This window comes from Nicotiana tabacum, chromosome 12, assembly GCF_000715075.1.
Source record: "Nicotiana tabacum cultivar K326 chromosome 12, ASM71507v2, whole genome shotgun sequence".
Taxonomy (NCBI): Eukaryota; Viridiplantae; Streptophyta; class Magnoliopsida; order Solanales; family Solanaceae; genus Nicotiana; species Nicotiana tabacum.
The window spans coordinates 126,086,112-126,157,689 of NC_134091.1; the positions used below are offsets into that span (position 1 = coordinate 126,086,112).

General features: G+C 35.9%; 7 protein-coding genes and 1 non-coding gene across 9 annotated transcripts; 2 read left to right on the top strand and 6 right to left on the bottom strand.

Moving 5' to 3' along the window:
- The first annotated feature begins 3,223 nt into the window (after nt 1-3,223).
- On the top strand, nt 3,224-5,346 carry LOC107780377 (photosynthetic NDH subunit of lumenal location 3, chloroplastic). Its single transcript, XM_016600900.2, has 3 exons — nt 3,224-3,561; nt 4,305-4,591; nt 5,107-5,346. Exons 1-3 carry the CDS (start codon nt 3,279-3,281, stop codon nt 5,203-5,205), a joined length of 669 nt encoding a protein of 222 aa, XP_016456386.1. The 5' UTR covers nt 3,224-3,278; the 3' UTR covers nt 5,206-5,346.
- Nucleotides 5,347-5,446: 100 nt separating this feature from the next.
- On the bottom strand, nt 5,447-5,519 carry TRNAA-AGC (transfer RNA alanine (anticodon AGC)). Its single transcript has one exon. It is a non-coding gene; the product is annotated as a tRNA-Ala (tRNA).
- Nucleotides 5,520-10,195: 4,676 nt separating this feature from the next.
- Nucleotides 10,196-17,799, top strand: LOC107780378 (formin-like protein 5). 2 transcript variants are annotated; one of them, XM_016600902.2, is made up of 7 exons: nt 10,196-11,454; nt 12,204-12,885; nt 12,986-13,631; nt 13,721-13,920; nt 15,055-15,290; nt 15,825-16,677; nt 17,481-17,799. In XM_016600902.2, the coding sequence occupies exons 1-6, from the start codon at nt 11,299-11,301 to the stop codon at nt 16,674-16,676; spliced, it is 2,772 nt and encodes a 923-aa protein (XP_016456388.1). In that variant the 5' UTR covers nt 10,196-11,298; the 3' UTR covers nt 16,677; nt 17,481-17,799. The 2 variants fall into 2 exon arrangements, with proteins under 2 accessions (XP_016456388.1, XP_016456389.1); XM_016600903.2 differs by having other exon boundaries at nt 10,304-11,454; nt 17,530-17,799.
- A 1,615-nt stretch (nt 17,800-19,414) lies between these two features.
- LOC107780379 (chlorophyll a-b binding protein 50, chloroplastic) lies at nt 19,415-20,343 on the bottom strand. The gene has a single exon (XM_016600904.2). It carries the CDS (start codon nt 20,259-20,261, stop codon nt 19,458-19,460), a length of 804 nt encoding a protein of 267 aa, XP_016456390.1. The 5' UTR covers nt 20,262-20,343; the 3' UTR covers nt 19,415-19,457.
- A 1,739-nt stretch (nt 20,344-22,082) lies between these two features.
- On the bottom strand, nt 22,083-23,367 carry LOC107780380 (histone H2A.6-like). Its single transcript, XM_016600905.2, has 2 exons — nt 23,103-23,367; nt 22,083-22,447 (listed from the first exon to the last, which is right to left on the bottom strand). Exons 1-2 carry the CDS (start codon nt 23,289-23,291, stop codon nt 22,235-22,237), a joined length of 402 nt encoding a protein of 133 aa, XP_016456391.1. The 5' UTR covers nt 23,292-23,367; the 3' UTR covers nt 22,083-22,234.
- A 4,806-nt stretch (nt 23,368-28,173) lies between these two features.
- On the bottom strand, nt 28,174-31,547 carry LOC107800556 (large ribosomal subunit protein uL24c-like). The gene is made up of 4 exons (XM_016623775.2): nt 31,354-31,547; nt 29,328-29,366; nt 28,808-29,038; nt 28,174-28,617 (listed from the first exon to the last, which is right to left on the bottom strand). Exons 1-4 carry the CDS (start codon nt 31,453-31,455, stop codon nt 28,411-28,413), a joined length of 579 nt encoding a protein of 192 aa, XP_016479261.1. The 5' UTR covers nt 31,456-31,547; the 3' UTR covers nt 28,174-28,410.
- Nucleotides 31,548-49,519: 17,972 nt separating this feature from the next.
- LOC107796766 (uncharacterized) lies at nt 49,520-52,971 on the bottom strand. Its single transcript, XM_016619578.2, has 2 exons — nt 52,083-52,971; nt 49,520-49,770 (listed from the first exon to the last, which is right to left on the bottom strand). Exons 1-2 carry the CDS (start codon nt 52,412-52,414, stop codon nt 49,713-49,715), a joined length of 390 nt encoding a protein of 129 aa, XP_016475064.1. The 5' UTR covers nt 52,415-52,971; the 3' UTR covers nt 49,520-49,712.
- Nucleotides 52,972-54,939: 1,968 nt separating this feature from the next.
- LOC107796773 (large ribosomal subunit protein uL2) lies at nt 54,940-57,021 on the bottom strand. Its single transcript, XM_016619587.2, has 2 exons — nt 56,467-57,021; nt 54,940-55,471 (listed from the first exon to the last, which is right to left on the bottom strand). Exons 1-2 carry the CDS (start codon nt 56,904-56,906, stop codon nt 55,129-55,131), a joined length of 783 nt encoding a protein of 260 aa, XP_016475073.1. The 5' UTR covers nt 56,907-57,021; the 3' UTR covers nt 54,940-55,128.
- Nucleotides 57,022-71,578: the final 14,557 nt, after the last annotated feature.

Here is a 71,578-nt window from a genome sequence, read left to right on the forward strand (position 1 = left end):
TCTCAGGGTTAGCCCCCGATTCGTTTTCATTTGAACTTTATGTGATCGGTTCATCCGTGCGGGTGACTTCCCGGGGTAGATCGGGTTCAACTATGCTCGGTGCACGGCTTTGGTTCTGTAACTGAGCTATCGCTGACTATTGAGCCTACAGCATTTCGAAGATCACTCGTAAAATGATCCCGTCTCCTCCAATATTTTGTGTATTTTGAGCTGCCGATTGGGCTCCACTACAGATGCTATTCTCGGGGTCGGTATGCAGGTTTGTACCGATAGCCACATGTGAATTAGCATTAATCGGGTCCGCAGACGGAATTCTGATGGGATCAACAGGCGGTACCTCGTCACCGGGCGCTATGTTGTTATTTTCACCGTGATGACCAGACTCATTGTCAACATGTAGGGGCTGATTGAGAGTTCGACATTTTGAGTTTTTGCCTACAATTAGAGACATTTCAAAGAACAAGTGTAAAGTAGTGTGTGTTATGGAGATTGGTATCAAATAACCATTATTATCTTTAGTCTCACGGTAGGCGCCAAACTATTTACCCTCAAAATTGGATAACAATTGAATTTGTAAGTGGTTTTAAGGATATGTGAACTAACTTGACACAAAACGATAAATTAGATTGCAGTTGAAATAAATAATGATAAAGTAAATGCAAATCACATGAATTAAACAATCTTAGCCTTAGAAGATTAATCACTCTCGAGCCAGGTACGCTTCGATCGATGCCAGGACACAGAAGAACGAGATCGTAAAGAGAAATAATAATGATGTATTGCTTTGGAATGCGTGTTTACAATGTGCCCAATGAATTATCAGATCCCTCTTTATACGGTAGAGGAATCCTACTTTAGGCACAATTCTATAAAAGATAAAAATCCCTTGATTTGTTGATTGTCAGTTCCTCATTGATACGCGCCGAGATTTCCGCCGCAACATCTGCCCGGTTATGGATATTTCAGTCTTTCGTTGGTTATGCTAACAATATTTCTCTGAAATCATTCAGGGCTAGGGTCAACTCCGGGGTCTCGGACTCAATGTTCTCAAAGACAGGTATTCTAACCTCGGGTTCTAGTTTGACGTGACTCGAGGCCGATCTTTAGTCTTGCATTGTCGTGTTCCGAGCCCGTCCTTTCATGTCGTAGGCGAACTCGATCTCGACCGTATACAGTTAAGTTTGCCATATGCTCTTATTTCTACTAATTAAAAGTCACGCAATTTAGTAAAATAAAGAAATCCCCATGTGTATAATTGATTTGAAAGAAAAACTTTACTAGTGAAAAGAATTAAAAGTTTAAAACGAGTTGGGATCTATTAATACATGTATTGGACACCTTAGTGCTTACAAAATAGGAATTTTCACATGAATAACCGGCCAAATTTACAGTTTACTTTTAGTCCGCCTAACTATTTTTAATTAAGCGATTCGGGAAACAGCTTTTTAAATTAATTCTTCTACGAAGAAAATATTCATTATCTCATTTACTTTCTGTTCCTATGACGTCTTGTCCGTTAGTTTTTATTTAAATGGCGGAAAGCAATATGTACCTGAAAACTGCTATATTCATTTTAAAATATGTAACACTGTTTTCATTTTAGGATGTTCTAACATATAATTTGATGGAATTCAATTGTAACATTATTTATTATTAGTGTCATGATCAAATTCATTAAATCAATTGAATTCTAAACTTCAATGTAATGTTTTCTCTGCAAAATTAAATTTACACTCATTACTTTAATGTTTTCTTCTCCTTCGGCTAAAATAATACATAAATAAAATTAATATATGAAATCCAATCAAACAACGTCTTATAAAATCGAAGAGAAAGAGTATTGGTATTGTTTTTTTTAATTAGAGGTCTTGTATTCGAGATCTAGAAAATAAAAAATTCCTCATAAGAAATGATTCCCCTTTCAATGAGTCTTACACGACACGAGTTCAAATTAGCCTGAGTCCGAAAACAAGTATCGGACATCGAGTAGAAAACCAACAAAAGTCAACATAAACTAGTGGCTTGATTTTTTACAATATTATTCTATCTCCTTTTTTGTATCCTATGGTTGTCAATTACACTGCATTACCACTAGTGCAATAAATCATATATTTAATCTATTACTTGTGCACATGAAAGTTCTTTAATTATTTAAAGCTCAAACCGCAAAAGTATTAATATGTTTGAAATTGCGAAACGATCTATATCTCTATTGTATAATAAATGGAGTTACCACCAATTTTTTTGTCAGATAAAATTTGGCCCTATTTTAACCTGTCTCTCTTTTTTGGGCCAAATGAACTAATTCTTAGAATAAAACAATTATATGAATTTTACAAAATATAATAATTTGTTTACAACTTTTTGGCACACGAACGTTATTAGTTTTGAGCCTGCTTTTACTTTAAAAAAAATATCATAATTCATAAAACTTTTGCTTGTTAGAAAACACTGTTTATATTAAGTAAAAGAATTACTTGTAGACACATAAATTTGGGGTTTGACAATTCTTCCTTACTGCTAACATATATTCATTTGATTACTGAGAAAATTTTCCTCGGGTGGCCGATTCAAATCTGGATGGATAATGCGCTCGTCTTTCTACCCTTCTCTACTTAAATATTAAGGTTCTATCTATGATAGGGTTCTAACACATGCCTAAAATCCACACATTGTGAGGTCGTTTGATGGGATGTATTAGAAAAAATAATACATGTATAAGTTTTGGTATTATTGTTTTTGGTAATTAAGCTTTGGTATTATTAATCCCTTATTTAGTAGTATTTTTGTATTAGTTATATACCTTACTGATTCAGTACTATTCACATATACACACACATACACACACACACACACATATATAGCAAACTATGACATTAGTAACACCATGATTTTTACTACATGGATAAGCATGCATAAAGATAGAACTGGTATTTCAAAACCTTTAATACACCAAACCAAACAGTCGATAAGAAATAATCACAGCATAACTAATTCCAGTATTACTAATTTCAGCATTACTAATATACCTAATTCAATACTATTCTTATACATCTTACCAAATGACTCTTTAGCATCTCCGCTACTTGGGGTATATAAAAAAAACGCTAACTATATATATCAGATAAAAATAAATAAAAAAAATACCGACGGAATTACATATTTGTCCTCTATTGGGATATCCTTCTAGTGGTCAGTAGTTAACAACACTCTTCAAATGGATATAAGTGCAAAAAGTGCAATGGCCTATCATTTCTCTTCTTGTTTCAACACCAATTATGGCTAACACAACAAATTTGAACTGCATATTTGAAGCTCTTTCCCTCATTCCCAAACTTCATGGTATTGAGAAAATTCAGAAGAAAACAAAACCAGTTAGCTTTTTTAGCAAAAAGACAGAAGAAATTCAAGAAAACTTACCAGCAAAGACTACAAGAAGACTAGCATTAGGCCTTGCTTCAATTGCTTTATTTGCAAATTCTGGCATTGGAAAATCTCTAGCTGAAGATAATAATGGATTTTTTATCAATGGTCCTTTGCCAGTCCCCTCAGCATCCAACAGTAAGCCTTCATTTCACCTTTGGATACGATTTTTCTGATCCGTTATACTTTTGGTCTATTCATACACTTGCCATTAGCAAATCGTCTTGTATCTGTCATTTTCGTTAATAGAGTTCAAGCTTGAAATAAGACGACTCCACGTATCCAAGTTATTCGAGAGAAAAAGTTCAAATTTACCCCTACATATTTAATATGGTTTAAATTTACCCTCAGGACGGACTCCATTAGAAGTAAAGGGCAAAAATAAGACTTTTTCCTAACGGCGAGGTAACATTAGACAAAATTGCTTAATTTCGAATGGTACATGAGCAAATTTGACCATTTTACCCTTCTCTTATGATGTTCATATGTCGAGTCGTAGTCCTTGCATATAATAAGAGATCAAGAATCGAGTCATTCGTTCATAATTTCACTTTGCTACACGTGTCCAAATTATTTGAGAAAAAAAGGTCCAAATTTACTCCTGAAGTTTTTAGTATGGTTTAAATTTACCCTCAAGCCGGACTTCATTAGGAGTCAAGGGCAAAAATAAGACTTTTTCCTAACGGCGAGGTAACATTAGACAAAAATTGCTTAATTTCGAATAGTACAGGAGCAGATTTGACCCTTTTACACCTTTTCTTATGATGTTCATGAGTCGAGCCTTAGTTCTTGCATACGATAAGAGATCAAGAATCGAGTCGTCTATTCATAATTTCACTCCGCTTTGCATATATGTTGAAAATGTTTAACCTTTGACATAGACATTATAAACAAGGAGACGGGTACGCGATCATTTCTGAAGAAAGGAATCTACATTGCCAACATTGGAACAAAAGGGAGAATGTATAGGCTGAAAAGATATGCCTTTGATCTCTTGGCATTGGGAGATTTGATAGGATCAGATGCCTGGAATTATGTAAGGAAGTATTTGTGCATTAAGTCAACATTCATGTACTTTGATTTTGATGAAGTGATCTCAGCTGCTCAAGTGAATGATAAGCAACCTCTCACTGACCTCGCCAATCGATTATTTGACAATGTTGAAAAGGTAGTATCAGTTCACATGTTGATTTTCATTTGCATGATATAATGTTGTTCAAACCCTTCAAAAATATTATTGTGTACGTGTTGGATCTGATCCTTCACGCACCAATGGATCTCAACTGACACCCTTCATCGGAAAATATACTGTTTAGATAGGTTTAAAAAATCATCTTTTCTCGTGCCGAGAGTCTACTGGAAACAAATTCTCTACACTCACTATAGGGGTAAGGTCTGCGTACTCACTATATTCCCGGGACCCCACTTGTTGGATTATACTGGATGTGTTGTTATTGTTGTAGGTAGGTAAATATTTTTTTTATGTATATATCCTATGTATTGAATCTCATTGACTTATTCGTGTATTTACTTCTTTAAATATTGGCACCCCATATTAAAAATTCTGAATCCGATACACACCCAACAATATTTTTGAAGAGTTTGAGCAACGTAATTCTGATATATGTAGGAATAGCAGCTTTCTAATAACCTCGTTGTTGTTTTGCTCCATTTTTTATGCAGCTTGAAGATGCTGTGAAGCAAAAGAACTTGCCTCAAACACAAACATGTTATCAAGAAACAACTACAATTCTACAAGAAGTCATGGAAAAAATGGGTTAAATTACATATACTTGGATTCTATTGTCATTCTGTAGATTCAAAATGAATGAAACATATGGAAGTAGTAATTTTCTTACAGCAAGAGAAATGCTACTAGTAAATTTTGGAACTTTGTTGGAATTTCAATTGATTTCCTTTTTCATTGCAGAACAAGTAAAAGAGAGTAACAAAAAAGCAACACATTAAAAGAGAGGTTCTGTCCTTTTACCTTTCTGAGAAAGGTAGAAAAAGGACAAGTGAGTGGAGATGCGGGGTATCGATCCCCGTACCTCTCGCATGCTAAGCGAGCGCTCTACCATCTGAGCTACATCCCCTTTTGAAAGCAGTGCACTGGATATATATTAAGACTTCAAAACACTCATTCCTACCTTATGTCCATGAACATCTTGAGTCAGATCCATGATTTTATTTTTATGAGTTCTTACAACGACTTTAAGTTAATTTAAAATAAGATAGGTTTCAAAATAAAATATTTAGTGAATTTATTAGGGTGCAGTCCTTACTTGAAATCTGTGTAAATGCGAGATACTTTGTACACCAAATATTTTTTTTAAAAGTAAATTTCTTAATATTTATACATGATCGGACAAAAGTTGTTGGGTTCAGGTGATCGTCAAATATTGTATTTCACCATGTTACACTTCATGGAACTTTTTGTTATAGTAGGTCAGAAAATGAGTTATTTTTTTTATTTCTTATCCGGTGTCCTGTATTCGGTACCCACATTGGGGTCCGACTATATCCGGATTCGCGCCGCGTAATGCCCTATTTGGAGAAAACACTCTCTGCCAAGGATTTTTTCATACTTAAAGTTCGGACCCGAAACCTCTAGCTAAGGGAAGACCAACCTCCTCCACAGCACCACATGTTGAGGATGGCATGTAAGGTGAGTTACTAAAGTGGTAACCTATTTGTGTTTTCAGAACAAGATTTAACATTTTCGGCGTTTTTTATCTTTTGTGCAATGTAGTCATTATTGAGTTATTTTTCATTACAAAAATTAATATTATGACTTGGTTCAATAAATTAAAAGTTAAATGATCATATGCAAAATTATCCCTACAAACCCATGCTTGCACCAATATTTTTCTTTGGGTTTTCTTTAAAAAAACCATCTGGAATAAGTTTGAACTTAATGGAGAAAGAGCAATGTTTTTGTGGTAGCATTTGGTAAGTGTCTTTTTTCTTATTCTCATTTTTTATTCGGTTTATTCAGTAGTTGTATTAGGGTCCATTTAGTTCGAATTTGTACCGAAAATTCTTACGAGGGTAAAGTGCTTTCTACCAAAAGCGTTTCCATTTGGGCAGGGTCGGCTCAAGCACGTACGGGGCTTAAAGCCAAAATTTAATATGAGACCTAAATTTTTTTTTTTAAAAGTTATAAGATATATTTTTATTTGAAGTCTATTCTTCTAACTTTTTGAGATATAAAGTTGTTAATAAATTTTTTTTATAATTGATTTTCTCTAATAATTCTTGCTCGATTAATAATATAACCAACTTATTTAATCTTTCTTGAGATATTATTGATCTTAGATAAGATTTTTCAAAGCAATAGAAGTATATAACTATTGGAAGCTTAAAAGTATGGATGAAACTAGTGAAATCTTGGAGAAAGAAGGTGAGTAATAAAATATTAGAGAAAGAAGTGAGTAAGAATATCAAAGAGAAATATAAAAAATATGTAGGATTTTCTGAAATATAAAAAGATTGAAAAAAAAAATTGACTTGAACAAATTAAGGAAGAGAGCAATTTTTTTAATGGAGTAAAAAATGAAAAACTAAAAGTGATGAAAACTATTCATCATTTTTAAGCAAGTCAAATTATTATTTTATTTGTATATATAAAAAGTTTTCTTTCCTTTATATTAAAAACTCTAGTTTTATATTTAAAATACTAAATATTATTTTTTAAATACATATGAACCTGTTATTTTTAAAAAATGAGGCCCCCTAAATTTGGAGGCCTTAGATACAAGCCTTACTCCACATAAGGTTGGAGTCGGCCCGGCATTCAGGATTCAAACACCAAACCTCTTATTAACTTATTAAGAATGGAAAAGTACTTGCTATTTATTTCACTGCAGACTTTAGTGGTGGTTAGTGTCAATTTTTCATGAAACTAATGAAAACTATTCTACCACAAAACTTTATTGGTGATAAATGTAATTTTTTCATGAAAATAACAATACTCGCTAGCAGTGGCAGAATTGAGTAGAAGAAAAGGGTTTAACTGAATATCATCTTGGTAAAATTATATGTGCAAATAGAGTAAAAATAATTTTTTTTGGTTATATGTAAGTTGTTGAATTTTGAACAAAATTTTAGTGCGGTGTTCAATAGTTATTCTTGGTAATAGGTTCAAATCTCAACTATAAAATACTAAATTCTTTTAAATCCCCTTATATAAATTATTGCATCTATCTCTACGGTAAAGGTGTCAATGGATATTTAAAAAACGATCGAACCGAACCGATTTTTAGGTTTTTTTAAAAACAATCGTAGGTTTTTATATAAATCTATAACCGTACCGATAATTAGGGTAGGTTTTTTATTTTATAAAAATAAACCGAAAAAATATCAAACCGTACCTAATAAATTTTACATGTGAAAAATATATTTATATCTTAAGTTTAAAAATAATAAAGCATTAAATTTTTCTTTGGACCTTGGAATTATGAAAATTGTTATAAGTCAGACCAATTTAACTCAAAATATTAATTTCTAAAACCTATTATGCTACTCCTACTTAAACTAAGTTATTTTCAGCATCTTCATTAGCAAGACACAGTATTTCAGTGATTATGAGTAGCAAACTACAATGTATTGAATATGTTTCCTTTCATATAATCTAGATTTATCTTTTTGAATATTTAATCTTCTATAGACTTTATTCTTGAGTCCCATCTTGGTTAATATCTTTCCACTCGTGTGATTTATATTTTCTTTGTCTTTGCTTGATTTCTTTTACGTTGTTGTAGAATAGTTGATGGATCTATACTCTGGCCATCTTTTATGTTTTTTTAATTCATCACCATTTAAACAGTAAAAATATCTAGGGAGTTTTGCTAAGTCCTATAAAAGAACATATGTTATTGTATTCTAGTTCTACTTGTGACTTTTACATGACATTTTAAAAAATACCGAAAATTAACCGAACCGTACCGACACCGAAGAGAAACCGACATGATTGAGACGGTTTCGAAAAATCTAATTTTGATTATATATAATAGAATAACCGAAAAATTAATATGGTACAAATTTTATAAAATAACCGGCCTAACCGAAAATTTAAAAACTTTATTTCCGCAGAATAGGATAACATATTTTAAGACTAGTGCTTCTTTACCCTCAGCTTTATAACTATGTAATTTAATTAATAGGACTCAATTTAATAATTACTTTAATATAGTCCTTTACACCTATCCCTTTACTTTCCTTGCCCATAAAAGAAGAAGTAAAAGCAAATGAAAAGGGAAAACGGAAAACCAACGGCTGTTCTTTTTACCACTTTTACTGTCCATTTTGTACCTTTCCCCTGTCAACCAAAAATTAAATAGAGAAACAGAAGAAAAAGTAGCATATGGATAGGAAATTTAAAAGTAAAAGGCAGGATTCTATGTAATCTAATCATTATAAGAACCATTACTTCTTTAAGTTAGAATTTAGATTTTAAAAATAAAGATTTTTTTTTTTGTAAGGCATGCTTCCTCTTAATAGGTCTATCCGATACGAATCATATTTAGACGTATATTAGGTTTAAACTTAAAAATGAAAAATTCCGCAAGACATGCTTTACCGTCCTTAATAGGCCTACTCAATGTGAATTAATTGAATCCAATAAATTTCGAAAGCTGAAAAAGAATCATTTTTAGAAATGGTAAATCTTGTCAACCTTCCGAAAATTGAAAACCTTTTCTCAAGGTCTTGTTGAAGTCATTGTTGAGATGTAGAGGCGGAGTTAGGATTTCAAACTTATGGGTTCGGGATTATAATCCTTTTAAGTTAATGGGGTCTAAATTAATAATTTATATATATTTAATGAGTTTCTAAAATAAATACAGGGATTCGAACCAAAGCTATTGGGCTCGTCCGAACCCGTTCTCGTTCTCGGCAATCTAGCTTCGCGACGCAACTTAAATGACAAACTTCATTTTCTTAATATTTGTGGGCAATTCCCGTTTGTCTTTCAGAGTTTAAAGAATTTCGGTATTTACAATATTGATTGCATTAGTGTAAATATGATTAAAATATTTAAGATAATAAGGTTGATTTCTTGGTATTTGAATAAAATTATTCATAATTATGGTGTTTGTAGTTTTTTAGGATAATTATTATTAAGGATAAAAAAAAATATAATTAATTTTGTCCTGAACTTCTAAAATGATAAATAATTTGAGATAATTTTTTTTTGTAATCACGACTGTTAATATGAGACGCAAGGAATAATATATATAGATGATGAAAAAAAGCACGTTAGTAAAAAAGCAATTATTGAAAAGATAATAAATTTAAATTCTTGAAAATTGTGCAAGTGATATAAAACGAAAGGAGTATCATGAGAAAACAAAAAAGTCCATGATAATACAAGTAGTAGTATATTTTCCCCAATATCCAACATGCGAAATTATACCTTTCCGACGCGAGTCATTTTCTTGTTTATTTCTATGATAATAATAAATACTAATTTTTCAACGGAAACTAAAAGTGTGTCTAGTATTAGAATTCAAAAAAGAAAAAAAAAGTCACTATCAAATACAGTTCAGCTGATTATTTTATATCATTTTGTTTTCTGAATACAGTTTAACCGATTATTCCACATAAAAAATATTTACTATCAAATACAGTTTAATTAATTTCAGTATAATTAATTCAAACATGATTTGTTTTTAAACCAAACGATCATGTACACTTCCGATGAATCATAATATATATCTGACATTTAAATAATATGATACCATAAATATCTTTTACACCTAGTGGTGTGTAAATATTAAACTCAATTACTAGTCGAACAGAAAAGAAAAAAAAATACAGGGAAATGAAGTGAACAAAATATCTAAATTGTACACTTCTAGATAAATTGAACAGAGCAAGAAACAGCATTAAAGATAGTACAAACATTGTCATCTGCGTTCAGACACGGCTGCCTTACACAAAAGAAATTTCTCTGGTCAACTCACGCGCCTTCCCTAAACTCACCCTTTACAATTCTTTATTCTTTGTATTTTTAGCTTCTTTTTGCTCGATCTGATAAAAACACAAGTTAAAGAATTTGGCTTTGATGACCAATTCATTGGAATTATTCTAGTTTGTTTTTGACAATATTGCCTTCTTGAATTGACTACTTCTTGATTCAGTCAGTTGGTCTTTTGTGTTAAAGCTGAGTTTTTTTTTCTTTCTATTTTATGGTTTATTTAGTGTATGTTTGATGCCACTGTTTTGAGTTCTTGCTTGAAAAAACTGAGGTGGGTCGCTGAGATTTTTGTTGAAAAGTTTGTGATTTAGATATTTGAGAGGTGTTCTTCAGAAAACTGCAAAGGGGTTGGTGGTAAATGCAGTAAAGACTTGACCTTTAGTGGGATTTTGCAGTAAAGACTTGACCTTTTGTGTGATTTTTAGGAGGGGTGAAATCCCTTTTGATTTATTGGTTTATACAGGTGTTTGATGCCACTGTTTTTGAGTTTTTGAATGAAAATCTGAGGTGGGTCAGTGAGATTTTTGTTGAAAAGTTTGTGAATTTGATATTCGAGAGGTTTTCTTGAGAAGAATTCGATAGTGTTGGTGGTAAATGCAGTAAAGACTTGACCTATAGTGGGATTTTTAGGAGGGAGTGAAATCCCTTTTGGTTTATTGGTTTATACAGTGTGCTTGATGCCACTGTTTTGAGTTCTTGCATGAAAATAGGAAGTTGGTCAGTGAGTTTTTATTTGAGAAGTTTGTGATTTGGATATTTGAAAGGTGTTCTTCAGAAGATTTCCATAGGGTTAGTGGTAAATGCTGCAAAGACTTGGCCTTTTGTGAGATTTGAGCAGGGGTTTGGGGTTTGGGGGTATGTTGAGTTATTCATGATAAGTATTGGTTGCTTTGTTTATGCTGATTCAAAAGGAAATGGGTGTAAGAGGAGTAGCCCAATTGTGTTTTTTTATCAGTACTCTTTTTATTATAGTAGCAGCAACTGATAGCAAGAAGTCGGTGGAACATTTGCTGGTCAATCAAATCAGTTCCGGGGAGATCAACCAAGAATTGGTACTAACAACTTTCTTCTTTAGCTGATTTATTTTTACACAATGCTTGAATATTTTTTTTGCTTTGTGAAGTTTTAATAGGTTTCTTTGGTTTACCTAATTTGTAATTAGAAAAATAGTGTGTTTGGAAAGGGATAGAATGAATGTCATGGATTGCTCCTATGGAGCAGTTCGATGAAAAATTAACATTATTTGATCCCGCCACTTTTGAGAAATATGTAGCAGTATTTCGTCATAATGAGCATATGTTTCCGTATCCATGTTCACAAACTTTGTACTGTGTAATAATTTTCTTGCTTTTAGCATCACTTTTTAATTTGTGAAGCATTTGATATGCCATTTTGTGAAAGAATGGAGCAATCTATGCATCACTTCATTTAGATGGAATCTTGAGTTCATTCCTTAGATCAACTAGGTGATTGTCGTGTTGTTCTCTTGACCAGCCAGCCCTTATAGCGAGGCACTTCTTATGCTTTTCGCTATTGGCAACGCTACATTCTACTGGTCTATAGTTTCCTTTCACTTACCTGCTACCAATTTTCCTATATATTGATCCAAACAGTCACTCTTTCATCAGAAGTTCCAAATGTTTCCCCTCAATTTTCCGTACTTCCAAGTTTTTTAATTCGGACCAGCATCAACAGCTCTCTCTCCTCTTACATATTTATAGCCTTATAGGTAGTATTTTCATTTGTACGTCTTTGAGAATAAGTATTCATAAGCAATTCTGATTGTAATCTTCTGCTGCAGGCTGAACTGTTATGGTTGAACTGTAGGCTAGAGTTATTACATGCTAATGGTGCTGTTGAAGATCTTGAAGAATCAAGTGGGAGCCACAAAACCCTTTCTAATAGAAGATTGTCAACTAAAAATAAAGAGAAACATGTCAATATCTTGCATCCACTCACTAAGGAAGCCCTTATGGGATGTATGGTGAAGAAAAATCTCCTGTTTCTTATTTCCGGAGAGGAGAAGCATCCACCTACATGGTATACCAGGTGCACCGACTTTCTCTTTTCTTGGTACAGTGCACCTACACGGCGTGAATTGCTTCAGTTTGGAGATGCTCCTGCTCCTGCTCCTTCACCTAATTCAGCAAAAACTTCCAGTTCTGAAACTCCGAATTCTACGCCACCTGCCCGTCCTCCTTCAAAGCCATTTTTCCCTCGAGACTACAATGATTCAAGCAAAAGCTCTGCACCTAGTGATCATTCTTCTACTAGTCAAAATGCTACTTCAGATGTACACTCAAATAAGCGAAAAAGCAACAGGAAAACAGTTCTTGTTGCAGTTCTTGTGACTGCTGCTGTCACATTTGTTGTTGTTGCACTCTTTTTTATATGCTATTGCAAGGTTTGTGGGGCTGGATCCAGAAAAGGAAGGAATGACGAGAGGCCTCTTCTTAGCTTAAGCATGAGTGACTATTCTGTTGGTATATACACTGTTCCTTATTTCTCTTGTATATATAAATATGTGTATGTATTGATTTTGGCTTTTGGTGTACTGATGTTTCTGAGACTTCAATCTTTCAGCTTCATTACACAAGTCATCTGTTTTAGGAGCTTCGATGAGTAATGCTGGTAATCATTCAGTCAGTGACAATTCCGACGATAAAATGGGTAAAAGTTTCTACATGGAGCCGAACGGTCTTAATGTTTCCAAAACTGAGATCCCTTTAGGAACTGTTACCGGCATTGCTGTGGCTGCAGCAGGGGATTCTGCACAGGTACCGCCCGGAAGGATCGGGACACATGGACTGCCTCCGCTTAAACCTCCTCCCGGTAGGGTGAATCCTTTTGAAGACCCACTGTCTCCTGCCAAGCCAGCCAATTTAGCTGCTCCGCCGCCACCTCCACCACCACAGAAACCTACATCTAGCGGTCCACGCCCTCCTGCACCAGGGGCTCCTCCACCACCACCTATACCAACTCGTGCGAAGGCTGGTCCTCGGCCACCACCACCTCCAGGTCCTGGTGCTACTCCACCTCGTCCTCCTCCCACGGGGTTGAAGCCGCCTCGACCTTCACCTCTTGGATCAAATGCATCCTCTAGTGCTTCAGCTGAGGGATCAGGGACTGATGCTTCTAAAACTAAGCTAAAGCCTTTCTTCTGGGATAAGGTTCTAGCCAACCCTGACCATTCAATGGTTTGGCATCAAATCAAATCAGGATCTTTCCAGTAAGTGTACTTTTTTCTTGCTTGATGTTGCTCTACGATTGTTTTGATTGAGTAAGGTTGCTTAATGAGCAGTGCATATCGTTTGACAGATTTGACGAAGAGATGATAGAGAGTCTCTTTGGATATGCTCCTGCTGACAAAAACAAGAATGGTTCAAAGGACTCTACGTCCCAAGATGCTTCCAAACAATTTGTTCAAATTATTGATCAAAGGAAGGCACAAAATTTATCTATTCTTCTTAAAGCCTTAAACGTGACAACTGAAGAAGTTTGTGATGCTCTCAAAGAAGGTGATCTTCTGTTCCTTTCTTTCTTTCTTTCTCTCCTATCAAGATCGAGAAACTACTAAAATTAATAGTCTTTGTAACCTTATTGGAAAACATATGTTATTGTCCCCCTCCACCCAAAGGTACATCTCGCGCATGTGGGTGTTATTGTGATTAATTGGGATTGAGATCAACCTGAGAACTGAAAGAGTACTATAGTCTTTAATTATCATGTGCAATCAAATGAAAGGTAGAAACTTTTTAGGTTTAGTACAAAAATAAGCTGTTTACTCAAAGGAAAGCAATTTAAGATGTTTTCTGCTAATTTTCTTTTGTTTTTCACTGATCGCCTCGCCATTCTCTTACTTGGCTACTCAATGAAAGCATCATGTTCAGCTGCTTTTAATTGTCTATCCCCCTCTGATAAGAAAGAAAATTGTTTGTAGGTCCTATAAAATTTGTTTATATTAGTATATCATGATCTTTCTTCATGTGAATTCAGCAAGCAAATAAATTGTACTCCCTCCGTTTCAAATTAGACGAGGTACTTTCCTTTTTAGTTAGTCTGTTCCAAAATAAATGACACATTTTTAAATTTAGAAATAATTCAACTTTAAACTCTTCATTTTATCCTTTTTACCCTTAATGAGAAGTTTTTATAACCACACAAATATCACGTCCCCACAAAGTTTTTACCCCTTAAGCTTTTAAGACCACAAGTTTCAAAAGTCTTTTTTTTTTCTTCTTAAACTCCGTGCCGAGCCAAACTACCTCATCTAAATTGAAACGGAGGGAGTATGTGATTGCTTTCCATCTGCCTAAGTCCGGGCGGACAGAGTTACTCGATGGGTGATAGGTACACGGTGGAATAGTTAAGGTGCACGGCTGCACGCAAGGTGGTCTGGACACCACCGTTATAAAAAATGATTCTTTAGTGATTCTACTTACATTATTCGTCCTTATCCTAAAAAGATAAATTATATTTCATGAAAAAAGTATTTGATGCTTACCCATTATTCGTCTTTAATTTTTTACTTTTTTTGGAGAAAGTTTAGTATACTTGTATTTTAATTGGGTGCTATTTCTTGGAAATGGAAATATTGGTTGTTGTACATTTGCATCTACCAAAGCAGTGACTAATGTTTTATACTGACTCAGGAAATGAGCTGCCTTCTGAACTCCTTCAAACTTTGCTTAAGATGGCACCAACTACTGATGAAGAATTGAAACTGAGGCTCTATAGTGGGGATCTCTCTCGGCTTGGGCCTGCGGAGCGGTTCTTGAAAGTCTTGGTTGATATTCCATTTGCCTTCAAGAGGCTAGAATCCTTGCTTTTTATGTGCAGTCTTCAGGAGGAGGCATCAATGGTTAAAGAATCATTTGCCACTTTGGAGGTGAGATAAATGTTCTTGATCATGATGAACTGTTGGATTATGAGTAAATATTCCTAACTTTTAGTAGTTGTTTCATATTGGTTTTATTTTTTTGTTTTTAATTTTTTGTTTTAATTTTTTTATGGTTGAAGTACACTAAACTACTCTGGATTTGGTTGAGTGGTACTTGAAAGTTTAGTCTTGGTCAACTTGTCAGATGAACCAATGAGTTGTAGGGATTTCATTGCTTCCAATGTGTCGCTACATGCTGTTCTTCCTCCATGAAGCGTGTTGTTGCTAAAGTTTGATTTACAACATATCATCTGCTTGCGTGACATATATTACAATTTCCTCAAATAACCTCCCATCCAACAACCGAGTCTGTTCTAACGGTTAGATTCAGTGATGTATTTCATACCATTGTCAAAATAGAAGGCAGAAGCTTCTATCTTTGCGGCATCTCTCTTGCATCTTACATTGATAACCTTAACGTTCTTTTGTCTTCTATGGATATACTCACATTGGTGTTTGCTGCATCTTCATTTTATGCTCCAGGCTGCTTGCACGGAACTCCGAAAAAGCAGGCTGTTTCACAAGCTCCTTGAGGCTGTTTTGAAAACTGGCAATCGTATGAATGATGGAACATTTCGTGGTGGTGCTCAAGCATTTAAACTTGACACGCTTCTGAAACTATCCGATGTAAAAGGGATAGATGGGAAAACTACATTGTTGCATTTTGTTGTTCAAGAGATAATCCGTTCAGAAGGTGTACGAGCTGCCCGTTCCAGGGAGCGAGGCAGCATGTCGAGCATCAAGTCCGATGATCTACCCGAGGGTCAGTCTCAGGACTCGGAGGAGTACTATCGAAGTACTGGTCTACAGGTCGTTTCAGGTTTGAGTAGTGAACTTGAAAATGTGAAAAAAGCTGCAATTTTAGATGCAGATAGCTTAACAGGCACAATGTCCAAGCTTGGTCATGCACTAAAAAAATCACGGGATTTCCTAAATTCAGAAATGAAGAACGTAGATGATGAAAACAGGTTTCACCAGACCCTAAAGAGTTTTGTGCAGAATGCTGAGGTTGACATCATGTGGTTACTCGAGGAAGAAAAAAGAATTATGGCTCTAGTTAAGAGCACGGGTGATTATTTCCACGGAAATTCAGGGAAAGATGAAGGTTTGCGATTGTTTGTTATTGTTCGGGATTTTCTGGTAATTTTAGATAAGGTATGCATAGAGGTGAAAAATGCTCAGAGAAAGCTAAATGGCACGCCAAAGAAAGAGAATTTGGCAGGTAAAACTTCAGAGTCCACCAATTTACCGTCCCTCGATCTCCGTCAGAAGCTTTTTCCAGCTATCGCCGACCGGAGAATTGATGATTCTAGTTCAGATGATGATACTCCTTAAGGTAAGGTTTCATTAAAATGAAACTGGTTTTGTGTTTTTCTTCATTTGCTTGCTTCAATTTTGTCTGCTTTAGGAGACACCGGCTCTATTCATTCTAATTTCATGACTTAAAAAATGTATAAAAATAGGATATAAAATAGTCGTTCACTTTCTTTTGCAGACATGCAATTGAGGTGTCTAGAAGGGTAAAATCACTGATTTATTGTATTTAATAATCACTTTTTAGTTCATGATACATCAATTATCTACAAATTGCTATTGAATAGATATATACTGCAAGCTTAAAAGTGATGCATTTACTAAACAATTCATAAAATAGGGTAATTTTTACCTTAAATTGCAGACCTATTAAAACATAAAAATCTTAAAAACAAAACAAAGTAAGTGATTAAAATATAAATGTTGCATTGATTAGTATACCTTCAAGTATACAATGTGTTGATAGCCCTAAGAATTTATGACTTCTACTTCATGATATACTCGAGCCTCTACGAGTCATTTGTTATTCCTTTTGTAGCTAAAAACATGAATTAATCCGGGAAAAAATCGATCTCGTGTTTTCTAGAATGAAAAAAATAAAACCATTACACCACAACTGCGCCTCAATCCCAAGTTATATAATTAGTTGGGGTTGGCTGTATAAATCATCATTATCATAAATTCTTCATTTTGGTTCATAATATTTCAATTCATACTTTATGTCACGCTAGGGTTTCTCTAATATACTCTAATAATAATATTCTAATATACTAAGAGTCTTTTAGTAAGCATTATTCTTTTTGTTAATTTTCTATCTTTTGCCAGATATGCCTAGATAATATACTAAGATTACTTCTTTGTCCGGTTGGCGAAGCGTTCGGAGGGAACGAAGAAAGATTGTTTAAATATTCATTTTAGAGAGAAGATTCAGTTGTAGCAGAGAGAGATCAGACAGAAGATGTGCTTACAAATTCGACCTATTACATGGTTCTATATCAATATTTCCTTTCCTAAAGCTCCTACTTGTAGTTAAAACTTATAAGTAGTTAGGAAAATTCTCATTCATTATTTATCTTGTAATTCTTTGTTTCAATGTAATTGAACAAAGTAGTTCTGTTGATTATTACATATGGTGTCTCAGAAAGTGGTCCATTTCATAATGAGTTATGTCTAATGCAGTGTTGTCAAAGATAAAAAGCGTTGGCGCCTATTGGGGGCGCAAGCTTTAATGAAAAAGGGCGCAAAGTATTATATCTATAATTTAGGAGTAATAATTCAATTGCACCAATAACAGTAATAAGGACAAAGGAATTTAAAGATGTTAAAATAGTGAGATGTTTATCGTTTAGTGTCAATGGATGGTGATTGATTGAAGCTCTTTCAAGTGAGGCGAGGCGCTCAGCCTGTTTTGCACCTAGCTTTAGGGGGTAAGCACGCTTTATGCGAGCCATTGACAACACTGGTCTCTTGGGCAATGAATTTTTGTAATGTATACAATATGTTACTTTTTTAGTTTTAAAAAATTGTGAATCAAATATATATATGTTGTTTGTAAATACTTTCATAATGTTTAGAAGCAAGAATATAGTTGTGTGTATATAAGTAGAACAATGCCTAAATAACTTGTTTGCATAGATCTGGAAGAAAAATTATTGTCCTCACTTTCAGTATCAATTTTCTTTGCTCTGCAAATTCTTATTTGAACATTAAAACGCTTTGTTGTTACTATCAGAGGCGGACCTACGTTGGGAGGTGGGGGGTCATCGGAACCCGTTAATCTCGGCAAAAATACAATATATATATATTTTATATCTATATGTATATACAGTGAGGATCCCGTGAATATTTTAAGTGTACCCCTAATCACAAAAGGTGGACGGAAGCGTTGGTTTAAGAAAGTGCTCAAAGTGCCTTCACTTCCTTGATGATGTCCCAAGTTCGAATCCTGTCTCCTACAACTTTTATAGATGAGTTTGATGTGGAAGCACATAATTCCGACCCTGATATGAGAGTACGATGTACTTATGTTATATTAGTACCAAATTAATGATATTCGATAATATCGAAGTTTGTATTTTGATGATAGTTATCATAATCATTAAGTTTTTATAGACTTGAACACCGAACTTTATCGCTAACTAGTACTTGGTATACTAAAGATGGTGCCCCCGCTATGCTCAAGTCCTGGGTCCGCCTCTGGTTACTATTATGGAGTATTTGTTATAGTAACTCTGAAATGCCAACTTCAGAGTTACTTTTCACTTTCAGTATCAACTTTCTTTGCTCTGCAAATTTTTATTTGAACATTAAAAGGCTTTGTTGTTACTATTATGGAGTATTTGTTATAGTAACTTTGAAATGCCAACATATCTGAACAATATGTTACTTTTTTAGTTTAAAAAATTGTGAATCAAATATATATGTTGTTTGTAAATACTTTTCATAATGTTTAGAAGCAAGAATATAGGTGTGTGTATATAAGTAGAACAATGCCTAAATAACTTGTTTGCATAGATCTGGAAGAAAAATCATTGCCCACTTTCACTTTCAATATCAATTTTCTTTGCTCTGCAATTTCTTATTTGAACATTAAAAACGATAATTGTTACTATTATAGAGTATTCATATCGAAAAACATGGAAGTGAAATATATTATGAACTGTTAAAAAGAATAGTTATAAAGCTTTTAAGATTTGTTTTATTTCAGATCTATTTTGCTGGTGGTAATTAAATATTCCTAATTAAGTATGAACGCGGAATTGAAAAGGAATGTATACCACAGGAGACACATTTTTAAGAACATCACTTTCCGGGAACAAAGTTTGTGGCATAGGACCAAGCATTATTGTTAACTGGGTCAGCAAGATGGTCGGCAAGGTTCTCCAATGGACCTTTTCCGGTGACGATAGCCTGAACAAAGAATCCAAACATGGAGAACATAGCAAGTCTACCATTCTTGATCTCCTTCACCTTGAGCTCAGCAAAAGCCTCTGGGTCATCAGCAAGGCCTAATGGGTCAAAGCTACCACCAGGGTAGAGTGGGTCGACAACCTCACCAAGAGGTCCACCAGCAACACGGTAACCCTCAACGGCTCCCATCAACACGACTTGACAAGCCCAAATGGCCAAGATGCTTTGTGCATGAACCAAACTTGGGTTGCCCAAGTAGTCAAGACCACCCTCGCTGAAAATCTGGGATCCAGCCTTGAACCATACAGCCTCACCGAATTTGACACCATTACGGGCCAAGAGCTCGGGGAAGACACAACCAAGAGCTCCAAGCATGGCCCATCTACAGTGGATCACCTCTAGCTCACGGTTCTTAGCAAAAGTTTCTGGATCAGCTGAAAGTCCAGCAGTGTCCCACCCGTAATCACCGGGGAACTCACCAGTCAAGTAACTTGGGGATTCACCAGAGAATGGGCCCAAGTACTTGACACGATCAGGACCATACCACGGGCTGCCAGAAGAGACTGGCTTGGCCTTGGTAACAGTCTTCCTCATGGTGACTTTTCCATTTCCGGTGATCTCAGAGGAAGATGGTGAGAGTTTCACCGCCTTTCCGGCAAAAGAAGAGGAAGAGAGAGCCATTGTAGCAGCTGCCATTGTAGAAATAAAGTGAAATACTCTTGTCTCTTGAATACAGCTACTACACAGAAAGAGTTTTTGATTTATGGCTTGAGTTTAATGGGCTTGCATCAACTGTATATAAATGACTCAGTAGGACCAAAGTCCTCATCCTAGAATATGATCATCTGTTTTATAATTGGTGAATGACAATTTGCTATATTTTTATTTTTTGGTTTCTTGTCCATTTGGCAAAGTTCAGCACCGTTAAGCATGACTAGATTCTTTTAGATACATTATGTTTAAAAAATCCAACCCATCGAAGATTTCCTCTTACAGCCAACCCAAAATAGCCACGTGTATAGTGGATTTTTGAAATATCCACTTGACCAGATAATAAGGGTATAACCTCATGACCATGCAATATTGTCTTGCAAGGAAAGTGAAAAATGTGTAGGCCTTAGATATTTCCTGCTGACATTGTAGAGAGAGATAGAATGCAGGAAAAGAAATATTCTTGCTTTTACCTTAGATCTTTATGACATTGTTAACTAAAAGTAAAAGGATAGAATACCAGCAAGAGTCGTGGTAAGATCTTGAGTTCGAATCCTGGGTATGGAATCGTCTTTACTAGGGAGCACTTTTATCCCCAAATGTGGAACTTCCCGGCGTGAAGCCAATTTAGCCGGATCCTAGTGCGGTACACCCGATGGAAAACTAATAAAATTAAGGATAGGGCCATAGAACTTAATCAATTACATTAGCAAATGTGTTGTGTAGTTTATCATATTGAAATGAAAAATGATTTGGAGACTTTGAGAAAAAATGACTTGGGACTTGGTACTATTAGAGAATTTGAAAATGGCGCTGCATAGCCAAATTAAATTCAAGCCACGCATAGTCCAACTAATATTTGGTAAAGCATGTTTCACAGCCAATTTCTGGCAAAGCAGAGCCAGAAACTTTTCATGGGACAAATTGAAAGTTTCAAGTGTTTCAAATTTTCTTTTGTCTCTGCATTATATTTAACTGAGACTTTAAGAAGAGTCCTTGTATTTTGCATTTAATCATAATAATTAATGATTATTATTATTATTTCAAAAGTTAAATTCCAAAAGACATGACTCGAGGCAATGCTTCACTGTGGAAAACTGGTACTTTCCTATAGTTGATCAAGGCTGCTTGAACTTTCAAACATGGTCAGGTCTTGGAATCGGGCTAAGAGCAGGAATTAACTACCAAACACTCAATTTTGTATCAACAAACTTCTTATTTCCTCCGGATCCCCTTACTCTTTAGTTGGTACTCCCTCCCGTCAGCAAAATTATCCAAGACGAAGGACATAAATAGAAGATTCAATGCATCTCTAAAAATTCCTCATAAACATATTGTTTGCTGACTTGTAGCATGTTTGGCCTAGCTTCTAAAATGAACTTATTTAGTGCTTTTAAGCAAGCACCTAACTTTAAAAGGGAAAACAAAAAGTTACTTTTGACCAAAGAGGAGCTTAGCCAAAGAGAACAGCTGAACAGTTAATTCCTCAAAAGCCAAGGTAATAAGGTATACATACTGATGGACAGAATGCAACTCCCAGGTTTTAGAGCTAGACCAATCAGTATCACATTTTACTGAAAGCTAATGAAATGTACTCTTTTCTTTACTGTATTCTTTAGAGCTTAATAATGATCAGCATTTCAAATGTACATGAGAGGCAACAGTCCTCTCAGCATATAGTCTATAGTTTAGCTCTAACACTGTAAGTTTCCATATTTAAGGAAGGTATTTTCCATTAACATAGATTGATTTCAATCTCACAGTAAGGAGATACTGAGTTCAACGAGAAGAAAATAGACACAGGTCTTCGTTCATTGTTTCATTTGTATTCACAAACCAACATAAACCCCTACCAACTAATTAACCAAACAATATTAAAAAACAAGAACTTAGAAAACACTAAACAAAACCTAAGATCCTAAATTCTAAAACAAAGAACAGCTACTATGAAACCAAGTCTAATCTTCATCAACAGAGGGCTTAGAGGAAGCACCAGATTTCTTAGGGAGCAAAAGGTTGTGAATGTTGGGCATGACTCCACCATTTGCAATTGTAACATCTCCAAGGAGTTTGCTGAGTTCTTCGTCATTTCTCACTGCCAATTGAATATGCCTTGGCACTATTCTCGTCTTCTTGTTGTCTCGCGCTGCATTTCCAGCCAATTCTAGCACCTATATAACATCAAAATTCACCCCCCCCCCCCAAAATCAGATACATAGTAATAAAAATTTTGAATAACTCCACCAAAATCATTTTTATTTAACACCATGTTACCTACACAACACCCCCAAAATTCACCTCCAAAAATCAGAAACATAGTAATTACATTTTTTAATTAATCCTCCAATATCATGGTATCTAAGGCCATGTGTATTTGAAGCGCGAACATTTTTTTTCCTTTGATAATGGATCTTTCAAACATTTCTGAGATATTAACCCCGTCATTATAGACTTCACTTTACAAAACTATGATTTTTTATTTGACCTCAATTCTTTGGCTCCTCAAACCCTTTCTTCCTTTAAACGATGAAATTTTCGATTTTATTTGAGCACTGTATTTTATAATAAATATTATCTGCATATAAACTTTAATATAAAGCATGAAGAGATTAATATCGGATCTAGCTAAAAATTAGAGAACTTGACCTAGTACTCCAAATCACTTCATATTTTTTTTGTTTAAAAATACGGAAAATTTCTAAATAAAAAAATTATTAGCGAAAGTCTTAACTAATAACAGAGAATTGTAAACCCTAGCATTTGAAACTCAAAGAAACTGAATTATGCAAAAATGAAATAATTAAAGAGGTGAATGACGAAATTAACCTCAGCAGCAAGGTATTCAAGGACAGCAGCGAGGTAAACCGGAGCTCCGGCGCCGACACGCTCGGCATACTTGCCGGCTTTAAGAAAACGGGCGATACGACCGACCGGAAATTGAAGACCGGCTTTGCTACTACGGGATGTAGCCTTCTTTGCAGCTCCTGAACCTAGGGTTTTTCCTCTACCAGCCATTATTGCTTACTGTAAAAGAGAAGAATTTTGTTTTGAAATTTGAACTCTAAAGAAATGATGAAAGCAAAAACTGAACAAATCTACTGGGTTTTGATGATTTTATATAGAGGTGGAGGGATTTTAAATTGGACCAATTAGAGTAGATCACACGGATCGTGATTTTAAGCCGTTGGATAAGATAGAAATTAACGGTGAGATGATAAAGATGCCGACGGCTTTAACCGCTTCAAGTATTTACGAGTTTTGCCACGAGTAATATATCCTTACTGTTTTTTAATTACTTTCTCCGTTTCAATTTAGGAGATATATTTAAAAAAAGTAAAGAATTTTTTTAAAAGTTCCTACATATCTATATTATTATAAAAGTATGAATACAATAATTTATAAAAATAACTTTATAATATTAAGCATAATAACTCATAATAAAAGGATATAACCGAAATTTTAGATATTAGCCTTATAATCTTATTAGTTTTAGGACATAAAACTAAATGTTAGTAATCCTACATGATTACATTAAGTAATCCTATTAGTATAATTATTTTTTCGGTTGTCCAATTCATATAAAATTGAATAAGTAAATATCATTAGTCATGTAATCCTATTACTTTTAGAATATACTTCTTAAAAAATTCTATTACTAATTTAATTCGAAAACGTATTATAATGTCATATTACGTATTCAAGGCAACGGTGTTATGTTTTTCTTATAGGGAACCTTAAAAACTTATAGCATACAAATAGAAATATATAATTAATTTTACATAATGCCAATTCAACCATACATAAATCAAATAAACCTACAAAAATTAAAATCCTTAAAATTTCAACCATACCTAATTCAACTAGCTAGGATGTTCATATATAAAAAATTCAATTATCTTACAACAACTAAAATTACTACAAAGTTAACAATAAAAAAGATATATAGATATATATATCAATAAAGTATTTACCTCGCTGGAAAAAATACCGGAGAGGAAAGATGCTTGATGCCGCTGCGGGACCACTGCTGAAAAACGAAAAAAAAGTTAAAAAATTAAGGGGAAAAGGGAGGGAGAGGGAGAAGGGAGGAGGAAACGAGAGAGATAGAGAAAATACATTACCTAGAAGGAGGAAGATGGCGAAAAAGGACGAGAGGGAGAGAAGAGGAGGATGAGAGAAGGAGGAAGAAAGGAAAAAGTGTGTTATGTTTTTGGGGAACGGGGGTTGGGTAGAGTTTTAAAAAAATTCCGACCGATTCGGTCGTAAATTTAATTAAATATTTCCTTTTTTAAAATATAAATTCCGACCGATTTGGTCGCTATTAAAGTCAAACGAGTCAACCAGTCGAATTTTAAAAATTCAATACTGGCAGATTCGGTCAGAAATAACTTTTCGGGCGTTTGCGCCAAAACATACGACCGATTTGGTCGGAAATATGGTCGAAATATTTTTTAAAAATATAATTGATATTTTTTTTATAATTCCAATCGATTCCGTATGAAATTTCCGACAATTTTTTTCCGTCGAAAATTTATGATTTTCTAGTAATGAATACTAATCAAACAACCCTAAGGCCATCTACAACCCTTCACTTCAAATCTTTACTCCAAAATGGAGTAAACTAACTCAAACCTTTACTCTTTATTTATTAAAAAAAAAGAATATTTCTTTTTATATTCTTTTGTATCTGCTATATTATATTATTATTTTTTATTTAAATTTTATTTTCTTATTTCCATTAAACAAATCCAATCTTTTTTCCTTTTTTACATATTCATATCATATAATTTATATTTCTTTATAATATAACCATTTAAAATAAAGAAATGATTTTCTAGTAATGAATACTAGTCAAACAACCCTAAGGCCATCTACAACCCTTCACTTCAAATCTTTACTCCAAAATGGAGTAAACTAACTCAAACCTTTACTCTTTATTTATTAAAAAAAAAGAATATTTCTTTTTATATTCTTTTGTATCTGCTATATTATATTATTATTTTTTATTTAAATTTTATTTTCTTATTTCCATTAAACAAATCCAATCTTTTTTCCTTTTTTACATATTCATATCATATAATTTATATTTCTTTATAATATAACCATTTAAAATAAAATTATTTTAAATGAGGATGTTGCAGGTGATTCCACATCATGACAACGACCTAGTGGGGTGAAGAAAGCAAAAAAAAAAAAATAGATGAAGATGATATGAAGATGGTCCGATCAGAAAATAGTCAGATTGGTGAGGTGATGAAAGATTCAAATGAGACAAAAAAGAAGCTTTAAAGGCAAAAAAAAAGAAGCTTTGAGACTAAAAGAACTCAAAGAAGTAAATAAATTTTACTCATCGATGTGAATTCTATTGTCGATACGAATCGTCAAATTTTTGTGACAAGAACAAAAACGAATAATGGATAAAAAAAATCAACAATTTCCACAGCCACAAACACAACAATCCTTTATCTCATTCACTCAATTCTTTAATGATTTTGGTGTATCTGGAAACGACTTACCTCCCTACTAAATTATTATGTTATTTAATGTAGTTTCAACTTTATGTATTTTTAATTTAATGTATTTTCAATTTTCACTTTTAATTTTAGCAACATCTTATATTTTATATTTGCAACTTTCATTTTTGTGATGGTTATATATTTTTTTATACAATTATAACTTATAATAAAATTAACTTACAATTTTACATAAAAATAATATATGCACGAAAATTATTTTATCAAAATTATGTGCTAAAATTAAGATGTAAAATTAATATTATAAAGATATTACATAAACATAATTAGGTATATATAATACAATAAATTAAAAGGATTAAATAATAATAAAAAATAATAAAATAATAGAGAATAGTGATAGAATGGATGAATAGTGTAAAATAAATTTGGAGTGAGACTGTTCATCCTCCAAAATGGAGAAAATTTGCAGGTGGATTAGAGCAAAATTTCTCCAATTTTGACTCCAAAATGGAGGTGGTTTGGAGATGGCCAAAATATTTTTGTACTGTAATATTAACACTCTTGATCATAGCGCAGGGGAGATCTAAGATCTCCCTATAAACAATGCTAATGCTTTACTTTAGTTGGTAATATAATATATATAATAGTCCAATTAACCAAAAAAAAAAAAAAAACTTGCACAAGCACACAAAGGAGTATCTATGAAATGTCCATATATCCCCTCGTTGGCAAGCAGAGTCACCTCACCTATGACCATTTACAATTTATATAGAAAAAAATTGAAATAAATAAACTCGTAAAAATCTTTTGTACGTATGACCACTTCAATTTATATAGAAAAAAATGAAATAAATAAACTCGTAAAAATCTTTTGTTTTTCATTTATCGATCGCCTGTGCTATATTTTTCTACTAATATTCTGTGAGAAGGGGCGAGTCGACTATAACCTACTTGCTTCCTGACTCTTCTATATAATAGAAAATAGATCTAGAATTTAAAGACAAAATTATATCAAATATCACTTGGGCCTATAGCTCATCCGTAAATGACCCATATTTGAAGCTCTAACCTGGTTTGGCCGAGCTTGTACATATTTTAAATTTTTTTTTGCACCCATTGCCATTAGCTCATAGTAAATTAGTAACGCTAATTCATTTATTTTTTTGTCTTTCACTCTCTTTTCTTCTCACATCTTCTACATATGCTCCAAGGTCCCGTCCTCCATTACTGATTCTCCCCCTGTGTCACCTGGTTGCAATGTAATAAAATTAAAGAGTAGAAGTCCACCATTGAAGGCCATTCAAAGCTTCGCTTTCGAAAATATAATTTGTTGAGTTTGTTAGTTGTTTGGATTAGGTGTTGTTCCAATTGATTGAAAATATCAAAAGGAGTTCAAAATTTAAATTTGAATTGATTTGGAGTAGATTTGAGTTAAATTTCAGAAAAGACGCAAGGAAGAAGACGAAGTCAGTTTTTTGTATAATTATGTATAATCTTGTATAATAGTGTATATGAGTGTATAAACACATCTTATACACCTTTATACAAGCGTCGTAAACGGACTTTTTTCACGATTTTCAGTTGCAATTCTTGTTCAAAACCAGTCCAAATCTCCATTAAATAACTTCAAATTTTATATACAACCTCCTTATACTATTTCTATCAAGTCTAAATAACACTTACTCCAAATTTCTCACAAAATCAAATTCGAAATTTAAACCCACATATTTAAACTTGTTAAAAATCTAATTTTCACCACCCAAATGGATTTGGTTTGTTGAACTACTATTTGAGTCACAGTTACTGATTCGAAAATTAACTTAAAAGCTTGAGCAATCTTTTTTAAAAATTGAATAGTAATTTCGAGAACCTATTAGAGTTGAATGTTAAATCTTAGCCTGTTATGTTTTGGGCTAGTTGGTTGTAAATTGAAATACGAGCTATAAAATTGAAAAGTAGGGAGCACAGTTATTTTTATGTGAAATTTTTCCTTATTTTAATAATATAAAGGTGGATGACTAGAACTATTAATTTTTTCTTATTGTTACATTCTTTTGATTATATATAGAAACACATTTATGCAACTCGAGCCAGAAGTTGTGAATTTGCTCACTTGTCAATTTTCATATATATACTATATTTTGATTCGTTGTTTTTACTAATTCAAAGTTGTGCAAGTTCTCTCATACCACCCCAGCTAATTGATGAATGATAAAAAGAAAGTCTGTTGCATAAAGCATCTCGCATTTACGCAGGATTCAGGAAAGGACCGTATTCGTAAGGGTATGATTTAAACAATCTACCCTAATACAAGCAGTTGTGGCTGCTTTCACGACTCGAACCCGTGACTTGCAGATCACACAGAGATAACTTTACCTTACTAGCTTCTTTCTCAACAAAAAAAAAAGAATTAAATCTAATTCGGTAACATTCATGTTGGTCTTGCATTAAGATTGAGCCAAATATACCATCTTTTGAGGTATGGAACTTTTACAATAAATACAAATACAAAATTGTTAGTGTACCTTTTCCCTTCTGCCTTGAACAACCTTTTTTGTAGGAATGGTTAAAGGAGTGGCTACAAATAAATACATACAGATAACACATTAATGGAGAATTGAAGAAAGTACAACAACTAGATTTCACTAGCCAGCCTTCTAAGAAGTAGCAGCCACTGCTTCTGTTGTTTTTTCCTTCTCTTTGACAGCTCTCTTCCAGTTCTCTGCACTATCAATAATTTCTCCGGTTTTTACGAGGTACCTGACCCTTTTCCCGTTGTCGAGTGTTTTATGACCCACCCGACTGGCTACCTTCTGCTCTTTCGAGTAAAGCATCACGTTCGAGCTGTGAATAGGAGCTTCAATCTGAAAGCACCAGACTTAAAAAGTTATTTTCTCATGAAGACTGATTAGTTTATGTTAGCCTTATCCATAACAAAAGAGAACGACAACAACTATGCCTCAGTCCTGAATAAGTTGGAGCCATAACAAAAGAGAAACATGAGATTAACTTATAGGAAAATTAGATACAGTGAGAAGGAAAGAAATTGAAAACCTTGATTATTTGGCCCGGTTCATTCTCATCTCTACTCTTCACATGCTTGGTTTTCAAGTTTATCTCACTTACGACGACTTTGCTGTTGTGCTTGATAATCTCAGTGATCTCTCCAATCTTACCTTTGTCGTGGCCGGATATCACTTTTACTGTATCTCCCAATTTCACATGCATTTTGTGTAGCACCGGAAGGCTGTTTGGCTTACACTTCTTACGCTCCCATCGCTTAAGCTGCAGAAGAAATGAAAATGAAGAACGTTTTTACAAGAATGTGTGCCTTGAATCACCAACAGTTGCACCTTGGAAGAGCATAACATTTTATCTGCTCTTCATTTTCATTTCTTCCAACTACAAGAATGTGTGCCTTGAGTCACCAACAGATAACATTTTCTGGCAGTTGTTCCGAACTGCTATTAAGTTAGTCTAAGCACCTTACAAGAAAATCTTCTTTTTTGGGTCATGGAAAAAGTACACAACCTGATAGCAGAGAAAATACCAAAAATAGATCTAAGATACCAACCTTGGCTACAATGGGACCTGGACTTTGTGTTGATTTGACCTGCAAAGTATCATTTGAAGACTGTCGTTAATTGAACAAAAATTTATCTTGTTGCAATTCGACGCGTGAAAAAGACAAGTCACGCAAGCAGGACAATATAAGAGGACTAGTAAACAGTTGTAGTAAGGAGCATCAACCTAAATACAGCAAGTCCATATTTTGAAGAAGATATTCAGAAATCAATATTTTGCTTCAACTGCTTATCATGTAACGGGTGTTTTTAATCCCTCATGTTGAAGATGTCTAGAAGCTTCATTTAAGAACTTATTATGATGTACACTCTGGAGAGTTGATTTCCACATAAAATTGTTCTCTTCAACTACTCATTCATATTTATTAATAAATATGGAGGACTCATCCTATGGAATTTAAGTGTCTTTACATGCTAAACCACGAATACAGCTCTTTTGCTATCAACAAGTTATTTGTCCAGTTATGTTGAACAACAGATAGATCAAAATCAGAACTTGAAACATTGAGAGCCTCTAAAATGATCAAGAATTTGGCCACAGTTAGCACCTTGGAAGAGCAGTTACATATCTACAGGTAGAAATCAATTCTTCAATAGCATATCTTCCTCTTAATTAAGTCGATGCAAGACCAAAACAAAGACAGTTCACTTTGAAACTCGCAAACAAAAGCATCAAACATACAGAATGAACTACATTTAAAGTAATCGGTGAAACTCACATTAACCTCAGGGAAGATGTGGTATGGCAACCGCGCCACCTCAACTTAAAGTATGAGCAACTTAAAATACAGACACACACTAAGTTCAAACCCACTATCACATAGTAGTAGTTACAAGTGCAGTGGTATTTCGCACCCGCTGACAAAGAATCTTTGATCTAGCTTTGCACCAATCTCATCCATAGTCTAGTTGGTGTGTTTGGTACGCGAGATATATTTCCTCAAGGAAAATGTTTTCAAGTGCTTCCTTGCCTTGAAATTTGATAATGTTTTCCTCAAGGAAAATCCTTTCCGCAGAAACGAGAAAAATGAATTATATCACACATGGGCGGAAGTCACTTTTCTTTATATACACACATACATAAATTACATAATGGAGAAAACTGCTATTTCCAGCTTCAAAACTCGATGGATGTGTTAGTCCCTCTACCCTTTTCTACTTTTTTGATTTTGCACCGGGTGTCCGAGTCTCTTTGAGCCCTGACTAATCCCGGGGGTGCACAGGCCCTCAGCAAGGAGTTTTCCGCAAGTGCACCACGGTTAATTCAGGTTTTACCCAATCCGATGACCCTCAGAAATTGTTTGCACCCAGTGGGTTTCGAACTTGAGACCTTGAAAGGGAGCAAACCCCAAGGCTCAACCCTTTTCTACTTAAATACCAGATCTCATTCACCAGTCAGGATCGAATCCATGACCCATTCCTTTCCTACCACACATCATGTTGTGCTACCTCTATAGTTGAACCAAAGCCCTGATGATCATTTTCCTTTTAATAAAATTTTCAACTCTTAATTAACCTCACATGTTCTAATAAATACTTAGACATTATTATTGAAATACATATATGTCACCAACTTTTATACCCGAAAATAAACATCTTACTCTATACCAAATGCACCTTGGTGTATAGAGTTTCTGTCACCGTAAGCTCCCGCTATGCGTGGGTCCGAGGAAGGGCCGGACCACATGGGTCTATGAGTCTATCGTACGCAGGGGTAGCCTTACCCCTGCTAATGCAGAGGTTGTTTTCACTCGAACCCGTGACCTCCTGGTCACATAGCAACAACTTTACTAGTCACGGCAAGGCTCCTGTTTCCACGAATTGCAAGACAATTCCAGCAAAATAACATGTACCAAGTCTTATACGAATAAAGCAACCATTAACAACCCAAATTTACAAAGCACATTATTTGAGAAACCAATATTTAAAAAAAAAATAATACTAGGAGACTATCAATGGACAACAGTAAGTAAAAATAGAAGGAAATTTAAAAGAGTGGTAAGTAAAGCATGGTACCAGAGGAGGGAAGAGAGGAGGAGAAAAAGGTTGGCCCAAGAATGAGTTGGAGGAGATCGAAAGAGATGTAAACGAGCTCTGCAGAGCTGCCATTGTCGCCATTTGCTTCACAGAAGAAAGCTTTCACAATAGACGATGAGGGGAAGAGGATAGAGTTAGAAGCAGCACTTTTCTTTTTCCACAGTAATTTCTTTGTCTGGAATCTGCCAATCCAATTTTATTGGACCTTGGACGGGTTGACCCGACCCAAGTTTTAGCTTCCATGTTGCCAAAATAATTCAAGAAATTCTTTTTTTTTTTTTTTTTTGCAAAATACAAATTGACCGACCAACCAAAACTAATTTCATTCACTAGCCAAAATATATATAAAATATTACATATTTAAATGCTAATTCATTGGGCCTTTCGATACAATTAAAAAGGAAGTGGTGAAGATTATTACAGTAGTAGGAATATAAGCCGAAACATATGTCGATTAGATTTAAAAATATACATTTCCCTTTTTTCCTTTTTTCTTCTTTTTTGGAAGAGAATATTCCATATTACTCCCTCCATATCATTTTATATGAACTAGTCTTATGAACCGCGCATTGCGCGTGTACATTATCTCAATAAGAAAGAATTTTAAAATACTATATAAATATTATATTTGAGTGATAAAATAAAAGTTAATTTTTCCTAAAATTATTAATCTTCATACAAGTTCTCAAGTATCAGTCAATATATTTAACTAAAAATTTATTTAAATTGTTAATTCAATCGCTTTAAATTCATAAGTTATCGTGCTTCTTTTTAATTTCAGCAGTCACATATAATCCTTCAAAACTTAATGACTTTTTTGATTTTTTTTTGAAAGGTTATTCCCTTGTTCATTTTAGAGACACAAACAGGATTAACAAATTGATAGAAAATAATATTTTTTTTCAAGAATAAAATACAATTTATTTATTTTTAAATAATAATAAATATTATATGAATTATTTCCAACAAATTAGAAAAAATAAATTATTGTATCTCATTGTATAATCAAATTACATAAATTATACGAAGAAAAGGAGTTTTGAAAAAGAAAAAGAAAATAAACAATACTAAACCTAAAACTTTTTAACAAAAAAAAGAAGCTCGTCAAGGACTCTTAAATAAATATTTTACAACAAAACGATAATTATATGATTTTCCATATCAAAGTCCTAAATATTAGGTTATTAATTAAATGATTATCCCTAAATATTAGAAAACTAATTAATGACTATTCCTACGTATTGGGAAAAGAAGATTTAACCCAAATAGCTACACATCCAAACACTTAAACTAAAAATAGCCGTTGGATGTATAATATTTGCATAATTTATGTATTATATGTGTATAATTATATATAATCAATGTATAATCTATGCATATGGCTAGAAAAGGTAAACAATGATTATGGCCGGCTATTTTTGTAAAGATCCCTTAGGAAAATAACAAAAATTACTACTCTGTCCAATATAAAATATACTCTTAAAGGATAAAAAATGAGAACGACATTTCTGTGATGACTCAAAAGGTCATCTTTAAATTTAATAATTATTTATGTGATTTAAGACCTCGAAAAGTACTATTTATCATTCTTCTACTTGCGTGCGCAGTCCGTATAATTTTTTGAAAAGTTTTATATGAAAAATTTACTAAAATGTGAAATAGAGCCTTAAAACTCAACTGAGTTGACATTGGTCAACATTCTGAGCAAAAAGACTCGGATCAGTATTTTGACAGTTCCGGTAGGTCCGTATCGTGATTTGGGACTTGGGCGTATGCCCGAAATTTAATTTGGAGGTCCCTAACTTGAATTATAGCTAGTTGGCGAAAACTAGAAGTCTAAAGGCTTAAAGATTTTAAAGTTTGACTACAAATTAACTTTTATTAATATCGGGGTCGGATTCGAGTTTTGAAATTTTTTATAGGTCTGTTATGTCATTTATGACTTGTCTGTCGAATTTGGTGAGAAACAAAGTTAATTTGACGTGATTCGGACGTTCGGTTGTGAAAATAAAAATTTTAAAATTTTGATCACTCGAGCGAGTTCGTATGAGGGTTTTGGATTTGTGTGCATATTTGGTTTGGAACATAGAGGGCTCGAGTGAGTATCGGATGGTTAACGGATCAAAAATTTGGACTTGAACAGCTGCTGAAATTTTTTGATATCTGATTCTGTTTTTCTTCTACGCGATCGCGTGAATGTGTCTGCGATCGCGTAGGCTTAGTTGGGCAGTGGAGTTTCGTTTTATGCGATCGCGTGGGGATATTCACGATCGTGTAGGGTTAATTGGGGGGTGGGGGGCTACTGAATTTGTTCTATGCGATCGCGTGAAGTGGGATGCAATCGCGTAGCTTTGGGAGTTTGTGACTCGCGAACGCGTGATGGGGGCTGCGATCGTGTAGAGTTGGAATCGTGTGCTTCATGATCGCGTGAATGTGTCTGCGATCGCGTAGAGTTAATTTGGGCAGTGAAAAAATTATTCTTCGCGATCACGTGTGAATGTTCGCGATCGCGATGAGTAAAAATCTGGGCAAACAGAATTTAAGTTCTAGAAATGGGATTTCGACCCATTTTCCACCATTTTCGATTTTTAGCACGGATAAAATAATTTTTGGGCGATTTTTACGGAAAAATATTGGGGTAAGTGTTCCTTATCCTCTATTGATTATATTTCATGATTCCATACTCATTTACATTATGAATCCGTGAATTTATGGAAGAAAAATTAGATTTTTATAAAATCTTCCAAAAATGTAAAATGAAGATTTGAAAGTCAATCCAATGTCGGAATTCGATAATTTTTATATGGTTGAACTCGTATCGGAACGGGTGTTCGGATTTCATGAGTTTTTTTAGGATTCGAGACGTGGGTTCCACTGTTGATTTTTAAAATAAATTTCGTATTTTTATCCGAAAAATTTATAAATTCATATGGAATTAATTCCTACAATTTATATTGAGTATGTTGAATTGTTTATGGCTAGATTTGAGGATTTTAGATACGAATTCGCGAGGCAAAAATTTATTGGATTCTTGAATTTTGGTTGCAAAACGAGGTAAGTGTTGTGGTTAACCTTGACTTAAGGGAGTATGACTTAATTGTCTATTTGCTACATGATTTAATGTGCGGATACAACGTATATGTGAGGTGACGAGCACTTATGCGTTGTGGTTGAGTCAAAGCATGCGAATGGAATTTGTTTATTGTGAATAATTGTCTATTTAATTAAGATATTCCTGCTTAAGTTTATTATTTATTATTTGATCATTATTCATGGAATAGAATTGATTGATAAGTGTATATCCCCACACTTAAATACTCTTCCGAATTTATATTATTATTTTCATGGTAAGAAAGAATGTAAAAGCACGAAGGGTGTTGTCGTGCTATTTGTGAGTGTAAAAGCACGAAGGGTGTTGCCGTGCCATTTGTGAGTATAAGAGCACGAAGGGTGTTGTCGTGCCATTTGTGAGTGTAAAATCACGAAGGGTGATGCCGTGTCAAATGAGAGTAAAATCACGAAGGGTGGTGTCGTGCCATTTTCATATTATCATTTGCTCATTTTATTGCTGATAAATTACTCATTTTATTGTTGATAAATTAATTGGTTGTTAAGTAACATTCCTCCTGCCGAAATTATTATATCCTTCATCTTCGCATATTCTCTCCCAATTTATAAATTGTTATTTGTTATATTATTGTTACTTTGTATTTTGTATATACTTGTACAGGTGGTTTACATACGTGTCTTGTCATAGCCTCGTCACTACTTCGTCGAGGTTAAGCTCGGCACTTACAGTACATGGGGTCGGTTGTACTGATACTACACTCTGCACTTCTTGTACAGATTTCGAAGTTGGTCCCAGCGGCGTACTGTAGATTTTTCCGGATACAGCTACCAGTGGAGACTTGAGGTATAGCTGCACAACGTTCGCAGTTCTGAAGTCCCCTTCTATATTATCTCAGTTGTGTATTATATTTCAAACAACTTGAATTTTATTCAGACCTTTATTTGTATTATTCTAGAAGCTCGTGTACTTGTGACTCTAGTTCTGGGATGGTACTTAGACATCTCTACTATTATGGATTATTCACTACATTTCAGAACCTACTTTCGCATTTGTTTCTTTGTTATTAATTAGTTTAAACTTGTTTTAAAATGACTAATATTATTCTAACGTTGGCTTGCCTAGCAAGTAAAATGTTAGGCGCCATCACGGACTCGAAGGTGGAATTTCGGGTCGTGACAGCGGGTATCATAGCACTAGGTTACATAGGTCTCACGAGTCACAGGTAAGCTTAATAGAGTATGAAGGATCGGTACAGAGACGTCTGTACTTATCTCTCAGAGGCTATGAAGTTTAGGAACAATATCACTTCTTTCTTATCCTGTCGTGCGATCTTATTCTATAATCGACAATTGAATCATTCTATTCTTATTCTCTCGCAGATGGCGAGAACACGTAATACATCTACCGACGGACAGGGACCAGAGCCCCCAGTGACAACTATGGCCAGGGGTAGGGTTAGAGGTCGAGGCCGAGGTCGTGCTAGAGGCCGAGGCAGAGGTAGAGCTAAGTCTAGAGCTCGAGCAGCAACACCTGTTGTAGAACCTCAGGTGGATCTTCAGGAGGAGGTTCCCGTTCAGACTATACCGGTTAGACCAGTTCAAGTCCTAGAAGGATTTATAGCTACTCCAGTGCATCAGGACGCTCTAGTCCGTTTGGTGAGTCTTATGGAGGGCGTGGCCCATAATAGTACATATCCAGTGGCACCAGCCGTATCACATGCTGGGGGAGGAGCACAGACTCCTACTACTCCCGCTCCGGAGTAGATGGCCCCCCAGAATTAGGCTCCAGCAATCCCGCCAGTTGAGGTAGTTCAGCCAGTTGTTGTGGCACAGGCCGATGATAGGCCCGCCATGTCTTCTAAGGCCTTATTGAGACTGGATAAGTTTACTAAGCTCTTTCCAGTTCACTTTAGTGGTACACCTTCTGAGGGCCCACAAGATTATCTTGACAGTTGCCATGAGGTACTGCGGAACATGGGTATAGTTGAGACCAATGAGGTCGATTTTGTTGTATTTTAGATGATGGGTTCCACCAAGAGGTGGTGGAGAGATTATACATTGACCAGACCCGTTGGATTGCCTGCATTGACATGGGAACAGTTCTCACGGCTATTTCTATAGAAGTTTCTCCCTATCACATTGAGAGAGGATTACCGCAGGCAATTTGAGTATCTACAGTAGGGCAGTATGACTGTTACTCATTATGAATCCCGTTTTGTGGATTTAGCTGGTCATGTTGTCCTTTTACTACCTACTGAGGGAGAGAGAGAGAGAGAGAGAGAGAGAGAGAGAGAGGAGGGTGATGAGGTTTATTGAGGGACTCACTCACCCTATCAGGCTTCAGATGGCCAAGGAGGCCAGAAGTGAGATTTCCTTTCAGGCGGCTGCTAATGTCGCGAGGAGGATCGAGATGGTTCTTGCATAGGAGAGAGGGCAGAGGTCTGATAAGAGGCCTCGTCAGTTCGGTGGTTTCAGTGGTGCCTCGTATGGAGGCAGGGGTAATTTTGGTAGGGATCATCCTCCCATACCGTTTTATTCAGCACTTCAGGCATCTCCCAGTGCTTCAGGGAGTCACGGTCCTATTAGTACACATTCAGCTCTTATCAGTGCACCACCACTCCAGAGTTACTACAACGGTTATTCGGCCCGTTTGGGTCAGCAGTCACAGCAGTCGGGTCCTGTTATACTTGTAGTGATCCGAGGCACATTGCTAGATTCTGCCCCATGTCTCAGGGCAGCATGCAGCAGCAGGGTTCTCGTGTTATGGTTCCAGCACCAGTTGCTTCACCGTCTGCTCATCCAGCTAGAGGTAGGGGTCAAGAAGCTAGAGGTGGAGGTCAGACCATTAGAGGTGGAGGCCAGTCAGTTAGAGGTCGTCCCAGGGACGCAATTTAGAGTGGTGGGGCCCAACCCCATTTTTATGCTTTTCCAGCTAGGCCTGAGGCCGAATCATCCGATGCTGTGATTACATATATTGTTCCAGTTTGCCATAGAGATGTTTCAGTTCTATTTGATCCAGGATCTACTTATTCCTATGTGTCCTCTTATTTTGCTTCATATTTGGTGATTCTAAGTGCTCCTGTGTGTATGTCCACTCTGGTGGGAGATTCTATCGTGATAGATCATGTCTATCATTCGTTTGTGGTTACTCTTAGGAGTCTTGAGACTAGTGTGGATCTTCTACTTCTTGATATGGTAGATTTTGATGTCATCTTGGGAATGGATTGATTGTCACCTTATCATGCTATATTGGATTGTCATGCCAAGACGGTGACCATATCCATGTCGGGGTTATATCAATTAGAGTGGAAAGGAACTCTTGGTCATTCTACCAGCATGGTTATTTCTTATATGAAGGCTCAGCGTATGGTCGAGAAAGGATGTCTAGCCTATTTGGCTTATATTCGCGATCCCATCGAGGATGTTCCTTCTATGGACTCAGTACCAGTGGTTCGTGAATTTCCAGAAATATTTCCTGCAGATTTGTCGGGAATGCCACCCGACAGAGATATTGACTTTTGTATTGATTTGGCTCTGGGCACTCAGCCCATTTCTATCCCACCATACCGTATGGCCCCGCCGGAGTTGAAATAATTGAAGGAGAATTTACAAGACTTGCTTGATCAAGGATTCGTTAGACCCAGTGTCTCGCCCTGGGGTGCACCAGTACTGTTTGTAAAGAAGAAAGATAGCTCTATGCGGATGTGTATAGATTATCGACAGTTGAACAAGGCCACTATCAAAAACAAATATCCGTTGCCAAGAATTGATGACTTATTTGATCAACTTCAAGGTGACCAGGTATTTTCAAAGATCGATTTGAGGTATTATTACCATCAGTTGAAGATTAGGGCATCTGATGTCCTTAAGATAGCTTTTCGGACTCGGTATGGGCATTACGAATTCCTAGTGATGTCATTTGGGTTGACAAATGCCCCCAGCAACATTTATGGATTTGATGAATCGGGTATTCAAACCATGTTTGGATTCTTTTGTGGTTGTATTCATTGATGATATCTTGATTTACTCCAGCAGTCGAGAGGAGCATGAGCAGCATCTTCGGAGTGTGCTTCAGACTTTGAAGAATAATCAGTTATATGCCAAATTTTCATAATGTGAATTTTGGTTAGACTCAGTTGCCTTTTTGGGGCATGTTGTATCGGCAGAAGGCATAAAAGTGGATCCTAAGAAGTTTGAGGTTGTTCAGAATTATCCTAGACCTACTTCAGTTACAGAGATCCGGAGTTTCCCGGGTTTGGCTAGTTATTATCGTCGATTCGTGAAGGGATTTTTATCTATAGCAAGCCCAATGACCAGATTGACCCAGAAAGGTATTCCATTCAGATGGTCAGATGAGTGTGAGTTGAGCTTTCAGAAACTCAAGACTGCTTTGACTACGGCACCAGTGTTGGTATTACCCACAGGTTCAGGATCTTATACGGTGTATTGTGATGCATCTCGCGTTGGGCTTGGTACAGTATTGATGCAAGATGGCGGGGTGATTGCATATGCGTCACGGCAGTTGAAAGTTCATGAGAAGAATTATCCTGTTCATGACTTAGAATTGGTAGCCATTGTCCACGCTTTAAAGATTTGGAGACATTACCTTTACGGTGTCTCGTGTGAGGTATTTACTAATCATCGTAGCCTGCAGTACCTGTGCAGTCAAAAATATCTCAATTTGAGGCAGAGAAGATGGTTGGAGTTGTTGAAAGATTATGATATCACCATTTTGTATCATCCCGGAAAGGCTAATGTGGTGGCCGATGCTTTGAGTAGAAAGGATGTGAGTATAGGCAGCCTTACTTATATTCCGGTTGGTGAGAGACCGTTAGCTATAGATGTCCAGACTTTGGCTAATCAGTTCGTGAGGTTAGATGTTTCGGAGCCCAGTAAGGTTTTAGCTTGCATAGTCGCTCGGTCTTCTTTATATGAGCGCATCAGAGGGTGGTAGTACGATGATCCTCATTTACTTGTCCTCAAGGATACGGTTCGGCACAGTAATGCCAAACAGGTTGTTGTGGGGGAAGATAAAGTTCTGTGAATGCAGGTTGTATTTGTGTGCCTAATGCGGATGGACTTCATGAATTAATTCTGGAATAAGCCCACAGTTCCACGTATTCTATTCATCTAGGTACCGCCAAAATATATCAAGATTTGTGGCAACATTATTGGTGGAGGAGAATGAAGAAGGATATAGTTGCGTATATAGCTCGATGTCTGAATTGTCAGCAAGTTAAGTACGAGCATCAGAGACTTGATAGTTCGCTTTAGAAGTTAGAAATTCCTAAGTGAAAGTGGGAGCGTATCACTATGGATTTTGTTGTTTGGCTCCCACGGACTCAGAGAAAATTTAACGCAGTTTTGGGTTATTGTGGACAGGTTGACCAAGTCAGCACATTTCATTCCGATGGCAGTTACCTATTCTTCAGAGCGGTTAGCTGAAATTTACATTCGTGAGATTGTCCGCCTTCACGGTGTGCCCGTGTCTATTATTTCAGATCGAGGTACACAATTTACCTCACACTTCTGAAGGGTTGTACAACATGAGTTAGGCACGCGGGTTGAGTTGAGTACAATATTTCATCCACAGACAGACGGACAATCAGAGCGCACTATTCAGATATTAGAAGATATGCTACACGTTTGTGTTATAAACTTTGGAGGTTCTTGGGATCAAATCTTGCCACTTGCAGAGTTTGCTTATAATAATAGCTACCGGTCGAGCATTCATATGGCTCCATATGAGGCATTATACGGAAGGCGATGTCGTTCGCCAGTTGGATGGTTTGAACCGGGAGAGGCTCGGTTGTTGGGTACCGATTTGGTACAAGATGCCTTGGATAAGGTCAAAATTATTCAGGACCGTAAGGTTCGTGATATTGCATTCATGGTTGGAGAAAGAATATTGCTCCGGGTTTCACCTATGAAAGGTGTAATGAGGTTCGGAAAGAAGGGTAAGTTGAGCCCTAGGTATATTGGACCCTTTGAAATTCTTGAAAGGGTGGGTGAAGTATCCTACAAGCTTGCATTACCACCTAGTTTATCAGCGGTTCATCCGGTGTTCCATGTGTCTATGATTCAGAAATATCATGGTGATCCGTCCCATGTGTTAGATTTCAGCTCAGTCCAATTGGACAAAGATTTGACTTCTAAAGAGGAGGTAGTAGTTATTCTACCCCGGCAGGTCCGACAATTGAGGTCTAAGAGCTACCCTTCAGTTCGAGTGTAGTGGAGAGGTCAGCCGGTAGAAGCATCTACCTGGGAGTCCGAGTCGGACATGCGGAGTAAATATCCACACCTTTTCACCAGCTCACGTACTTTTTCTAACTCCGTTTTGTTTTAGAGGTGGAGAATGTGATGATCCAAAAGGTCATCTTTAAATTTAATAATTATATATGTGATCTAATACCTCAAAAATTACTATTTATCATTCATCGACTTGCATGCGTAGTCCGTATAATTTTTTGGAAAGTTTTATATGAAAAATTGACTAAAATGTGAAATAGAGCCTTAAAATTCAATTGAGTTGACTTTGGTCAATATTCTGAGCAAACGGACTCGGATCAGTGTTTTGACAGTTTCGGTAGGCCCGTATCATGATTTGGGATTTGGGTGTATGCCTGAAATTTAATTTGGAGGTCCCTAACTTGAATTATCATCAGTTGGCGAAAACTAGAAGCCTAAAGGCTTAAAGATTTCAAAGTTTGCCTACAAATTGACTTTTATTGATATCGGGGTTGGATTCAAGTTCTGAAAATTTTCATAGGTCTGTTATGCCATTTATAACTTGTCTGTAGAATTTGGTGAGAAACAGAGTTGATTTGACGTGATTCAGACGTTCGATTATGAAAATAGAAGTTTTAAAGTTTTCTTAAAAATTTCATTTGATTTGGTATCTAATTCGTAATTTTAGGTGTTAAATTGTGTTTTGATCGCGCGAGCGAGTTCGTATGAAATTTTTGGACTTGTGTGCATGTTTTGTTTGGAGCCCCGAGGGCTCGGGTGAGTTTTAGGTGGTTAACGGATCAAAAATTTGGACTTGAACAACTGTTGGAATTTTCTGATATCTAATTCTGTTTTTCTTCTACGTGATCGTGTGAATGTGTCTGCAATTGCGTAGGCTTAGTTGGGCAGTGGAGTTTTGATCTATGCGATCGCGTGGGGATATTCGCTATCGTGTAGGGTTAACTGGGGGGCTGCTGAATTTGCTCTACGCGATCGCGTGAAGAGGGATGCGATCGCGTAGCTCTAGGAGTTTGTGACTCGCGAACACGCTATGAGGGCTGCGATCGCGTAGAGTTGGAATCGTGTGCTTCGCGATCGCGTGAATGTGTGTGCGATCGTGCAAAGTTAATTTGGGCAGTGAAAATATTATTCTTCGCGATCGCGTGTCAATGTTCGCGATCGCGATGAGTAAAATCTGGGCAAATATAACTTAAGTTCTAGAAATGGGATTTCGACCAATTTTCCACCATTTTCGATTTTTAGTTCGGGTAAAATAATTTTTGGACGATTTTCACGGAAAAACATTGGAGTAAGTGTTCCTTATCCTATATTGATTATATTTCATGATTCCATACTCATTTACATCATGAACCCGTGAATTTATGGAAGAAAAATAAGATTTTTATAAAATTTTCCAAAAATGTAAAATGAAGATTTGAAAGTCGATCACATGTCGGAATTCGATAATTTTTGTATGGTTGAACTCGTATCGAAACGGGTGTTCGGATTTCATGAGTTTTTCCGAGATTCGAGACGTGGGTCCCACTATTGAGTTTTAAAATAAATTTCAGATTTTTATTCGGAAAATTTATAAATTCATATGGAATTAATTCCTACGATTTGTATTGAGTATATTGAATTGTTTATGACTAGATTTGAGGATTTCAGACACGAATTCACGAGGCAAAGGTTTATTGGATTCTTAAAATTTGGTTGCAAAGCGAGGTAAGTGTCGTGGTTAACCTTGACTTGAGGAAGTAGGACTTAATTATCTATTTGCTACATGATTTAATGCGCGGGTACAACGTATATGTGAGGTGACGAGTACTTATGCGTTGTGTTTGAGTCAAAACATGCGAGTGAAATTTTTTTTGATTGTGAATAATTATTTATTTAATTAAGATATTCCTGCTTAAGTTTATTATTCATTATTTGATCATTATTCGTGAAATTATTATTCATTTAATTATTGTTGAATATTTGAAAGGTGAAGTCGGTATTTGGTATTGAATTGATTGATAAGTGTATATCCCCACACTTAAAAACTCTTTCGAATTATTATTATTATTTTCATGATAAGGAAGAGTGTAAAAATACAAAGGGTGTTGTCGTGCCATTTGTGAGTGTAAGAGCACGAAGGGTGTTGTTGTGCCATTTGTGAGTGTAAGAGCATGAAGGGTGTTGACGTGCCATTTGAGAGTGTAAAAGCACGAAGGGTGATGCCGTGTCAAATGAGAGTAAAAGCACGAAGGGTGGTGCTGTGCCATTTTCATATTATCATTTGCTCATTTTATTGTTGATAAATTAATTGGCTGCTAAGTAACACTCCTCCTGCTGAAATTATTATATCCTTCCCCTTCGCATGTTCCCTTCTAATTTATAAATTATTATTTATTGTATTATTGTTACTTTGTATTTGTATATACTTGTACAAGTGGTTTACATACGTATCTTGTCATAGCCTCGTCACTATTTCGTCGAGGTTAGGCTCGACACTTATCAGTTAGGGCTGCTTATCGGGCGGATTGGGCGATTAATTACTCTTAACGATTTGGCTTAACGGTTATCGGTTTTTAAATGTATTAATCCGCTAGCCACCCGATAAGATATCGGGCGGATTGGTATCGGTTTAGCTCTTATCGGGCGGTTATTGGGCGGTTTATCGGCCTAATTCAATCTATATTGCGTGTATTAATTGTTTGCTGACCGCCTAACATACAAATTTAGAATAGAAAATTATACATTGAGTCCAGACATACATGTCTTTTAACGCCTACATAAGAATGATATAGTGTCATGTGTTGTAGAGTGAAAAAAGATGTGGCACAACATTGTTGTTCTTCTATTAAACATAGACAACATGCATTAGTTTTAAAAAAACAAAAGCAGAGGTGAACCATAGACATCAACTTAAACAATCTTGTTGTAGGGTGGGAGAATAAGCTAAGCTAAGCCAAGCCTGAGATCTTCTGATGCATAGTACGTAAGGATTCTGATTATTTAGGAATTAGGCGTTAGAACTTAGAGATAGAGTACTGGAAGAAGTGGAAGGGTTTTTGATCTTTAATATATATATATATATATATATATATATATATATATATATATATATATATATTCTTAAGGGGTTAACGGATTATCCGTTAAGAAAATTGAATAATCCGCCCCCAAACCGATAAACCGTTAATAAAAAAAATGCAATCCGTTCTCCGTCCGTTAAACCGTTAAACCGATACCAATAAGCCATTAAGCTTCGGTTTCGATTCGATTTTCGATTTCGGTTTGGTTTTGAACACCCCTATTACCAGTACATGGGGTCGATTGTACTGATACTGCACTCTGCACTTCTTGTACAGATTTCGAAATTACATGAGGTCGGTTGTACTGATACTGTACTCTGCAGTTCTTGTGCAAATTTCGGAGTTGGTATAACTGCACAACGTTCGCAGTTCTGAAGTCCCCTTCTATATTATCTCAGTTGTGTATTATATTTCAAACAACTTGAATTTTATTCAGACCTTTATTTGTATTATTCTAGAAGCTCGTGCACTTGTGACTCCAGTTCTATGATGGTATTTAGACATCGCTATTATTATGGATTATTCACTACATTTCAGACCTTACTTCCACATTTGTTTCTTTGTTATTAATTAGTTTAAAATTATTTTAAAATGGCTAATATTATTCTAATGCTGGCTTGCCTAGTAAGTGAAATGTTAGGCGGCATCACGGTCTCGAAGGTGAGAATTTCGGGTCGAGACAATTTCGCTAAGTGTGAGCACCTAATTTCACTGGTGATGCTTGACCTCCTTCAAATATAATTACTTATATTCCATTCTTTTTTACAATAGTGAGTTGCTCTAGTGATGAACACCCTCCACTTCCAACCAAGAGGTTGTGAGTTCGAGTCACCCAAGAGCAAGGTGGGGAGTTCTTGGAGGGAGGGAGCTGAGGGTCTATCGGAACAGCCTCTCTACCCCAGGATAAAGGTAAGATCTGCGTACATACTACCCTCCCCAGACCCCACTAGTGGGATTATACTGGGTTGTTGTTGTATATATTTTTATTTTTTTTACGAAACCGACCGACTTCGGTCGGTTTTTGGGGGCAAAAAATACGGGAAACTATATTAGCATCCCGCAATTTTTTTTTTCCATATAAAATACATTAAATTTAATATTCAAAAAATCGACCGAAATCGGTCGATTGTTTCAGCCAGTCATTTTAAAAAACCGACTGACTTCGGTCAGTAATTTTATATTTTTAATAAAACCGACCGAAATCGGTCGGTTATAAATCAAAATGTACCAATAGTCTAATGGTAGAATTGTATCGTGACATAGTACAAACCCTGGTTGAGTCCCAAACGGTGCATTTTTTAATGGCATAGTTAAATATATCGACCGAATTCGACAGATTTTTCTTTTTGGGTCGTTTGTGAAAATTAATTACCGACCGACTTCGGTCGCTATTTTTTACCGACCAACTTAATTTCGATTAAATAAATGATTCCATAGGATAGATATGTTCTGATTAAGTAAGTTTGACTTGAGTTAATTTTGTTCAAGCTAAAAGTGATAATATTGTTAAGCTTGTTTATGAAGTTCTGCATCCGGACGGACTAAATCGAGATTTGAGCAATTGATCTTAGGAGGAATGGCTTTTTGGTAACACATATACAAAAGTTAAGTGAATTGGTTTGAGGTTCATTTTTCCATTGTTTGTTTATTCAACTACTACTTTCATAAGCACATGTAGGGGTGGCAAGTGGGTCGGGTCCGGTCCTAAGTGGGTTTCGCGGGCCCGGTCCTAAGTGGGCCGGTCCTAAACGGTCCTGGGCTTCGCTGCCTTATTGCTGGAACCGGCTCGGGACCGGGACCACGAACTAACGGGCCCGGTTTTAGTGGGCCGGTCCCGGGCCCAAACGGGCCTAAACGGGCCCAACAGAAACTTTATCTTTTTAATTTTTTTTTATTTATAGAAGTTAGAGAAAAAAATAGTAATAAAGATATATAAGCTATATTCGATTTATATACTATATATACATCTTAAAATATATATATACTATATTATATATACATAGTATACATCTTAAAATATACTATATATACATCTTAAGATATACTATATATATATATATAGTATAGTATATATATATACATCTTAAGATATATAAGCTATATATATATATATATATAGTAAGATGTATATATAGTATATCTTAAGATGTATATGTAGTATAGTATATATAGTATATCTTAAGATGTATATATAGTATAGTATATATAGTATATCTTAAGATGTATATATAGTATATCGAATATAGTTTATATATCTTATGAGATGTATATATAGTATAGACTATAGTATAGTATAAATATAAGCTTATATGTATACTATACTATACTATAATATATATACATCTTACTATATATAAGCTATATTCGATTTATATACTATATATACATCTTAAGATATACTATATATACATGTATATCTACTATATATATCTAGTATATCTAGTATACTATGTATATCTTAAGATGTATATGTAGTATAGTATATATAGTATATCTTAAGATGTATATATAGTATAGTATATATAGTATATCTTAAGATGTATATATAGTATATCGAATATAGTTTATATATCTTATGAGATGTATATATAGTATAGACTATAGTATAGTATATATATAAGCTTATATGTATACTAAACTATACTATAATATATATACATCTTACTATATATAAGCTATATTCGATTTATATACTATATATACATCTTAAGATATACTATATATATATACTATATATACATATATATAGTAAGATGTATATATATTTTAGTATAGTATAGTATATATACTATATATACAACTTAAGATATACTATAATATATATACATCTTACTATATATAAGCTATATTCGATTTATATACTATATATACATCTTAAGATATACTATATATACATGTATATCTACAATATATATCTAGTATATCTAGTATACATAGATGTATATGTAGTATAGTATAAATATAAGCTTATATGTATACTATACTATACTATAATATATATATACATCTTACTATATATAAGCTATATTCGATTTATATACTATATATACATCTTAAGATATACTATATATACATGTATATCTACTATATATATCTAATATATCTAGTATACTATGTATATATAGTATATCTTAAGATGTATATATAGTATAGTATATATAGTATATCTTAAGATGTATATATAGTATATCGAATATAGTTTATATATCTTATGAGATGTATATATAGTATAGACTATAGTATAGTATAAATATAAGCTTATATGTATACTATACTATACTATAATATATATACATCTTACTATATATAAGCTATATTCGATTTATATGTATGTATACTATACTATATTATACTATATGTATAGCTTAAGATATACTATATATACATGTATATCTACTATATATATCTAGTATATCTAGTATACTATGTATATATAGTATATCTTAAGATGTATATGTAGTATAGTATATATAGTATATCTTAAGATGTATATATAGTATAGTATATATAGTATATCTTAAGATGTATATATAGTATAGTATATCTTAAGATGTATATATAGTATATCGAATATAGTTTATATATCTTATGAGATGTATATATAGTATAGACTATAGTATAGTATAAATATAAGCTTATATGTATACTATAATATATATACATCTTACTATATATAAGCTATATTCGATTTATATACTATATATACATCTTAAGATATACTATATATACATGTATATCTATATATACTATATATACTATTTTCCCACGTAGTTCGTCGGTCAAACCAACGATTCTCTTCTCAAAGTAATAGAGAGAAAAATAGCCGTTGGGCCCGCTAAGGGGACCGGGCCGGTCCCGGTCCGATCCCGGGCCCTGATGGGCCAAACGGTCCCGGGCCTGACGAGCCCAATCATAGAACCGGCCCACGAGACCGGACCAGGCCCGCTAAAATCGGACCAAACGGTCCTGGCCCGTTTAGCCGTTTGGCCCGCGGTCCTGGGCCGGTCCCGGGCCTGGACCGGCCCACTTGCCAGGCCTAAGCACATGTGATGATGACTCGTAAAATTTACGCAAATGAAGGTTCTTTCTTGATCGCTACATCTCTTTATGCACTAAGTTAGTAGATGGTTTACTCGAATATTTGAGCCTTTTGTTTTAAATTTGTTTGTTTAGCAAAGGGACCGTGTAGTGTGGTTTGAAGCATGAGGATTTTCGGCCAGTTGGACTTGGATAATTTATGTCTAGTTCGCCAAGAGCTAATAAAAATTCCATTTTTCCATAACTAAGTTATATCCTTTTGCACAATAGAATTCCATAACTCACAGACCTTTACAATCAACCTCAAACCTTAGATTAAGTCATTTATAAACCTCGTAGCTTGCTTTAAACACGATTAATATTAAATCACTATGACTATGGGTACGGTTCTCGTGGCATAATCATGATACGTAACCCCCAATTTCAAGTGCACGTTCGCGTGACTTGACCCGAACTTCAAATAATAATAGAATAAATATGTCGTAAATTGCGGGTGCGTTTCACGCAATACGATCTGCGATGAGTACAAAACGACAAGTATACGACATCGTAACTTGTTCAAATAAATTCCATAAATAATTAAAATGGCCAATATATTTGCTAAAAGCGGTAAAAGGGCAAAAATGCACAATATGTCTAAAACATGTTATAATTGGACAATTAAGCCGAGTGTAATTTGTTAAGCGACCGTGCTAAAACCACAGAATCCGGGAGTGCCTCACACCTTCTTCCGGGTTAACAGAATTCTTTAACCGGTCTTCTGTGTTCGCGGACCGTAAATAGAGTCAAACTTCCTTGAATTGGGATTTCAAAATTGGTGACTTGGAACACCCTAAATAAATAATTCCAAGTGGCGACTCTTAAAATAAATAAATCAATCTCTTTTCAAATAATGTCATTTTAATTGGAAAAACTCGTTTCCTCAGGAGGTGTGACACTAAGGATCTTTGCTCTTCTAATATAATATAAATATAGATGATAGATAGATATAGATTAACTTTTGGAACTTAGGTCTTAAATATAGTATGACATTTGTGACTACAAAATCATATGGTTGAGAGTAAAATGAGAAATTTAAACTTAAAGTATATCCAAATATAGTAATTTTCCAAATATGATACTTTCCAAGTATATTAACAAGTAGCATTAGTTTAACTCGTATACAATTGCCCTTCTACTGTCAATTTTATTTAGTTTATTGTCGAGGTCCAACATCAACAATTTGGGATTGAAGCGTAATTATTTTTGTTGTATTGTTAATGTCCCAGTCTAGTCTCTCTCAACATTTTTTTTGCTACTTAGTTGTATAGTTTCATTATCTGAAATACAAGTCTGGATTAGTCAAGTCTCAAAGTGAGTTTCGAAATACCGAGGGAAAAACAAGAAATTAATCGCCATATAGAACATTTTAACCTAAATTCCATACATCACAAAGTATCTTTCATGTTTAAGCATCTGAGGTCACATCGTTTTCCACTTAACAAGAGAAGGGGAGATGAAAGTGAGGCTTAACAAGTTTTATAAGGCCGATCTCTATCTCATAGGCATTCTGATGATAAAAACAAATGACTACACGACTCTGTACCAAGTCTTAGCGATAGCAAAGCCAAGCCGCCGTCTATAGGCGAAGGGACAAAGTCCATTATGGATTTTTCAGAAGTGTCATAGATCCACAATTCAGTACTTATTAAACAAACATTCTCAATAAGTTTATCCATATACACTTAATATAGTTTTGGAGTATTTTTTTTTCCTTTTCATTTTTACAAATATTACAGTCCTTGCATTAATACAGATAGGGAGAGAGAACATAATGGAAATTGAAGAGAAATGAAAAAAGAAAAAAAAAACTTTACACCATATACAGAATTTAAATTTACAAAACAAAAGAGAGCAGGATGGTAATTTGGATTAGTCCCAACATCAAATCAAGAAAGGAGTGGGAGCAAATGCTGGACCCATTGCAGAAAAGCAGGCTATCCTGTAGAACATAAAAAAAAAAAACAATTATACCAATGAAAGCAGGAGACCAAAAAACAAAAAGGAGACAAAAAATGATTGCTCAAATGGTGAGCACTCTCGACCTTTAATTATGAGATTGTGGATTTGGAAAGTAACAAAAGAGGGTTGCTTAAGTTGTAAACAGTAAATACTCTCCACCTTCAATTCTGAGGTTGCGGGTTTGAGTCACTAAAGAGTAAAGTCAAAAGCAAGGAGCTCCTGGGCAAAGGTAAAAAAAAAACACGAAGAAGCATGCAGAAATGTCTAGTGTTAACGTTGTAATTCGATATCCAAATTCATTGGTGCGATTAATTTTCACTCGTACCGAATGAACCCACTAAGGAATAATACATTCTTTATTATGATACTTCATGTATTTTAATTTATGTGAACTCATTTTGACACACAATATTTACGAGGAAACTTTTGAAACTTTTAAACATTTAAATTGATATGAATTTTAAACATTTGAATAAACATTTTTATTAAGAATTTATATTAACTCAGTAATAATTTTACGTAGCTTTTACATATATAAAATTTCTTTAGGAAAACTTGATAAATCTAACAGGAATAGTATCTAATTTCACAATACTTGGACCTTGTAGTTTAAGTGTTGAGACGAAGGGAGTAGCTTTTATGACCAAGCAAACATGTATATTTATCCGCATAAACAGTAATTAATAAACAAATTTAAAAGAAAAAACATGCATAAAAGGAAAAAGAAAAGAAATTCTGAATCCGAATTTTCAAAGAGGAAGCAAGATTTAGCCAAACGGAAGCGAATTAGTTAAGAAAAAAAGCGGGATCTTATTATGTGTATATATATATTTTGTTTTTCAATATGATATTTAGTTGAATTCACATAGCCAAATAGAGGGGGATCCATTTTAAGCTTTATAGCTTTAACGATTGAGGTTCTTGGTATTGAATTTATTGTATTTTTTAAATTATAGGTTTATATGTACATATTTGTTGCAATATTTGTGGACTTTTACACAAATCTTTTCTTCGCATCAAAAATACTGGAGTGAGATGAACTTGATGTCGTAACGCTACATTCGTCGATGTTTTTGATCTGTTATGCACACAGTGACAGATCCACAGTATTGACGACGGGCACCATGGATGACTCGACTATAAGGTCAGTAAAGCAATCACTTGGACCCCAACTTTTTGGAGGCCCCTTTTTTCCTTAAGGATTTATTATTGTATATGTATTATTAAAAAAAATGTGTGTACATTTAAATTTAAAAAGAATTTTTGGAGCAAAAGTACAATAACTTTAATGTGAGGATTGTTGTAATAATTAGAGAATGGTTTCCTACGGGGGTAGGGTAGCTATATTTTTGCCTCATTTATATCTTAACAACTAATATATTTACCTTATTCATTTTCTCTTTTACTATTCTCACTATTGAAAAGACTCTCAATCGGCAACTTACCGCGGCTTACAAGTTGTCTTCTTCAAAATATCAAGCATTACAACAAGCAATCATTATATTGAAGCAATGCAACACTTTTCGATATCATTATATCAACTTATCTTGCTCTATAGTTTCTATCTATTGTTTCTTGTACTTTGATTATCTTATTTATGTGTGATAGCTACTGTTCCTTTTTAGACTGCTTTATCATGACTTATTCGCCTTGGTTACTTTCATTTTCATACTGCATTGAATTGATTGTCCTTATCTAACTTTTTCTTTGCCATGCTTTTTCTTGAGCCGAGAGTCTTTCGGAAACAATCTCTCAGTCTCCCAAGGTAGAGGTAAGGTCTGCGTACACTCCTTGATATTCTTACTTAGGGCTTCTATGTGAAATTTGGCTTTAGACCCCCAATATTGTTAAGACGGCTATGACGGACACATTGCCCAGATCCTATATATATATATATATATATATATATATATATATATATATATATTAAGATGTATATATAGTATATAAATCGAATATAGCTTATATATCTTTATTACTATTTTTTTCTCTAACCTTTAAATTATTGATGTGTATCCAAGGGGAGCTAGGCTTTTTTATACGAATTCGGCCGAACCTAATAACTTTTGCTTAAACTTTGTATTTGTTTTAAGAAATTTATTAAATATATATAAATACTTGATTGTGAACTAAGATGAGCTATGAATTTTACGACAAATTCAGAAACCACAAACTTTAAATCCTGTCTCCGAATTTGTGTGCCACTGTATGCCCATTTTAGTTTCATATTGCAAGATCAAAAGCTTTTTCTACATTACTAAACTCAATACATAAAATGATACGAGGGAGTACCTGATTTTATCACGATGATGATGACGAGAAGCAGTTGCGTTCTTCTTCAGATTCCTGTTGGAATTAAGAGCCATTCTTGTAGGCAAAGCATCATGATCTTCTGATATAGACGAAAGAGACGGTTTCCAATCAGGAAATGAACCAGCCGATCTCGCTTTCACTCGTCTCCCTTGCTTCCTCCTTTTATACATAATATTATTATTATTATTATTATTATCAGACGACGTTTCAGCAGCTGCAGGTACAAGAGGTCCCATCTCCTCTGCTTCAACCTGTCGCACACGATATGAAGAACAGCCACAGCAGGCCACCAATTCAACAAAAAACTTCATATTTACCGGGTATGTAACGTATATATAGTCTCGTTTAGAAAAATAAAGATTGGACGAAAGGTGTTTGATAAAATGTCTATGATAGAAGTGGTTTGATCTCTCTCTTAAGAAAAATAAAGATTGTACGAAAGGTGTTTGATAAAATGTGTGATAGAGATGGTTTGTTTTTCTCTAGATATATATAACTAATGTTAGGATAGGAGAGTCACGTTCAGAAAAATAAAGATTGTATGAAAGGTGTTTGATAAAATGTGTATGATAGAAGTAGTTTGGTTTTTTTTTTCCTATCTACACATCTCTGTTTTTCTCCGACTCTCTACAGCTGTCTATCTCTTTCTGCCGGATTTTGAAGCTCTTTATTGTAGATTGGGGTAAGAGGTTTTGCGAGCAGTACGGACAGTGGAAACATTATTGTCCTTTATTGTTTTCGAGTTTGACGTTTTATCCATTCCCAAAAGAGCTTATCCACCTATGGTGTAAATTTGTCTACAATCACATTGGTAAATACTTATCCGTGTGATAAATTGAGGTGAGAACGTGTATTAATTAACTAGTATGATTTAGTGATAATTATGTACAAGAACGGAGTCAGCCTTTCGGTTATGAGTTCCACCAAATCCAATAGTTTTGGTCTAAACTTTATATTTGTCTTAAGAAATTCATTGAATATGTACAAATTATTAATTTAGAACTCAATAACTTAAGAAAATTAGAATCTCACACCCATAAGCTTCAAATTCTACCTCTACCTTTGATGAGTCCAGAACCAAAGTAATGCACAATTCGACCCAAGCGACAAAAATAATGGCAAAAAAAAAAAAACAAGATTACCTATAGCGCTAGCCCCTTGTGCACAATAGGTCTCTGGGCTAACTACCAACTCTAAGGGAGGTTGGCCTTATCCAAAGACCTATAACGCATAAAAAGCATGCGCTATAGGTCCCACCTCTGACTATATATGTGAAATATGTATCATGTATTTATTAGATTTGTGTAAACATCGAGTATGAGTAAGTTTTTAAGGAAGAGACACTTAAGAAAATAAACGAAGTTTAGTAACCAATAACTAAAGTTTCAAATTATACTGATAATGAGATTAAAGCTTTTCTATTGAATTAATTCAAATTTCAGTGAGCGTGTCAAAAGTCTTATCAATAGATAGAAATCAATCTTTTATTTTCTCCATCGATCTTAGTATATTGTAAATTCGTTTCCCAATTTCAAAAGCATGATTCACTCTTAGGAATTAGAATGTGAAACAATAATGTTAAATTTAAAATGTCACACGCAAGGCACGCTAATTTGTTTAACGTTACAAATAATAGTATTATAACGTTTCTCCAATTATATATCAACTTGCCGGCTAACAGGAAAAATAATAACAGTTAATTAATTGAATAAAGGGGCAAGATTCTAATTTGTGTGAGTTAGTGGATGTCCAATATTATCGCCAACCAATACGAAATAAACATGTCTAAATCTTTTCATCTCCTAAATGGTTTATGCTTGGATTTTCAAAGACGTTTTAACCACCTATACCATATAAGTACATTAACAAACAACATCATTGGCACTTTGTCCGGTGGCAGAACCCGTTTGGATGAGCTTATTTTAAGTAACTTTTAAGTCAAAATAGTTTTTAAGTCATAAATTAGAAATTCTAACTTTTGACTTATTTTTTTTCCTTCATTTCAGCTTAAAAACAAGTGCTTCAAATCACTTTTTTTTTTACTTTATTCAAACACTACAAAATGACTTTAAAGCTATTTTGGCTTAAAAGTACTTAAAATTGATTTGCTTAACATAAACAAGTCAAAGTAATTACAAGGCAGAATAAATAAATAAATAGTACTACCAAATAAGTTATTAATGTCGTGGTTTGCTGTTGCTACTTGAAATAACTTGCAGAAGTATTTGCAGATTTGCTTAGCTTAGAGCAATTGGAATTTCGCGATCTTAGTCTGACAAGTAGAAAGTCTCAATTTACACTTGTACGCTGAACATTACACGTTTACCGTTGGTACTGATACTAGAGTGGTGATATCAGAATTTGCACATATTCAGATCTATTTAGTGATCATTAATTTTATTAAAGTAATCTTAGCCACAATCTTAGTCCCTAATTATGTTGTTGATATTATTGATTAAGTCTTGCATCCATGAATTTGCTTTGAAAAACTTTTTCTTTCCTTCCACCTTGAGCTATTCGGTAAAGCATGAAATATTCGCCCTTTGTTCCAAATTGGTGCACAAACAAGCAAACGAATTGCACTACAGAATCAAAAAACAGCTCTAACGAGCAAGAAAGGCCCCCTTACTATAGATAGGGGGCTACCTCTATCCCGATAGGATCCCATAAAAGACCGGGAGCTGTTGAGAGGTTCCATATTGCCGAGACAAAGGACAACACTTTTGTATGTGATCGTAGTATGTCACGTCGTCTCGTCCCCGCTGCATCGAAAGGGCGGTAGATGATAATGAGAAAGGGCGCCGCGTCTGGACGGGCAGAATGGATGAGCGAAAGGTTTAGGTAACTGAATGACATTGATAAAAGTAAAATGCACCACCGAAAGATCATGAAAACAAAACTTACTAAACATGCCAACAAAATTTAGCATGTTACTTACTTTACTACCAGATTGTTGTGTAGCTGAATACTCAAAAATTGAACAGGACACAATGACAAGATAAAAAGTACTAACAAGCAAATTGTCTTAAGCCTTGTCAGCCTTGGCAGCAGTGGCGGCAGCTTGACCACGGAGACGACCAGTCCTCCTTGCAGCAATAAGACCGACCTTCTGCCCAGGAGGTGCATCACGACGGACTGTGCTGGCATGACCAATATGTTGATGGTTACCACCACCATGAGGATGCTCCACAGGATTCATAGCAACACCACGGACCTTAGGCCAGCAGTTCCTCTTCACCCGGTACTTGTGGTAAGCATTACCAGCTTTGAGCATTGGTTTCTCGGTACGTCCTCCTCCAGCAACTTGACCAATCATGGCACGACATCCACTTGGCACAATCTTTTTGGCTCCTGATGGAAGCTTAACCCTGATCAAAAAAATCAAAATTTGATGAAACACATTACAGTAAACATCTGAACATACTTGCAAACGACAGAATGGCCATAATATCATCACAACATGTATATCAAATCTGTTTAGAGTACTGGATAAAAGCATGGGACAAAGCCTGAAAATGTAAACTAACATCGTAACAATCACAAGAAGAGCTAAATTGAATGTTTTTAAACCAACTCATCACAGAAAAAAAGAGCTAACGAAATAACGTGTGGAAATTCAAGTAATTTGGGTCAACATGTAACAAGGTAAGTTTACCAAACCAAAAAACATGTTACTAAGTGCAATCTTTTCCAGATACAGCACATACATACAAAATAAGATTACAGAAAACACTTCCCACTCTTTCTTCACCACCACAGCAATGAACCTCAGTAACAAACTTATTCGCACCGTAAGGCTAAATATCCCAAACAAGCATAATAGCAATGGATATAATTTAGCAAAAAGATGCCCTTTTTCACATAGAGCTTCATCACAAAGACAATATAATGACACAATTAACCTCCTTCCTCAACTCCAACAGCTCATACTTCACATTAAAGTGGTCTAATCCACATATTAAATACAAATGCAACATTAGATCAGATAACAACCAGCTGCAAAAGACCAAACTTTGCCTAGTTACACCAGCAAACTATATTTCTGCTTATAGGTGTCATTACAGTAAGACTGGTCAAAACTAAATCATCTTTACCACAAATTTAACCATTATCTTGACTCAGCTACTTGTTCAGCAATTATCAACCCATGAATTAATCATATCTATACAAGCTAATTTCAAGTTATCTGATTAATCAACTACCACTTATCAACCCCACACTAGTTGGGTCGACTAAAAATAACATTTTCAATCATATTAGAAAGCATTTATAAGGCTCCAAACAGTTATACACAAACAAAAATAACAGTTAACAAAAATCAAACAAAACTATAATTTGTTTCAGAAAACGATTAACAATATACCTAGTGGTACCATTATCAGGGTTGTGGCTGATAACAATGGCATAATCACCAGAGCATCTAGCAAAAACACCACGATCTCCCACTTTATGCTCCACATTACATACAACAGCTCCTTCTGGTATAGATCTGAGCGGCAATACATTGCCGACCATAAGAGTAGCTTTTTTACCGCAGTAAACGAACTGACCAGTGTACATCCCTTCAGCAGCAACGAACAACTCTTTTTGGTGCTTGTAACGGAACGGATGACGGAATGTCACGCGCGCGAGTGGTGCTCCTCTACCGGGATCGTGAATCACTTCTGTGATTACTCCCTTTAGGTAACCGTTACGTTCGCCGAAATCGAGGGTACGGAATCGGGCCGGACCTTTACGGTGGTGAGTGTGGGATTTGAAAACGGACCCTGCTCCCTTACGTTGTGCTCTGATTACACGACCCATTTCGCCGTCTCTCTCTCTCTCTCTCTCTCTCTCTCTCTCGCCGGAGGAGACGAGGAAATGATGCAAAGGAGATGATATACGTAGGGTTTTTAGGGTAAAGGGTTGCCCTAGATACGCTTTGGGCCAAGAATATTTAGTTTGAGCCCTATATTAAATCATGGATTCAAGCCCACCCCATTGTCTCGGGGTTTGCAGTTATACCCTATATTTGTGCCATATTTTAACTTGTACCATATTTTTAAAAATTATTGATTTGGTAGTCATCTCACAAAAAAATCTGTAATAATATGGCAATTACACCCATAACAAAAGATATAAAAACGATCTCATCCTCTCCTCTCAGCAACTTTATAAAAAAATCAGAAACTTATCTAAATTCATCTTCAGAATCACACTTGCATGAAGTCATTTCACCTTGAAGCTACAACTTCATGCTAAATGTAGCATGAAGTTGTTTCATGTTGAAGTTAAAACTTCATGCTAGTTCATGCTGAAGTTATTTATACTGCAGTCTACAGTTTATCATGAATTTTATCCGAAACTTCAGTCTAAACATGCTTAAATTATTTAGTTCATTTGCTAAAACTTCAGACTAAACATGCTTAAGTTATTTAGTTTATTTGCTAAAACTTCACACTAAACATGCTTAAGTTATTTAGTTCATTTGCTAAAACTTCACACTGAACATGCTTAAGTTTTTTAGTTATTTGCTAAAATTTCAAATTAAGCATGCTTAAGTTTTTTAGTTCATTTTGTTAAAATTCCAGACTAAACATGCTTAAGTTTTTTAGTTCATTTGCTAAAACTTCAGACTAAACATAAGTTTTTGTCATGTAGTATGTAATTTTTTAATGAGTTTTTGCTAAACGCATGCTGAAATTATTTAGTTCAGTTGCTAAAACTTCAGACAAAATATGCTTAAGTTTTTGTCATGTAGTATGTAATTTTTTAATGAGTTTTTGCTAAACGCATGCTGAAATTATTTAGTTCATTTGCTAAAATTTCAGACAAAATATGTTGAAGTTATTTAGTTCATTTGCTAAAATTTCAGACTAAACATGCTGAATTTTTTTAGTTCATTTGCTAAAACTTCACACTAAACATGCTTATGTTTTTGTCTTTCAGTATGTAATTTTCTTAAGAGTTTTTGCTAATGCATGCTGAAGCTATTTAGTTCATTTGCTAAAATTTCATACCAAAATATGTTGAAGTTTTGTAACGCAATCTACAATTTTGTCCTGAGTTTTATCCGAAATTTCAGTCTAAACAAGCTGAAGTTTTTTAGTTTATTTGCTAAAATTTCAGCCTAAACATGCTTAAATTTTTGCCATGCAGTTTGTCAGTAGTCTTTTATTTAAAAAGTGCAAAATTGTCTTTTTAAAATATTTTTAACAAAAGAATGGGTACGCATGCAAACGAAAAAACAAAACGGATATAAGTTAAAAATGGACGACCAAATAGGCCGCCCCATGCAATTTTTACCATTGTCTTTTGAACAAAATACGCAAAAGTGATTTTTACCAAGCTGTATTATTTTAGAACCTTATTTACTCACACTAGAGAGGTTTTAATTTAATTACAATTTGATATACAATTTGCCAAATATATATATTTTAGTGATAATTTAATATCCCTAAATTATAGGGCTTTAATTAGCTTTCCAACGACCCACCCCCAATCACGACGTCTCTTAACTAATACCCAGATAGCGTATCCCATCCCCCACCCCCATGTAACCAATCGCCCAAAATCTATTTTGCATAATTTTATTTCAAGTTTCACATTCTCTGCTTCTACGGAAGCACTGAGATTTTGGTTGGAAACCGTTGTTGGAAATTGTCTAATTTGTCTTTTATTTATTCTGTTTTCCTGTTAACGAAAGTTCTCTTTTAACAGTTATAGAGTTAGAACGTAATTGATATTGCAAAACTCAATTGACATCCATTAGAAAGTTTCAAAGTTTTGAATTTGAAAATCGATTTTTGAAAAATTATTATTTGTTTGGATTGAGTGTTGTTGCAAATGATTTGTAATATCTTTTAGAGTTTATATCTCAATTGTTAGAGAATTTAGTTAAGATTCGAGGTGGATTTGGTTGGAATTTCATATTGAAACTCGAAAAAAAAGACATAAAAAATGTATATATTTTGTATTTCGGGTGTATAAACGGCATACAAAATATATACAACTAACATAATTGTATATAAATTGTAGTTTTTTTATCAGATTCTATAAGAAAAAATTATATTTAAGTTGTAGATAAATTGTAGATATATTGTAGATTTTCACCGAATTTGTATATATTTTGTAAAAAAATTTAGTTACATTCTGTAAATAGGAAACTTAAACAAAACCGGTAAATAAGTTTAAAATCTCGTATATCTACGAAAAAATCCTAATACAAAATTGGTCGGTCGACGGAAACTAACTACATTAGCTAGCCAAAAAGTATATTATCGGTATATAATATATATATATTCAAAATATATGTATTTTGTCTGCTATGTTTTTAGGAGTAGCTAAAAATATACATTTCTTTTATTTTTCTCTCTTCTTATTTTTCTAAGAAGAATTTAACCTCGCTCATATGACCGCTTAAACTAAAGATAGCCGATGGATTTAAAATTTTGTATAATTTATATATAATTATATATGATTAGTATAAAATTTATGTATATTGATAGAAAAAAGTAAACAATGAATACAATCGGTTATTTGTGTAATGATCTCTATTTTTCAATATTTCTCCTTTTTCATGGATTAAAACCACACCATTGTCTTTTCTCTCCTCTTATTTTTTAAGGAAGAATTAATATAAGTAGCCATTCATCTAAACGCTTAAACAAACTAGAAATGACGTCGGATGAATATTTTTAAAATTATTGTTTATTTTTATCCTATTGAGAAATATTTTGAGAAAATACCCCTACGCTGGATTTTTAAAAGTACATTGGGTAAGGTTTTGCTCGATTGCCAGAATTTTGAAGCACGTTGAGCAAAATTTTAAAGCACACGACAATTATAGTAATCATGCCACACTATTTTGACCATCACCAGAATTTCAGCCACAAAAATTCTAATATAATAGCCAAGGAGTTCAAAAATTGCTTTTCGTCACATGTTCAAACTTCTATATATGTGACACAGTAATATCTTCTTGAATCACCTTGTTAAATTTGGGGCAAGTGCATAGGTAGTCATTCTAAAGGATATAGAGATTAGCCACTACTTATTTTGTCCTGAAATTTTAAACCAAAAATCTTAACTTCAGGACAACTTAGGACAATTTTGTCCCGAAAAATTAAAATTCAGGAGGCACAAGCTAATTCCTAAATAGCAGCCCTTTAGAGTGGCTACCTAATGTCAATCTACTTAAACTTATGGTTCCGTTATTAAACAAGAGAGAATAGCTGAACAATCACAACCTTTATTACGAATATTAATCCACCATTACATTGTCATAACCTAGACCTGTCAAATGGGACGGGTCAGCCCACGAACTGACTCGCATAACCCATTAAAATTGACTCTTTAATCAGCCCATGACCCACGAAACCCTAGCCGGGCCAACCCATTAATTTAAGGGGCCTGGGTCGGGCTATAATATTTTGACCCACTGAACCGGATCGGACCCGAACCGGTAGCTGATCCACAAGCCAATCGGCCCGGACCAGCTCACATATATATATTCAGATAAGTGGTAAAAAATTGAATTCAAATATTGAAGAAAGAATATAGTACCATACACTATGAGGCGTCTTGTCGAAATAGTCAAATTCCATATGTTTTAGACTATTAGTTATAGAAATAGTTGAATTCCATATGTTTCTCAAGTTTTAATGTTAATAAAGTATGATTTTTCTTTTATTTTTATTCTAACTGGTTTCAAGGACATGTAGTAATTTCAAGTTCGTATATATATATAAAGTTTGAAATTTTTATCATTTATTAGTTTTTCACTCTTTTTAATTAAATTGGATTCGGCCCATTAGGGCCCGGGTTAAGGGATTACGGGTCACGGGTCGGATAAATATGTTTTGATTAATGAGTCAAATTTGGATCAATCCCTATAAGAAAGTGAACCGAACCGACCCGATTAAGGACCCATGGTCCAAGAGTCAACATGTCCGGGTCTAGTCGACTCAGTTAACAGGTCTAGTCATAACCACAAAGCAAAATATTTACTGCTAAAATAACCGCGCTGTGTGGATATTATTAAACTACTAAGACAAACTCTTTACAACTCAAGATAACGACCCCCTTTCCTATTCTTTTCCTCTCTCCACGTTTATCGTTTTTAATTTTCTGGTTGTTGTTCTTTAAAAATGTAGGACAAAAGTAGGTTTTGGTTTTAAATGATAATGACCTTTAAAAATGAATCTTGAATTTCATTTTCATAGATGAACAGACAGCACCAAATAAAGCATCCGAATTTCGCAAGCATAGTTTTTATAGTTGTTGTTTTTTCTCACCCCGCGTTAGATATTTATCTTGAAGCCCGATTAACCACGATTCGTGCCAAAAAATCTCGTTGTATACGGTCAAGCCGAGTCTGCCCTTCTTATGACTAATCGAGATTGGAACATGATGGTCTAAGGTTCACCATTGTAATATCGGACCATGATGCGAAGTTAGGTTGTCAAGCTCGAGCCCCAGAGACCGATCAATATCGAGCTCGAAACTTAGAGACCGATCAAATTCAAGACCGGCCAAGATCGAGATCGAGCCAATTGACCGATCAATATAGAGATCGGCCAAGATCAAGTTCGAGACACAGAAACCGATCAAGATTGAGATCGGCTAAGATCGAAATCGAGCCAAGAAATAAAAAAGTCGTTATAGCCGCAATTGGAAAGAGAATCTCGACGGAAATCACGGGTTGAATAAAGAAAAAACTAATTAATTAATCTATCGTGAGATCCCCACTATAAATTTTTAATTATATCTAAAATGGGATTCCACCACTATATTAAGAGTTGTTATCATTTGTAGAGGGGCAAATTCATTCTAAGATATACAGAAAAGAGAGCAAATACTATCTTTTTTGGCTTTTGATATTTAGTCATATTGTTTCTTCTACCAATCATTCTTCACTCAATTTGGAGGTGATAAAACTTGAAAGCCTAGGCTAACTAGTTTATTCGGTTTGCATTCATTTCTTTTATAACTAATTTCGATATTCATTTAATATCTTTCCCAATTTGTATCAATTTATATCACGTATCCTTAGAATTACGTATAAATTCAACTCCATCAATTTTCGGGTAAATAGTTTGGCGCCCACCGTGGGGCTAAGGATAATAGTGGCTATTTGATATGAATCTCTATAAAAACGCATTATTTTACACTTGCTCTTGGAAGTATCTTTGATTTCAAATTAAAAAGGACATTCTCAATTAATGGCCCCACGTATCGACAACGAAGTTGGCCATCAAGGTGAGAATAACAACCTGACGCCCGGGGATGAAATGCCACTCGTTGACCCCGTTGGAACTCGGGCCGTAGATCCAATTGATGTTAATTCGCATGTGGCCATTGAAGCGAACCAACATTCCGAACCCGAAAATAACATTCATGGTGGAACTCGATCTGCAGTTCGAAATACCCAAAATGTTAGAGAAGACGGGATCAACATGCGTATGATTTTCGAAATGTTGCAAGCTCAACAAGTAGCGATAGCTCAGTTGCAGAGCCAAACCCAAGCACCGAGCAGGCCCGAGCTCGGTCCACCCGGAGAAGTCACCCACAGAACGGGCCCAGCTGTAGTAAGGTCAAATGAACAAGAATCGGGGACTAACCCCAAAATTATAAAGATGCTCGAGGAACTGACAAAACGGATAGAGTCAGGAGAAAAGAGGATTGAAGCAAACGACAAAAAAATAGAAACTTATAACTCAAGGGTTGATAAGATCCCGGGGCACCACCAATATTGAAGGGTTTGGATTCCAAAAAGTTCGTACAAAAGCCCTTCCCCCCGAGCATAACTCCCATACCGATCCCCAAGAAGTTTCACATGCCCGAAATTCCTAAATATAATGGACCGACCGACCCCAGTGAACATCTTACCTCTTACACGTGTGCCATTAAAGGGAATGATCTAGAGGACGACGAGATCAAATCTGTATTATTAAAGAAATTCGGGGAAACTTTGTCAAAGGAAGCAATGATATGGTATCATAATTTACCATCTAACTCTACCGATTCTTTTGCCATGCTTGCAGATTCTTTTGTAAAAGCATACGCCGGAGCCATAAAGGTCGAGACCGGGAGGTCAGACATTTTCAAGGTAAGGCAAAAAGATAACGAGATGCTAAGAGAGTTCGTATCTCGTTTCCAAATAGAACGAATGGATCTACCATCGGTCACGGACGATTAGGCCGTTCAAGCTTTCACCCAAGGACTAAACGAACGAAGCTCAATGGCTTCACAGTAGTTGAAACAAATTTTGTTTGAATACTCGGCTGTTACATGGGATGATATACATAATCGATATCAATCGAAGAATAGAGTCGAAGACGACTAGTTGGGGGGCCCTTCTGGGTCTATTACTAAAAGGGACATCGATCGAGAACCGAGGTCGAACAAGGAACGATAATGGTCGTATAATGGAGATCGCAAGGGAAGCGAGCCAGGACGCAACTCCGTACGGGGTGAAAGGAGAAGTGATCGAGACCAAGGGTCTCGAGGGCTGATGAACAAGAATGGTTTCGACTGGCATACCGGACCTAAGGAAGCACCTCGATTGTCAGAGTATAACTTCAACATTGATGCATCCGCCATCGTATCGGCTATCGGACGCATCAAAGATACTAAATGGCCTCGACCTCTGCAGACCGATCCAGCCCAGAGAAATCCCAATCAAATGTGCAAGCATCATGGCACCCATGGCCACAGAACGGAAGATTGTAGGCAGTTGAGAGAAGAGGTAGCCTGGTTATTCAATGAAGGGCACCTTCGAGAGTTTTTAAGTGACCTGACCAAGAATCATTTCAAACATAGAGAGTTCAATAGACAAAACGAACAAGAAGAGACACAACACATTATCCACATGATCATCGGAGGGATCGATGTCCCCCAGGAGCTAGTACTTAAACGCACTAAGATGTCAATTGCAAGAGAGAAGCAATCTCGAGCTCAGGATTACATAACAAAATAAACCTTGTCCTTTAATGACGAAGACGCAGAAGGAATCATGAAGCCCTATAATGATGCACTGGTAATATATGTACTTATGAATAAAACTCAAGTTAAGCATGTGTTAATTGATCCAGGTAGTTCGGCCAACATCATTCGATCGAGGGTCGTAGAGAAACTAGGTCTATAGGAACAGGTCGTGCCCGCAACCCTGGTACTAAACGGATTCAACATGGCACATGCAACTACTAAGGGTGAGATAATTCTGCCAATAAACATGGCCGAGACCATCCAAGAAATGAAGTTCCACGTAATCGAGGGCGACATGAGGTATAACGCCATGTTCGGGAGGCCGCGGATCCACACCATGAGAGAAGTACCCTCGACCCTTCACCAGGTTATAAAATTCCAAACCCTATAGGGAATCAAAACAATCTACGGGGAGAAACCAGCCGCAAAGGAAATGTTTGTCGTCGATGAAGTGATTTCGATATCATCACTCTCGTCGACAAAGGGATCAAATTCGAAGGAAAACGGGATACCAAATAGCAATCACAAACATCAGCCTGGACCTAACTAGAGAAGCAGAAGATTGACGAAGATGATGATTATGGGATCCCTCGATCTTTCATGCTCCCCGATGATTCAGACGCTACCAAATCAACGGTAGAAGAACTGGAGCAAATCACGCTAATCGAACATATGCCCGAACGAAAGGCATACCTGGGTACAAGGTTAAGTCCCGAGCTCAGGAAAAAACTTATTCAATTTCTTATAGGTAACATGGACTATTTTGCTTGGTTCCATATTGACATGACAGGAATCTCACCGGAAATCGCCACTCATAGACTAAGCTTGGATCCAAAATTCCATCCCGTGAAGCAAAAAAGAAGGCCCCAGTCCGAGGTCAAACATGCCTTCATCAAGGACGAGGTAACCAAACTTCCCAAAATAGGATCCATTCGAGATGTAAAGTACCCCGAATGGCTAGCAAACGCGATGGTAGTCCCTAATAAGGGAAACAAACTTAGAAGGTGTATAGATTATAAAGACCTGAATAAAGCATGCCCCAAGGATTCTTTTCCTTTGCCTAATATCGATCGTATGATCGATGCCATGGCCGGCCACGAGACTCTCAGTTTTCTCGATGCCTACTCCGGGTACAACCAGGTATGAACCCAGAGGATGAGGAAAAGACCTCGTTTATTACTAAGTACGGTACCTACTGTTATAATGTAATGCCATTCGGTCTAAAAAATGCTGGTACAACTTATCAACGCCTAATAAACCGAAAGTTCGAAGAACAAATAGGAAAATCAATGATAGTTTATATTGATGACATGTTAGTTAAGTCCCTGCGAGCAGAGGACCATTTAAAGCATTTGCAGGAAATTTTTGATATACTGAGGGAATATAATATAAAGCTCAACCTCAAAAAGTGTGCATTTGGGGTAGGCTCGGGCAAGTTTCTTGGTTTCATGGTGTCCAATTGGAGAATCGAGATTAACCCCGATAAAATCAAAGTTATCGAGGATATCACGGTAGTGGATAATGTAAATGTCGTGAAGAGGCTAACGGGACTGATAACCGCCCTAGGACGATTCATTTCTAGATCCTCAAATAGGACCCACCGATTTTTCTCACTACTTAAGAAGAAGAGCAACTTTGCATGGACTCCGGAATGCCAGCATGCCTTGGAGGAACTAAAACGGTATTTATCGTGCCCCTCGCTGCTTCATACCCCGAAAATGGATAAACAACTTTACCTGTGCTTGACAGTCTCGGAGATAGCGGTAAGTGGAGTCCTGGTCCAAGAAGAACAAGGTACGCAATTCCCTATTTATTATGTCAGTCGGACTTTAGGCGAGGCCGAAACTAGATATCCACACTTAAGAAAAATTAGCACTTGCTTTAATAAGCGTCTCTAGGAAAATAAAACCATATTTCCAATGTTATCTGATATGTGTTGTAACAACTTATCCTCTTCGAAATATTTTACACAAACCCGAGCTTTCGGGTCGATTGGCCAAATGGGCCATAAAAATCAGTGGGTACGACATTGAGTATCGACCCCGAACCGCTATCAAATCTCAAATCTTGGCGGACTTCGTGGTTGACTTTACGCAGGCCTTCGTACCTGAGATTGAAAAAGAACTACTAATAAAATCGGGTACATCTTCGGGAGTCTGGACCCTTTTTACGGACGGTGCTTCGAACGCGAAGAGGTCCGGACCAGGTATCGTACTAAGATCACCCACAGGTAATGTAGTTAGACAGTCTATCAGAACTACAAAATTGGCTAACAATGAGGCCGAGTATGAGGCCATGATTGCAGATTTCGAACTAGCTATAAGCTTGGGAGTAGAAGTCGTAGAGGCTAAGTGTGATTCCCTCCTCGTGGTAAACCAAGTTAACGGAACTTTTGAAGTCCGAGAATATCGAATGCAGAGGTACTTGGATAAACTATAAGTGACTCTACATCAATTTAGGGAATGGACCTTGCAACATGTACCTCGAGAACAAGTCAGCGAGGCCGACGCTCTTGCAAACTTAGGTTCATCGGTCGAAGATGACGAACTCAACTCGGGGATTGTCATACAACTCATGAGATCGGTAATCGAAGAAGATCGCGCCGAGATAAACTCCACAAGTTTAACATAGGATTGGAGAAACAAATACATAGAGTACTTAAAGAACGTGAAGCTTCCATCAGATCCAAAGGAATCGAGAGCTCTGCGCACAAAGGCAGCACGGTTCACCTTGTTCGAAGACGGAACACTGTTTAGAAGGACGTTCGATGGACCATTGGCAATATGTTTGGGACCGGGAGATACCGATTACATCCTATGGAAAATTCACGAGGGCTCTTGTGGAAATCATTCTGATGCCAATTCATTGGTCCACAAAGTAATGAGAGCATGGTATTATTGGACCGAAATGGGCAAGGATGCAAGGGAGTTCATTCGAAAATGCGACAAATGCCAAAGGCATGCGCGCATGATTCATCAACCTAGGGAACTACTCCACTCAGTCCTATCCCTATGGCCTTTCATGAAATGGGGAATGGACATCGTTGTCCCCCTCCCATCGGCCCCAGGTAAGGTTCATTTTATTTTGTTTATGATTGATTACTTCTCTAAATGGGTTGAAGCACATGCTTTCGAGAAAGTCAGAGAAAAGGAAGCCATAGACTTCATTTGGGACCACATCATATGTCGATTCGGGATGCCATCCGAGATTGTATGTGATAATGAAAAACAATTCATCGGCAACAAAGTAACTAAATTTCTCGAGGATCACAAAATCAAAAGGATCCTATCAACACCTTATCATCCCAGCGGGAACAAACAAGCCGAATCGACCAACAAAACCATCATCCAAAATCTTAAGAAGAGATTGACTGACGCTAATGGAAAATGGAGAGAAATACTACCCGAGGTTCTATGGGCATACCGCACAATATCGAAATCCAGTACCGGAGCAACACCGATCTCATTGGTTTATGGCACCGAAGCTCTGATCTCGGTCGAGGTTGAAGAACCTAGCATCAGGGTTCGATATGCAACAGAGGAGTCAAATAATGAGACCATGAATACAAGCCTAGAATTATTGGACGAAAGACGAGAAGTCGCTCTCGTCCGATTGGCCGCCCAAAAACTGCGGATCGTAAGGTACTACAATCGAAGAACCAATCTTCGACATTTTAACATCGGGGACTTGGTGCTAAGAAAATTCACCCTCAACACCCGAAATCAGAATGAAGGAAAACTAGGTCCGAACTGGGAAGGACCGTATTAGGTTCTCGAAATCACCGTAAAAGGATCCTACAAGCTCGGCATGATAAACGACAAACAACTACCGAGAAATTGCAACGTATCACACATAAAACGATACTACTGCTAAGGTATAACCCCTCCCATTTTCATTTATATTTCAAAACTAAACCTTGCAGGTGTTCGACCAGAAACAACGGTGGATTCTTCAACACGGAGCCTTTAGGTCTGAAAGCATGCGTTTCACTCTTTTTTCCTTAGACCGGTTTTGTCCCAAATGGGTTTTTCGGCGAGGTTTTTAATGAGGCAACCATTGATCATAATAACTTAGGACAATTCAACAGTATCTGAGGCCTCTTTACAATCAACCTCAAATACTGGGGGGCATTGCCCTCGAATATCAAGTTTAATGCGAGGAAGTTACTTCATGGCAGCATGGTCTCGATAGGAAAAAATTATAAGGGCCAAATGGTCAAACGAACCTTGCCCGCGTAGTTTGCTCGAGCTCTGGCACAAAACATGCATGCATGTATAATGATTTATAAAGAGAAATATTCTTCTTTATCGATATCTCGTACCTTAGAAAAGTTTTTCTACTTCATATTCTCGATATATTATGTAAACAGGCTTAAGGGCCGACCATGAACGAAGTTCGGATGATTATCCCCCACAATCGGGGACTGCCGTATGAAAAATAAATGTGATCAAATTATATAAACTCCAAGATCATAAGACCTTTTAGGCAACCCTCGATTTTATAGGCCGCGACCACCCCCACTCAAGGACTAACACTTCGGGTAAGCTCGAAGTGAAACGGGAAAGTAAGCCCAAGGGGAAAATCCAGAACTAAAAAGGCTACGTCCGAATTAACACGGGCCAGAGACGTCTTAATTCCATAACAAAATAGGCATTTGAATCCTCTCATAAACCGGTTAAAAAGGCTACCCCCGGTAAAATTATAAAAGGTTTCGATAATATAAAGCCTCGAAAACTATAACGAGTACAAAATTGTTCGAACTCTCGAACAATTCCCTATTTCATGCTAAGGCATTACAAGTTTTGCAAATAAAAGCGAAAAGGGGACAAAGTCATAAAAAGTCTTTTTTATAAAAGCCTAAGGGCTGTTTTTTGCTTTGAGTTCGAGAGATCATCCTCGCTTAACTAAAAAACCTAAGGGTTACCTTACTTCGAGTTCGAGCAAGCACTCACTCAATCATAAGACCTAAGGGCTACACTAGTTCAGTTTCAATCAAATTATCTCAACCTCAGACCTTAGACTACAACTTCATAAATTTATAAGGCAGAAGAGTAATAAAGGCAAGGTTTGCCCGAACCCTCGGACACAATTTTATGCTAAGGCATTTTTGACCTTTGTAAAGTACAGAAAAGCAAAGGAAAAACACAAAAACCAAAAAGGCAAGAAAAGTCTTATATTTATATTCAAAGGTTTTTACAAAAGGCCAAATCGGCCTAATGATAAATACAAAAGAAAAACAAGAAACTTAATGTCCAAAGTGGCTTGATCTTCATCGGAGTCCACGTCCTCAGGATTTTCCCCGTCTTCAGAGTCGCTCGAGCTATTGGAGTCTTCTTCAGGGAAGGCCAGCCTTCGAGCCCTGGTTTCCTCCACCTTGACATTATCAATTTCGGCCTCAACATCGAAGCCCCAAGCACTGACCCCCTCAAGAGCTTCTCTCCGAGCCTGCCATTTAGCATGTTCGACCATGCTCTTAGCCTTGGCCTGGTTGACCTCAACATCGATCCTGAACTAGGCTATTTTAGCATCAGCTCTTTTATTAGCCTCGGTCACCTCAGATCTGGCTACAGTCACTTTAGATCTGGTTCGGCCACCTCGGATATGGCCACGACCACCTCGGATCTGACCACTTCGAGTTCATTAGCCAAGCTTGCCTTATCGGAAGTGGCCAAATCTAACTAATGCTGAAGCTCCTTAATCCTCTTGATCTGCACCAAGGTGTTTTCTTTTGTAGTCCGAAGCTGGGCCTCAGCCAACTCCAATTGTGCTTGAACAACCTCATTTTTCGAGGTGAGGATATCCATATTCTTTTTGAATTTTTCCTCCCCGGCTAGTAGCTCATCTACCTGCGAATTGAGCTGTCTAATCTGTTCAAGCCTCTGTTGAACCTATAGAATTGAATCATTAGTGGTTATCTCTAATTCATCTTCACTATCGTGAAGAATTCGGAATACTTGCTCAGCCATCTCCTCGTGCTCATCCCGAGCCACTGCCAAATTTGCTCGAAGTTTCTCACTAAGAAGTTTGTAGGAGTTACTCTTCTCAGTGAGGTTCCGAACCTCAGCCTCATGCTCCTCTCGGATTCGGAGGAAAGCCTCGTGATGCAACACCGAAGCCTACAAACATGAGAAACAAATGATAGAATTATCTACAACTCTAAGTGTAAAAGAAACAACAGAGATGCCATCGAAGTTACCCGATTCAGAGCATGTTGGGCCTCATTGAAAAGGCAGGCGGGTCCTACCGCATTCATCACGGTTTGATCCTTTTCGGTCACCAAGGACCAAATGTAACTAGCAATCCCCACGGGGGGAGAGAAAACTCGGGCATCCTCCGGGATAGAGAGTACTGTTTTCCGCCTGCGATCGGGATCAACACTCGGGGCCGGGAATCGGTCCACCAATTTTGGGCCCGATGAAGATTCAACAGCACCCAACCATGAAGTTTTCTTCGGTACTGGTAATCCACCAAACCCGGTAATATCCTCTGAAGCAGTGAACTCGAGCCCATCCAAAAAGCCATGGATATCGGTCGACTCCTGAATGCCCTCGTAAGATTGACCTTCCAACATTCTGGCCTCGCGGATCATAACATCCGAAAACTGAGGAGATCCAGTAATATCGACTATCCTGAGCTCGTCCCTCGAAATATCTTCTTCTGCGTGAGAAGTCCTGCCATCGATCTCTCCTTCAACCATCTCAGCTCGAGACGGAATAGTCTCGACTTTTCCTTATTCGGGAATTATGGACAAAGCTCCCTTATCTACCTCCGCCGATTCGGAGGATTGCTGTATCACAATATTAGCCCGTACACAGGCTAATTTCTCTTCTCCTTCTTCGGGCTCGTCCCTTAATCGGCAGATCGAGTCCAAGGCATGATACCGGAGCCCTCCTTAGGCTTGCGAGTTCTGTTTGCTGGTTTTTTATTTTCCGAGATCGGGGAACTCGGTGCAACTTTTCTATTATTCTCTTTAACCTGCTTCGGGGCAGGGACCTCTTCATCAAAAGATGGGGGCCTCGTGACAACATCCTTCCCAAGTCCTACAAAGGAAAACAAAGGGGTAAGAAAGTGAAGAAGACCGAACGACAAACAAACTAAGAAAGAGACTTACCATGACTACGAGTCTCCCATCGACCCTTTGATAATTCCACCCAAGCACGCTCAAAGTACGATCTCTGCAGCACCAAACCTTCACCCCGTTGTTTAAGGTCCGGAATCGATTCCGAAATCCGAGCCACAACTGTAACAGGAAAGAAAAAGTGGATCAAGAAAATGAAAGGTAGTCACAAATTAAAACACTCGAAGGGAAATAAGTACTCACGGTTCATATTCCATATATCAGGAAGCGACCTGTCATCGGCAGGGATCATGTGATGACCCAAAATGTCATCTTTAAATTTAATAATTAATTCTGTGTTCTAAGACCTTAAAAAGCACTATTTATCATTCCTCGACTTGTGTGCGCAGTCCGTAAAATTTTTCGGAAAGTTTTCAGGTGAAAAAATGAA

Excerpts from the sequence above, each read along its gene's own strand:
- LOC107780377 (XM_016600900.2), top strand. The coding sequence starts at position 3,279 with ATGGCTAACACAACAAATTTGAACTGCATATTTGAAGCTCTTTCCCTC. Across the intron at positions 3,562-4,304 it reads AGTCCCCTCAGCATCCAACA|ACATTATAAACAAGGAGACG; the intron begins GTAAGCCTTCAT and ends CCTTTGACATAG. Across the intron at positions 4,592-5,106 it reads TATTTGACAATGTTGAAAAG|CTTGAAGATGCTGTGAAGCA; the intron begins GTAGTATCAGTT and ends TTTTTTATGCAG.
- LOC107780378 (XM_016600902.2), top strand. The coding sequence starts at position 11,299 with ATGCTGATTCAAAAGGAAATGGGTGTAAGAGGAGTAGCCCAATTGTGT. Across the intron at positions 13,632-13,720 it reads ATCAAATCAGGATCTTTCCA|ATTTGACGAAGAGATGATAG; the intron begins GTAAGTGTACTT and ends ATCGTTTGACAG. Across the intron at positions 15,291-15,824 it reads AATCATTTGCCACTTTGGAG|GCTGCTTGCACGGAACTCCG; the intron begins GTGAGATAAATG and ends TTTATGCTCCAG.
- LOC107780379 (XM_016600904.2), bottom strand. The coding sequence starts at position 20,261 with ATGGCAGCTGCTACAATGGCTCTCTCTTCCTCTTCTTTTGCCGGAAAG.
- LOC107780380 (XM_016600905.2), bottom strand. The coding sequence starts at position 23,291 with ATGGCTGGTAGAGGAAAAACCCTAGGTTCAGGAGCTGCAAAGAAGGCT. Across the intron at positions 22,448-23,102 it reads TTGAATACCTTGCTGCTGAG|GTGCTAGAATTGGCTGGAAA; the intron begins GTTAATTTCGTC and ends GATGTTATATAG.
- LOC107800556 (XM_016623775.2), bottom strand. The coding sequence starts at position 31,455 with ATGGCGACAATGGCAGCTCTGCAGAGCTCGTTTACATCTCTTTCGATC. Across the intron at positions 29,039-29,327 it reads CAGGTCCCATTGTAGCCAAG|CTTAAGCGATGGGAGCGTAA; the intron begins GTTGGTATCTTA and ends TTTCTTCTGCAG. Across the intron at positions 28,618-28,807 it reads AACCGGGCCAAATAATCAAG|ATTGAAGCTCCTATTCACAG; the intron begins GTTTTCAATTTC and ends TGGTGCTTTCAG.
- LOC107796766 (XM_016619578.2), bottom strand. The coding sequence starts at position 52,414 with ATGAAGTTTTTTGTTGAATTGGTGGCCTGCTGTGGCTGTTCTTCATAT. Across the intron at positions 49,771-52,082 it reads CATCATCGTGATAAAATCAG|GATAGCCTGCTTTTCTGCAA; the intron begins GTACTCCCTCGT and ends TATGTTCTACAG.
- LOC107796773 (XM_016619587.2), bottom strand. The coding sequence starts at position 56,906 with ATGGGTCGTGTAATCAGAGCACAACGTAAGGGAGCAGGGTCCGTTTTC. Across the intron at positions 55,472-56,466 it reads CCTGATAATGGTACCACTAG|GGTTAAGCTTCCATCAGGAG; the intron begins GTATATTGTTAA and ends TTTTTTGATCAG.